This window comes from Salvelinus alpinus, chromosome 22 (assembly GCF_045679555.1).
Source record: "Salvelinus alpinus chromosome 22, SLU_Salpinus.1, whole genome shotgun sequence".
In the NCBI taxonomy this organism is placed as follows: Eukaryota; Metazoa; Chordata; class Actinopteri; order Salmoniformes; family Salmonidae; genus Salvelinus; species Salvelinus alpinus.
The window spans coordinates 12,162,605-12,225,898 of NC_092107.1; the positions used below are offsets into that span (position 1 = coordinate 12,162,605).

A 63,294-nucleotide genomic window follows, 5' to 3' on the forward strand; every position below is an offset into this window, starting at 1 on the left:
CACTGTTACGGTGACATGATATCCGTGGAAGAGACGTGTGTTTGTTTCATTGTCATAAGTCTATATTGCTTATGAAGTTACATTTTGATCATGCTGAGAGAGGAGACTTTAAAGAAGAACGACATTATTTTGTGGTTTGAAATCCTGTCATCGAACACATATTGGTAGAACACATAAACCCAACATGGCTATTTTGTCACAGAGCGCCATGTTAGTTGTGAGAGCCACATGTAAAAGCTTGTTCTAAACAATCCAATACATAGAAGTCAAACTCAGAGAATGAAATAGTATGAAACAGTATGGTGTTTATTGAGCTGTTTCGAAGCACACAGCTATCTTGAACAAGCAGCAACACAAGAATATTCACACTTGATGTTCATAGTACAGTCGAGTTTGTGCAGGCCTAGGATTGTGCACACAGGCCCTGAACACAGTTCAAAACTGAATGTATGCAATAGTGTGTTAGTGTCTGCGCTTGCAGGTGCTTGAGCGCAAGTGGTGGTGGTTAGAGAGAGTAAGAGTCCTGCCATGTCGCTGCAGAGGAAGTGCATCAGTTTGGCATTCGCTTGGTACGTATGGTGCGTGGGTCAGTGTGAGTGAGAAGGGAGGGAGAGAGGGAGGGGTCCAGTTGAGGGCGCGTTTATGCCTTCATGGCCTGGCTGATGGTCTCGTAGAAAGCCATGAGCTTTTCCTTGGCCTGCTCGGCGGCGGGGCCCACCTGGCCCTTGAAGTCGTTGGTCAGGGGCATCACCTTCTCGCGCACCTCTCCAACAGCCTTGAACATCTGCTCCTTGTACTCCTCGGCGTAGGGGGCGGCCAGGGTCCTCAGCTCTTCCAGACGCTCGGTCAGCTTGGCACGGAGGGTCTCCACGATGGGCATGAGCTTGGCCTTGGTCTCTTCCACGTTGGTGGACACCTTGACGCGCATCTCCTCCACAACAGGCTCCATCTTAACCCTGAAGGCCTCCAGCTCGGTGCGTCGCTGCTCGACGATGTCCTTGATCAGGGGCTCCAGCTTCTTGCGGTACTCATCTATGTGCTTGTCCAGGACTTCCTTGAGCTCGGCGCGCTTGGGCTCCAGCTGGGAGCGCAGCTCCTCCACGTCCTTCATGACCTCAGCGCGCACGGCGGCGGTGGCATCAGTCAACTGAACGCCGATGGCCTCGCTGTAGGGGGCCAGGGACTGGGAGGCGGTCTGGGCATACTGCTGGAGGTTGTCAAGGCTCTGGGACAGCTGCACCCTGAGAGGAACACCAAGAAGAGGAGGGAGAGAGAGAGAGAGAGAGATTGTTTTAGATATCTGTGGAGTTTGGGCACCATTGAAGATAGAGAAGATGAAATGCAACATGTTCTTACTTGTAATCTTTGTACTCTGTGTCATCCAGAAGGTCGATGGACCTCTGTGCGGTCTCCTTCACCTGAGCCATGTACTCCATCATGGCTACCTTCACATGCTCCAGCTGAGAGGGAGCATCAGCCTGCATGGTAACAGCCTGGGTAGCTGGGAGAGGAGAGAGAGGGGAGAGGGTCAGACATTGGTTGGGCAACAGTGGTGAATGGCCCGGCACTGTAATGGAATTTGGTAAGATTTAATTTTGAATTTTTCAATATACCAGAGCATGGGATACTAACCTGCGGCCAGCAGGATGGTGAGTGCAAGAGCCAGGAATTTCATGATGGTGGTCTGAGGGGGGAAAAGAGAACAGGTGATGAACAATGAGCAAGACAAGAATTCAAATAGTCACAATTGAAACTGTAAACCATGGGAAGTCAACATTGAATGGTTAAAAATAGATTTAGAGTTGAACAATACTTGAACAGTGTAACAAATCACTAATTGCAAAACACTCTAAATCAAACTTTAAATGTCACCAAAAGCAAACTAGACAATGATTCACTTGGAGAAGCACAAGGAGCAAACCCCCAAAGACACGCAACTCCAGGCTGCCCTCAATCAGTTTACGCTTTGCCATATGTCAGCCTATTGAAAGGACCTCTAATCTGGTCAGATTACACAGAGCTGGATAGAGTTATACTGTTCCTTCAACGAGATTAACCCTCAACTCCTACCACCTAATCCCCAATCCCTGCACTAAAACAGACACATCGCTGGAATACTGTGGCCCTAGACAGAGGTTACACTTAAGCAGTTGTTCAGAGTAATAAAGATGCACTGAAAGTTATTGGCATAGGAAGAAAATTAGCTTATCTTTTTTTCTAGGACATTTAATACAATTATTTCTCCATTGTTCCCTCGCATCTCTTTAGTAAAGTATCGCAAACTGTCTGGAAGACGTATTGCTAAAGTGATAACTGCTGCCCAATGTATTTGTAACAGTTCATATCAAAGTGGTAATAAGCGTTCAAAATAAGAGGCAAACAAAGTTCGCAGGAAAGTTCTAGTCTGCCTTTCTCTCTGCTAGTTCCTCAGTCGTCCTCTGCGTATCCTTGGCCTCTAGCCCCAGCCCTTAGCTCTCCCAGTCGTTCTCTTACCTGGTGGGTGATTGGTCGTTATGAGACTGGGGAACAGGAGGGCCAGCTTTGTTTTTTTATAGGGCTGGAGCAGCAGGAGGGGGGAGAGGTGTGAGAGGTTGTGTGCCTCCGTGGAGGTGGACCTCACCCCCACACCGTCTCACAGGGAGGAGCCGGGTACAATGGTCACCTGCAGAGTGCATTCAGGGGGAGTCAGCAAAGTGAAACGCTGTGGACACACACTAGTGTATGCGCACACACACACTCGCATGCACACACACTTGTCTGTGTGTGTATTATCATGGATAATCAAATGTTCTCGATCCTATTTTGTGTCTTTCTAAATGGCTATCTATTCTAATTGTGATATGATTTCATTTTCAGGTGAATAATTACAATCTCCACTCTGACTGTGCTCCCAATGCCACAATCAACTCAATCACCTTGCGATGGTAAAACTTTCACACACAATACAACCACCATGTGCTCCATGGTTGCCCGGGACATTTGGCCTCCAGGACAATGGCCATTCTTGCCTGGCCTTGCTGGACTATCTGAGCTGCTATCTCCTGTGGCATTACCATGAGACATGAAAGGGCCGGAACCAGGGAGATGGGCCAGACAGCAGGGGAGAGAGAGGTGACAGAAGCACCCTGAGGATGCATTAGCATCTTGATGCTACCAAAGACCTTTCACCAAGGAGGAACATCTGCTAGCCTGACGTTATCTTGTTCATTTATTCACAACATTGTTCACTAAGAAGAGAATGGATTATACATGGTTGGAGGGATTAGGGTTACCAAATGAGGGACACATGAGATTTGTCCCCGATCCAGCAATGAGATTAAGCAAAAAGAAACATGCTCGTATATAACAAGATTCTAAAGAGGTCAAAAGTGACAGTTAAATACTGGGTTATCACTATTGGTTGGCTCCATTGTTTGATTTGTGGAGACCTACAGCATGTCAGAGTGTATATGTATCTCTTTCTTAATTTTTTATGTACAAGTTATATACATCTGGTAGAACTTTGGGAACACAGTCAAAGAGAAGACAGTAAGTTGAATGAAATCAACCTAATAACATTCTGCTATCAATTCTGACTCCTTCTCTTGTGTGTTGACTGTTGCTTTGGAGCCTGTGTGGGGGTTGGACAGCGTTTGCTGGCTTGATTGAGATCACTGATAAGACACAAAGAGAGGACATCAGGTCCAGGGCCATAAACCCCAGTGTCATAGAGCATGTTGTAATTTCCAATGGGACACAGTGTTTCTATATTTGTATTTATTTATTTTATTTAACTAGGCAAGTCAGTTAAGACCGAATTCTTATTTACAATGACGGCCTAACCCGGCCAAACCCAAACCCAGACGACGCTGGGCCAATTGTGCGCCGCCCTATGGGGCTCCCAATCACGGCCGTTTGTGATACAGCACTGAGCATTAGACCGGTGCGCCACTCGGGAGCCCCGAGTTGTGTGAGTGAGTGAGTGAGTGAGTGAGTGAGTGAGTGAGTGAGTGAGTGAGTGAGTGAGTGAGTGAGTGAGTGAGTGAGTGAGTGAGTGAGTGAGTGAGTGAGAGAGTGAGAGAGAGAGAGAGAGAGAGAGAGAGAGAGAGAGAGAGAGAGAGAGAGAGAGAGAGAGAGAGAGAGAGAGAGAGAGAGAGAGAGAGAGAGAGAGAGAGAGAAAGAGGGAGAGGGAGAGGGAGAGAGTGTGTGTGTGTGTTTGTATGTGTGTGCTGCATGCTCCATGGTGATTAATAGGTTAAAGGGTCAGTGTTGAGCTGTAACTTGTTCCGTCATCGACGGACTTTGTCAATGTGGCTCCATGTCAATCGGCGGAATTGGAATTTCCTTGGGATAGAGGATTGAGTGTCTGTCATCATAGTGTTTGTGTGTCATTAGAAATCCATTGACATATTGTAAGCGAACTTGTATATAGTTTGACTATATATGGCCTCATTATTGTTTTTATTGTGTAACTATTTCCTTTCTATTTAGCAAACATTTGTCTCACTTTTTTAAGTCTACATTGTTGGAAATGGGCTCGTAAGTAAGCAATTCACTGTAAAGTCTACACCTGTCGTATTCTGTGCATGTGACCAATACATTTGACTTGATTTGAACTTCTAGTTTTCCTCACTGGATTAGTGAGCTCCGTAGAACTTGTTCATTTATTAATGGGACATCCCTGCAGACCCATGGGCTTGAGTTCTAGCTGAAATTTGAGCATTCTGTTGTATGAAAACTGTTAATGTAGAACATGAATTCTAAATACATTTGACTGGCATTGTACAGCGCATTCAGAAAGTATTCAGACCCCTTGACTTTATCCACATTTTGTTACCTTACAGCCTTGTTCTAAAATTGATGAAATTGTGTTTTTCCCTCATCAATCTACACACACTACCCCATAATGACAAAGCAAAAACAGGTTTGTAGACATTTTTGCAAATTATATTTTTTTTAAACCCAGACCGATCACATTTACATATGTATTCAAACCCTTTACTCAGTACTTTTTTGAAGCACCCTTGGCAGCGATTACAGCCTCAAGTCTTCTTGGGTATGACGCTACAAGCTTGGCACATCTGTATTTGGGCAGTTTCTCCCATTCTTCTCAGCAGATCCTCTCAAGCTGTGTCAGGTAGGATGGGGAGTGTCGCTGCACAGCCCTTTTCAGGTCTCTCCCGAGATGTTTGAACGGGTTCAAGTCCGGGCTCTGGCTGGGTCACTCAAGGACATTCAGAGACTTGTCCCAAAGCCACTTCTGCGTTGTCTTGGCTTCGTGCTTAGAGTCATTGTCCTGTTGGAAGGTTTTTATCAAGGATCTCTCTGTGCTTTGCTCCGTTAATCTTTCCCTCGATCCTGACTAGTCTCCCAGTCCCTGCTGCTGAAAAACATCCCCACAGCATAGTAAAATTGTTCAAATCAAATCAAATGTTATTTGTGACATGTGCCGAATACAATAGGTGTAGCCCTTACAGTGAAATGCTTACTTGTAAGCCAATGTAAATAGTCCGGTGGCCATTTGATTACTTGAGTTGTTCAGCAGTCTTATGGGTTGGGGGTAGAAGCTGTTAAGGAGCCTTTAGGTCCTAAACTTGGCGCTCCGGTACCGCTTGCCATTCAGTAGCAGAGAGAACAGTCTATGACTTGGGTGACTGTAGTCTTTGACAATTTTTGGGGCCTTCCTCTGACACCGCCTAGTATGGATATAGTATAGGTCCTGAATGTCACGAAGTTTGGCCCCAGTGATGTACTGTGTCGTACGCACTGCCCTCTGTAGCGTCTTACAGTCAGATGCCGAGCAGTAGCCTTACCAGGCGGTAATGCAACCGGCCAGGATGCTCTCGATGGTGCACCTGTAGAACTTTGAGGATCTGAGGACCAAATCTATTCAGTCTCCTGAGGGGAAAAAGGTGTTGTCGTGCCCTCTTCACAACTGTCTTGGTGTGTTGGACCCGCTACACTTCAGTACCGTCGATGTTAATGGAGGCCTGTTTGGCCCTCCTTTTCCTGTAGTCCACGCTCAGCTCCTTTGTCTTGTTCACATTGAGAGAGAGGTTGTTGTCCTGGCACCAATCTGCCAGGTCTCTGACCTCCTCCCTATAGGCTGTCTCAGCGTTGTCGGCGATCAGGCCTATCACTGTTGAGTCGTCAGCAAACTTAATGATGGTGTTGGAATCGTGCTTGCCCACGCAGTTGTAGGTGAACAGGGAGTACGGGAGGGGACTAAGCACGCATCCCTGAGGGGCCCCAGTGTTGAGGATCAACGTGGCAGATGTGTTGTTGCCTACCCTTACCACCTGAGGGCGGCCCTTCAGGAAGTCCAGGATCCAGTTGCAGAGGGAGGTGTTGAGTCCCAGCATCCTTAGCTTAGTGATGAGCTTTGGGGGCACTATGGTGTTGAAGTAGTCAATGAACAGCATTCTCATATACTTTTGTCCAGGTGGGAAAGGGGAGTGTGGATTGCGATTGAGATTGTGTCATCTGTGGATCTGTTGGGGCAGTATGGAGTGGGTCTAGGGTTTCTGGCATGATGATGTTGATGTGAGCTATGACCAGCTTTTCAAAGCACTTCATGGCTACCGACGTGAGTGCTACGGGGCGGTAATCATTTAGGCAGGTTACCTTCACTTCCTTGGGCACAGGGACTATGGTAGTCTGTTTGAAACATGTAGGTATTACAGACTTGGCCAGGGAGAGGTTGAAAATGTCAGTGAGGTCTTGCTCACATCGGCTACGGAGAGCGTGATCACACAGTTGTCCGGAACAGCTGGTGCTCTCATGCATGCTTCAGTGTTGCTTGCAGGGGCTGTCAAACGCATTTAAAAAAAAAAATGAGTTAATCGCAGGATTTGCTGTGATTAATCAAGATTAATCGCAAATTCAGAAATTGCTCAAATTGAGCTATAATTGTTTTTTTAATTATACAAAAAGCGTTACAAGAATATTGATGTCTTGATTTTGTCCAGAAGTAACGGTTATCAAAGTTACGTAAATTGATAAAGCACACTTTCTTTAACATCAATGTCAACTTGTTTTGACATCACATTGTTGTGATTGTTTTAGCTGTATAGATGTACTTTGAATGTTTTCAGTGTATTTTGAATGCTTTCAGACAATGCGATTAAGTCACAATAAAAAAGAATGTGTGCAAAAATTACAAAAAGTTATCTTGAGTTATCTGACTAACTCTGACAGCCCTAATTTCAACACATTGTCATTGTTGAGTTGCATGGATTTACACTGCCTTGGACAATCATTACTCTCAGTACCTACTGTGCCATACAAAATCAGTGAGATTACTTTCTTCTGCATGTAACAGTATATTTGAATGTGTTTCCTTCCCAACTTCTGTATTGTTAATTATTGTTATTTTAATTTATCTAGGCAAGTCAGTTAATTAAGAACAAATTCTTATTTACAATGACAGCCTACCGGGGAACAGTGGTTTAACTGCCTTGTTCAGGGGTAGAACGACATATTTTTACAATGTCAGCTCGGGGATTCGCTCTAACCACTATGTTACCTGCCAACCCCTGCCTAGGCATCTATTCTTTCTCAGCATATTCAAATGCCCTATTTCCTGTTCTCTTTTCTTCTTTTTTATGCATATTTTCACACTCATTCCCCCGTGTCTTCTTCTACCCCCAACTCTCCCTCGTCCAATCTATTCTTCCTGGATCCCTCCCCCCTGTTGGTGCACTGAAACCCAATTGAGCTTTATGAGCGGCTGAAGACAGAGTGACTGATGGGGCCTGTCTCCTGTCCTGTCACCTGACCCAGCCTGCATGACTCCACCCAGGAAACTTGCCATTTGTTACCTGATATGAGATTAAATAAAAGAGGAAATAACAATATTAGTATCAAAACCTTCCCACGGGGCAAAAACTGGTTGAATTAACGTTGTTTCCACGTCATTTCAACAAAAAATTATCAAAGGGATGACGTTGAATCAATGTGGGAAACTGATTGGATTTGCAAAAAAAGTAATCACTGTAAGGGAATTTTTTTTTTTTTTTTTTACCCAATGTTTAACCTAAATCCAATGTCATGGTGACAGTTTTTGTTGATTTCACATTGAATTCACATTAGTTGACAACTTAACCAAATTTATATAATAAATGTATTAAACTAGTCTAAAGAAGGCCAGTTCTATTGCTTCTTTAATCATCACAACAGTTTTCAGCTGTGCTAACATAATTGCAAAAGGGTTTTCTAATGATCAATTAGCCTTTTACAATGATAAACTTGGATTAGATAACACAACGTGTCATTGGATGATTGCTGATAATGGGCCTCTGTACGTCTATGTAGATATTCCATTAAAAATCTGCAGTTTCCAGCTACAATAGCCATTTACAACATTAACAATGTCTACACTGTATTGGGCTCGTAAGTAAGCATTTCACGGAAAAGTCTACACCTGTTGTATTCGGGAACAAGTGACCCATACATTTTATTTTAATTTACACCGATTTTTTAAAGTAATCTGTGACTTTTTCAATTCCTTGAAGTCTGAGTACTCGAGATAAAAGAACTCAAATGTATAAGCAAGAGATGTTGTGTGTTTAGCTGTGTAGATGTTGTTATTTAAGTTCCAAGGCCTATGTTTGTGTACTAGTGCCTATCACTGCCGGGAATTAAGGGGTCATTCACCTAGAACCTCGGCCAAACCACCTACACATTATGTAAAAGAAAAGAAAGATAAAGCAGTGCCCAAAAAGGTGCTATCTAGAACCTTGAAGGGTTCTTCAGCTGTCTCCATAGGAGAACCCTATAAAGACCCCTTTTTAGTTGCAGGTAGAACCTCTTTTGTACAGAGGGTTCTACATGGAACCCAAAAGGGTTCTGCCTGGAAATAAAAATGGTTCTACCTGGAACCAAAAATGGTTCTCCTATGGGGACAGCTGAAGAACCCTTTTGGGAACCCTTTTTTCTAAGAATGTAGATGCCATCTATCCATTTTGGAAAGAATTCTGCAAACTTTGCCACAGATCTTACACAACTGTGACAATGACCATCAGTCAATTACCTTCAGATTTGGCGGCCACTAGATCAAGGATTTGCTGAAAATACTAGTGGCGGGATAGCGGAGGGTTAACATGAACAGAAACATATATGATTTTTTTTTTACAGCCATTTAAACAAATAAACATCTACACACAAACTGAACCAGCCATGCCAACTGGGTGTGAGGCTTTCATTCCATCAGAGTGATCTAGACTATTTCTAGATTTCAAGATCTTTATCTATTTCTCACAGCAGAGGACTGCAAAGCCAAGTATTGAATTACTGTGTAGATTGGACTACTGTGTAGAAATCTCATGTTTAAGTTCATGGAGGTCATGTTCAAAGACAGCGACAATAAGCATAATATTTCACGAAATTTGATTTGCTGTCTTGCACAAGCCCTATAAACAATTAGTTCCTTGATTTGTCTTCTGCAGTTTTAGGAGGATCCCACAGTAGAAACGGCTGGTGAGAGAAACTGGGCGATGATGCAGTGATGATGAGACACAGGAGTATCTTTCAGATTTTTATTAGGAGCAAAGCCAATGAACAAAGTCACTGCTCAGTGGCGAAAGCAGAGGATTTCTCTGACTGATTTGCTGCCACCCTATGGTAGATGTGTGTGTGGATTTACGGGCCAAACAAACTGCTTACACTGTAGCAATACCCTGCTTAAAAAAGCAGCATGGACCAGCATTAATTTCAATCTGGTCCATGCTGGTCAAGTTGGTTATGATGCTGGTCAAGTTGGTCGGACCAGCATGGTCTAGCTGGTCAAGCTGGTCTTGGTTGGTCAAGCATATGCTGGTCTATGCTGTTTTTTTTACAGCAGGTATTGTGACAATGTTTTTGAAATCAGATAGATACTTTTAAACTATATTATTGTTAGGTTTGAGCCTACTGAAAAGGAAGCCTCAATTAATGGATTCAGAAAAGACAAACCAATCTATAGTGTTGCAATGCAGGATATAATTACAGTAAAAAAGCCATAATTTTGGTGAATAATTAATGGTGGCTAAAACCGAACTGAGTACATATATACCTTTTGGTTGCTGTCAATAACATCACTTTGCCCACAATAAAGCAGGATACATTCGTCAAGGAACCAGTTCATTGAGAAGACGTTTTATGACAACAGTTTGACACCTCCTCGTACTGGAAGGCTCCTAAAACCTGATGTGATTGGTTCAATTGCAGAAACCCGACCAATCATTTTTGACAGACTGACCGTGGTTACATGTATTTTGCTAAATTTATTCATGTAAATTGTCCGCGAAATGCATTCACGTTTCCAATGAGAATGTGGACATGAAAAGCATGAAAGCATGAAAGCACTACCATATTGAACTATGTGATTACCTGCTAAAGGGATTATACTGTACTAGCTGTGAATTACAGTACTGTAAATCATTTGTTGGGCAGTGATTAGGTCCAATGAGAGGTGTCTTCTGCATCACTTTTGTCCAATCTACCGCGATATGTCTGAGTGGTAGGTGGGTGCTACATGGTTGCTAGGGGTGTTGGAACCGGAAACGGACAAAAGCGTCTCTGGACGCTCCATCAGCGGATTCTGTTTTGATATGTTGTTGTTTAGCTAGCAGACCCAGTGAAACCATTCTACTCTTTTGTAATGAAAATGTCGATAATAATCGCGCTTGACTGATCTTTCCCTTGCTGGGATAGGAGAATAACTTGTAGTTAGGTAGGTAAATCGTAAGTTTTTTGTACAAATTGAAGTTTCTATCTAATATGCCAATGTTAGCGAATTAACTAGTTACTGTAACGTTTTCCTCTGAGACGTGGCGCCACCCCGCATTGGTCTGTCACTGGAAACCTACGGTTAACCAGCTAACGTTACTGTAGCTAGCTATGAAACCATGTTAACAACATTATGGGAGTTATTATTCTAATTTAATGGCCAACTAATGTAGTTAGCTCGTTAGCTAACTGACGTAGCTAAAGCCGCGAAGATAGTTTTAACTACAGTAGCTACGTTAGTTAACTAGTTCGTTTTTGAAAAGGTTTCCTCTTTTAACTGTGGTAAAGGATTGATCATTGTGGCTAGTTACACTTAGCTAGCTAGCCAACTAGCTACGCGGATAGAGTTTGCATGACCTAATAGCATAGATGTATATGACTGTACACAGAGGTTAAATCGTACGTTTTTTGTACAAATTGAAGTTTCTATCTAATGTGCCAGAGGTCCCATATGGGGTTTGTTTTGTAGTGATGCATGCGCTACTTAAAATACAATAGAACATAGTTACAATTTTGAAATGGCATCTACGACATTACTATTTTCCCCTCTAAGTAACCATGACAGCAGCTGCTGCTCTGCAGATTGGAGACCAGCTGATCCTGGAAGAGGACTACGATGAGAACTATATCCCCTCTCAACAAGGTAGAGCAGAAGGATACAGAAGGGGCAGTATGGCTCCCTTTCTAGTTGACAGATCAGTAGACTGTAAGCTACATTGCTGAAACAACTACACGAGCATGGTGCAAAGTGTTGTAGTGGGCATCAAACACATAGGCACATCTCAAAACCAAGCAATGCTCTGTTTTACATAGATAAGCCACATATGACACATTCACTAACTTATTTTGGTTGTGTGAGAAGTCATGTAATGTTATCTGGAGATTTTCTTCACTGCTTCTTCCCCTCCCCTGTCAGAGATCCATGAGTACGCACGAGAGATTGGCATTGATCCCAATCGGGAGCCCGAGCTCCTATGGCTGGCCAGAGAGGGCATTGTTGCCCCACTGCCTCCCGAATGGAAACCCTGGTAAGCAGGCAGTCAGGCATCTGCCACTGTGCCAGAGATGGAGTCCGAACCTGGTGGCGTTGGTCAGTAACATCCAATCAAGTGAATTTGAAACCGAACACAAATATTCTCACCTGTGTATGGATGGTCAACACATTTGTAGATGGGGGATGCTTTTTGTGCTACCCCAAAATTGACTTCCATAAATGCATGTTTTTTTAATTGCAGTAAAACAGTACTTTAAATGTAATTTTTAACAGTACTTTTTTGATAGTGATTCATTAATCACAAATGACTACTGACTGGTCACAATGTCACCCTTCTCTTGCATGGATCAGTTTTGTCTCGGTCGTGGTCTCGATACACAGTCTTTTTTACTGTGATCTGAGTTTGAAGACGCCTGACATTGACTCCATCTCTGGCCCCTAGTAGTGTGTCAACACTGGTAGACTTCCCAGTATTCCCAGACACCATATGTTCACTGGTCTCTTCTCCCTTCTCTGAGTTCTGAGGTGCTGAAGTGACTCTCCCCCCTCTCGCAGTCAAGATGTGACGGGGGACGTATACTACTTCAACTTCTCCTCGGGCCAGTCCACCTGGGACCACCCGTGTGACGAGCAATACCGCAGCCTGGTAAATCAGGAGCGAGAACGAGCCGGCACCCAGCCTCACGGGCCCCCCACCACCGCCGCTAAAAAGGAGAAGAAAAATAAAAAAGACAAGAAGGAGAAAAAGAAGAAGGCAAAAGACCAAGAGCTCCTGAAGCCACCAGGAGTGAGTGGGCGTTGTTATGTTCTGAAATACACCAAGCGCATGAAGTGACTCACAGATGTTTCAGAACACTGCAGTGCTGTTGTGTGTAGATGTATTGGTCTGGAAATAACTTCAACTCTAAATAATGTCAAAGAAGCACGGCTATTCCGCTTAGTCACTGAGGCGTAGCAGAAAATAGAAAGGAAACAAAATACAAAGATGAGGCATTTAGAGTGGCTTGGCTGAACCAATACATTCTTATTTTATATTGTCTTGGTCATCAACACAATAGTCACATACTTATGCTTGGTTGCTTCATGCCCCCCAGTTGCTAAGTGATACAGTTATACCGATATAGTAATTATCGTAGTGATTATAGAGTTATAAGTCATTGTCCTAAGTCATTCTCCATTTCCTACGTGTATCCTTTCTTAGCAGTCTGTAAACAAAGGGGAAAGGCCTGCATTGAAGGAGAGCCAGTCAGAAACACCCCTGGGAACAGTGAAAGGTTCCCTGGTAGGGGGTTCAAACTGACATGGGGGGGTTAGCACCATACAATGAGGAATGAGACAGGGCAGTGGGGTTTGGCCTAGGGCCCACTGATGAAACACAGAGTCAAGCTGATGCAGTTAGTCATGGTAGTCTCGAGAGGGGAGCAGAGGGCTTTGTCACTGAGGAGGTGGTGGAATGGAGGGAGGCAGCAGAAGAGGGCAGGGAGAGCAGTAGTGATTTCAGCGACAAGGTGGTCTGTTTAGAAGTGGAGGTAGAGGAAGGAAAGGCTATTGAACCCCAAATGCCTTCATATGGTCATTCTACACCTGGGGCAGTGATGACGGAAACATATGAGGGAAGAGAAGGCCAAGCAGAAGGGAAAGATCATCCTAGGAGTTCACTTACTTGATGCTAGGGACTGTGAGCAGGGCCTCGTCCCCTACCTGGCCCCTCTCTGTCTCTCCCCTGGCCCCATGTCCCCCTACCTACCTCTCAGCCGAGAGACGGGATGGGAGAGAGCATGGCTGATCCAGTAGGGCAGTGCAGGGATTCTGCAGGTAGGACCACAGATTACAGGCAGGAAATGGTAAGACAGCCTCAGAGCGTAAAGGAACTGTTGTAATTATAGGAGAAGGATTGGTAGAAGCAGGTGAATGATAGGAGCAGTATACCAGTTTCGATAAGATCCTTGAATATCATGATGATTACTATTAACCTGAACCCTCTCTACACAACATATTTGTTCACGTGTGTCTCTCTCTGTCTCTCAGCCATTAAGCTTGACCTTTGGGCCCCTGCAGGCCCCGTTGGGGAGCCTGGGGAGCCTTGCTCCTCTACGGGGTCTTGATGGCCCGGCCTTGAGGGGGTCCCTGAGCAGCTCTGGAGGGCTGGAGCCCCTGAAGACTCCCCTTGGGGTAAGAGTTTTCACCTTGATGAAAAATGATGATAGTTCATTACCTTATGTACTGTATTACCCTTATTCTTATGGTGTGCTGTTGAAAGTCTCTAACCTTTTATCTCTCGCTCTGTCTCTCCTCCTTCCTTCCCTCCCCTAAGGGTCCTCTCTCAAGCCTCGGGTCCAGTCTACTGGGAGGGCGACAGGAGGAGCGTGTGGCTTTCTCTCCGCCTGGGTTCGAGGATGAAGAGGATAACATCTCAGAGGATGAGCAGCCGGTATGACTTTCAACTGGCAAAGTGCATACCTATCCTTTCTGGGCACTGTGAAACAGAATATTTGGAGAATAGAAGTGTCTAATTTGTGGAGTATAAGTTAGATGTATGACTGTGATGCTGTTTGCAGAGTCGTCGTGGCTCGACCAGACTGTTACAGAACCTGCACCTGGACTTGGATGCGTTGGGAGGAGGGCTGCAGTATGAGGTACACTTCCTTTTTCACAAATCACAACAACACCATGTTTATTTTATGGCATAGCCCCTTTAGGACTTTTCACCTACTTTCAACTCTGTCAGTGTATGATACCAGTGCAGATAAGCACAGTCCCATGTCATTATTACATTAGAAAACCTCTCTGTATAATGGATTTAGGCTCTGCCGTGTGTGTTGTGTGGCTAACAGGACAGCGAGGCCAGTGGACTGGCCCCACCAGAGGAGAAGACAGAAGCAGAGCTACAGGACCTGGCCCTGTCTGGAGAGCACAGCCCTGAGTCCCCCTCTCAGCAGGTAACTCACACTACTGATGTGGCTCAATCTATTACTTCTCTCACTGTCTCTTTCTCTCTTTTCATCCCACTGTCAATCCTGTGGTGTATGTTAGTTTTAGGACTTTCTAGTAGTTTAAACCCTACAGTGCATTCGGAAAGTGTTCAGACCCCTTGACTTTTTCCACATTTTGTTACGTTACAACCTTATTTAAAAATGTATGACATTTTTTCCCCCCTCATCAATCTATACACAATACCCCATAATGACAAAGTTAAAACACTTAAAAAAAAAAAAACACAAAATACCTTATTTACATAAGTATTCAGACCCTTTGCTATGAGACTCGAAATTGAGCTCAGGTGCATCCTGTTTCCATTGATCATCCTTGAGATGTTTCTACAACTTGATTGGAGTCCACCTGTGGTAAATTCAATTGATTGGACATGATTTGGAAAGGCACCTGTCTATATAAGATTTCCATTTTTTTTTTAAATATAAATTTGCTAACATTTCTAAAAACCTGATTTTGCTTTGTCATTATGGGGTATTGTGTGTAGATTGATGAGATGATAAGAAAACGATTTAATCAATTTTAGAACAAGGCTGTAACGTAACAAAATGTGGAAAAAGTCAAGGGGTCTTAATACTTTCCGAATGCACTGTATACTTAGATATATTGAACAAACCCATGACTATGTTATTGGATCTATCTGAAGAGAGATCACAAGATGCAGACCTAGATAGAACTGCTCTTGTTTACTAGATTGCCTTTAACCAAAATCAACACTTTGAGGGATGGAAAGTGTAAGCTATCGTTGGGAAAATGTGTAGGCCTATTCATTCATTCAGACATAACATCTTTGTCATTTATCAACTCTCATAAGTGTGTGTGTGTGTGTGTGACTTTAAACATGTGTTTCGGGTTCTTGTGTGTCTATCTCTTCCTGGTTGTCTAGCTGCTGTGTCAGTGGGAGCTGTGCTATGGTCACGGCTGCCACTGTTTCTTTCTGTTAGTCCTCTTGTCCTCATACTGTCACTGTTATTGCTTTGCCATCTGAGTCTTTCATTTGATCACTCTTTACGTTGGTGTTATAGGTCTTTCTGTGTGTGTGTGTGTTTAACTGTGCACTTCCTGTGATTTTGTCACACTTCTCTGTGTTGTTTGTTGTTGACATGACTGTTCTCTTTCGATGAGCTCTACCTACGGAATGCGTGAGTGGTTTGCATGCTGCTCAGGTCCCTGTGTCTTCTCCTTGTCACATTATCCCCAACCCCTCCCCCTACTTTCTTTATTTTTGTGTTTGTGTCTATGCACGTCTTCCCTCTCTTTCTCTCTGGTGGCCACCATCCTCCCCTTCCAACCAAGGACTCCCTTCGTGGACGCCACCTCCTCTCCTCCCCACCACGCGGAGGCAGCAGGGACTGCAGTAGTGCTGCTGGGGTCTGCCCCCCTACCCCAGACCCCCAGCCTGGTAAAACTAGAGACAGTGGAGAGGAGGAAGAAGATTATGAGGAGGGGTGGGGAGAGGACAGAGAGAGTGTGGCTGAGGAGGGAGGAGGTGAAGAGGAGAACCAGAAAGAAGTAGGGCAAGCGAGTGAGAAGAAGAAAGAGGGGGAGGGCAAGGACGTTGAGGCCGAGGTCAGTGAGGAGGTAGAGTGTGAAGCAAAGTTGGATGAGGGAGAGGAGGAAAGTGATGAGGTCATAAAGAGGTGTGTAAAAAGTGAGGATGGGGAGGAAGACGAGACTGGTGACGTAGTTGAGGAAAATGTCAACAAAAATGAGGAAGGAAGTGATGAAATGATGGAGAGATATCTTGGAGAGCAAGAAGAGAGTGATGAGGTAGTAGAGCGGTGTGTTACAAATGAAGAACTAGAGGTAGGTCATGCCAAAAAGGTGGAGGACTGCAATGAGCTAGTTGAGAGCAGTGTTAAAAGTGAAGAAGAACCAAAAGCAGATGAGAGAGACACTAAAAGTGAGGAAGCAGGAGAGGAAAAAGAGTGGGAACAGGAGGAAGAGAGTGATGAGGTAGTAGAGAGATGTATGAAAGAGATGGAGGGAGGAGATGTAGAGGAAAGTGAGATAGTGGGCGAGAGATATTTCAAAAGGAAGCATGTGGAAAGGAAGGAAGAGACTGTTAGAGAGAGTATAGAGGAGGAGGATGAGGCAAAGGGAGATGAGGATAGTGATGAAGTGGTTGAGAGGTGGTTGAAAGAGGAGGCTGAGGAGGGTGAGAGGGAGGTGGTGGAGAGGTGTGTGAAAAGTGAGGAAGAGGTGGAAGATGAGGGTAAAGAGGAGGCTGAGGAGGGGGAGAGGGAGGTAGTGGAGAGGTCTGTGAAAAGTGAGGAAGTGGAAGAGGAGGTCGGCAAAGAGGAGGCTGATGAGGGAGAGAGTGAAGTGGTGGAGAGGTGTGTGAAAAGTGAGGAAGAGGTGGAAGATGAGGGTAAAGAGGAGGCTGAGGAGGGAGAGAGTGAAGTGTTGGAGAGGTCTGTGAAAAGTGAGGAAGTGGAAGAGGAGGTCGGCAAAGAGGAGGCTGATGAGGGAGAGAGTGAAGTGGTGGAGAGGTGTGTGAAAAGTGAGGAAGAGGTGGAAGATGAGGAGGCTGAGGAGGGAGAGAGTGAAGTGGTGGAGAGGTCTGTGAAAAGTGAGGAAGGGGAGGAAAGTGATAAAGTCTTCGAGAGATGCTCGCTGAGTGAAAAACAGGCTAGGGAAGGAGAGGAGAGCAGTGAGGAGGAGGAGGTGGAGGGGTGCGTCAAAAGCGAACGAAAAGAAAAGGAAGGAGACAGACTTGAAGAAGACCGTGATGAGGTGGTGGAAAACTGCATTCAGATCGTGCAAGCCTCACCGAAACCCAAAACATCCACAAGCTCAGAGGAAGTAATCGAGAGACTCGAGCAACAAACGGTCCAAGCTAAGTCACTGGGGAAGAAGAAGTTAGCAGACCTTAAACGAAGTGACAAAATGGAGGTGTTTGTGGGGAAGAAGAAGAATGTGCCCAAACAAAGCCCTCTACCAGCAGAGGTAGGGGTTTGGTGTGCTTTGACCATGTCGTGGCCCCTGCCCTGTGTGCTCCCCCTCTGCATGCACCTCCGCCCCTCTCTCAGCCAAAGGAGACACCATTCCTCTCCCTGAGGGGCTGTGTTGGCTCAAGTCCTAACCCTGGTGAATCCAGCCCCCCATGGTGTACCTCACATCACATTGGTGTCTTTGGTAATATGTGTATATGCAGTCAGCTCTGAGGACTGGATTGGAACATTCTGGTCCCCTTGTTGCCAGTTTTGCCTCCATCCCTCCTCTAGAGCTGAGCACTGCAGCCCCATCCTATCAACCAGCCCCCTAGGCGGCCCCATCCTCTCAGACAACCCCATCCTCTCAGGCAGCCCCATTCCCCCAAGGCAGCCCCATCCACTCAGACAGCCCCCAAGGCAGCCCCATCCGCTCAGACAGCCCCCAAGGCAGACCCATCCGCTCAGACAGCCCCCAAGGCAGCCCCATCCGCTCAGACAGCCCCCAAGGCAGCCCCATCCGCTCAGACAGCCCCCGAGGCAGCCCCATCCGCTCAGACAGCCCCCGAGGCAGCCCCATCCTCTCAGCCAGCCCTCGAGGCGGCCCCATCCTCTCACCAGCCCCCAAGGCAGCCCCATCCTCTTATACAGCCCCCAAGGCAGCCGGTCCTCTCAGTCCAAACTTGCAGTGCTGTAGCCTGTGTTTCTCTGTCTCTACTGCCTGCTTGACCAGCCCTGTGCTTGTGTGGTAGAGTCTCACTATTTGCCTCTTGTCTGCCCAAGCTTTGCTGATCAAACCAATGGGATGGCTGCTCTGTGCTGTTGACTAGTGTATTGTCCCTTTTCTGCTGTACTTGCTTTGTCCTGCTACGAGAGCCTTCACAATCGCTGTGTGTCGCTGAGAATGGCAGTATGCATCCATGTTTTCTATCTATCTGTGTGTGAGTGCATGTGTGTGTCTGTGTGTGTGTGTGTACGGTGTTGAGGTGATACGGTGGCACTATGCTTCATGTCAGTGACTGAGTGTGTTTACATCAGCAGTCGGAGGCCAGCGAGCACATGGAGGTGGCATCCTCCTCCACTGAGGACCTCAAGGTACTTTATTATGAATTAAGATCATGTCCCAGTAGATAGCCCTGTAGAATAGAGGCTTTATAATGTGACATTTAAACAGATATTATCAAGGGGTGTGTTGAGTAAAGGCAAACAGTGTTGTGTTCCATTTTCCCTTTAGTCTGGTTTTGGCTCCAAGTTGTCAGAGAAAGTCCTGGCCCTGAAGGATCTCTCCCCTGCTGTTAGTCCACTCCTGCAGGTACCACGCTCTCTCCATCTCTTCCTCACCTTTCTTTTTCTCCCTCGCTCGCCCCTCTTCACCTCCTTCCTCCTCAGCTACACTCTCTCTCCTCAGTCACAGTGGTTCTCTGGCTGTAGAGTCTGTAGGCACTGTTTGTACCGTTGTTTTATTTTGAGAGTGAACACTCACATCATGCCATGTAGAGTTATGTTAGCCTTTGCTATTCACCTTTTTAAAAAGTCTGTATTTTCCCCAGGACAAAGTGGGGATAGTGAAAGTCAGTGCGGAGGAGGAGAAGGAACGGAGGAAGAGGGCAGAAGCTGCAGAGAGGTTGGCAGACAAGCCTTTCTGATAAATGCCCATATTTCAGTGAAGTGTCCTCTCTGAACTCAAACACACGTTGTGATACAAGCATATTGTCAGTCATTGGTGCAGTAGTCTGTTTCTCACAAAGATCTGCAAGTCTAGAGCTGAGCCAAATCATTTATCTGACTCCTCTTACTCTTCCTCTCTCTCCCTCTCCCCTCCTTCCCTCTCCTTCCCTCTCTCTCTCTCTCTCTCCTCTCCTTCCCTCTCTCTCTCTCTCTCTCTCTCTCTCTCTCTCTCTCTCTCTCCCCCCATTCCCTCTTCTCCACTCTCTCTCTTCCCTCCTTCCCTCCTCCCAAACTCTGCAGGCGTCTCCATGGTGCAGGCAGGGAGGATCCAGTGATGGAGGACAGGCCCCCCAGCCAGCCCAGTGAATCCCAGCAGACCACAGGGTCCTCCCACTGTGAGCCGGAACCCCGGCCGCGGGCCGAGGGGGTCAGCACCAGCCTAGGGGTGCCGGGGGTCCAGCGGCCTGACACCTCCAGAGGCCGCCTAGTTAGGAGCCCCCACACCCAGTACAAAGAGGAAGCCCCCAGACAGGGGGAGGACAGCAGAAGGGCCCAGGAGGAGGAGAGGGAGAAGGAGAGGAGGGAGACTGAGAGGGAGATAGAGGAGGAGAAGGAGCGTGCGCTGCGGGAGAGGCAGGAGAAGGTGCGCCTCCTTCAGGAGGAGCTGAGGCGGGAGGAGGAGGAGGAGGAGGAACGGAGGCTGAAGGAGGAGAGCGAGGAGAGGGTCAGGTAGGCAGCAGGCCACAGAGTGGTCAACCTCCCTCTCCACTTATGTCCACTGTTATAGTAGAATTTGTGAGCTGTGACGTGTGAGTATGTGACTCAGTGTTGATGCTTAGGGCTGTGTGACAGTGCTGGTTATCTCACCCGCTGCTGTGTGTGTGTTCTGGTCCTGACCGGTCTTCCAGGAGCCTGAGGGAGAGGCTCCAGAGTAAGGGGAGGGAAGAGGAGAGCAGGCGGAGTGTGGAGTCTGAAAGCAGGCTACTGGAGCTGAGGGAGATGGCCCGGAGGGAGAGAGAGAACCAGCAACGCAACATCAGGTGACTCATCTCTCTACTATTCATCCATCTGCATAAGCACACAAACACACACACACATTCATATGACAGCAATCTCCCTGGAGTGCTCCACTGACCATTAGATCACATGCTCAGCGACCCTAGCTATATTAATATGACACTGCTTCACATAACTGTTCTGTGCTTAGGCGATACTGTTCTTTCTACACATACAGTAGGTATAGAAATACCGCTCGGTCACTGGGAAAAAAACAAGACAAAAAAAGATTCGCGCTAGAAATGATTGTGTGTGCTTGCTATGTTCGTGTGTGTGTTGTTTTCATCAGGGAGGAGGGCGAGGCGATGCTGAGAGAGCTGCGTGCCACCCTGGAGGCGGAGACAGAGGCGGAGCGAGAGAGGATAGAGGCCCAGAGGAGGCGGGACCTGGAGCGACTGAGGGAGGAGTCAGAGGAGAAGCTCCATGCGGAGAAGCGGAGACTGCTTGGGGAGCGGGAGGAGCAACTCAGCTCCCTCAAACAGGAGGTGAGAGAGGGGGAGGTAGGAGAGGAGCTGGGAGAGTGGGAGGGGGGAGATATAGGAGAGGGGCCTTCCAATACACACGTGTACTCGAAATAACTGAAATTGTTTTTGTGAGGGAAATACATGGAGTGAGTCTAGGATAGGGTGTGTGTCACACGGGTGATGGTTGAAGACAGTGTGTTGTTGTGTTCCTTAGGGGAGAAGCAGTGCCAGTGAGAGGTGGAGGGAGTTGAAGAGCCCTCGTAGCCCAGAGCAGCATCTAGCAGAGTACCAAAGAGAGGTGATAGAACACACACACACACACACACACACACACACACACACACACTACTTCCCACCTTTGATACACAAAACCATAGCACTCATCTCCCTGACTGCAGATACACATATTACCAGTATGTCAGTCTAAACCCTATAGAGCGTTGTGACATTATGAATCCCTCCCACTGACTGTGACTTGGTCCAGTTGGGAGACGTGCTCCAGGAAGTGAGGGAGGAAGTGCAGCGTGACCACGCCAGGAAGCTGGGGCAGCTCAAAGACGACCACCACAGAGAACTCAGCTCTATCAAAGAGAGTCATCTGGATCAGGTGAGACCCAGTTCAAAGGTCACAGCTTCTCGTAACCTGCCTGCTGCTACTGTCATTGTTGCTTTGGCTGTTGCCTCTGCACTGTTGTCCCTACATGTAATGCTGCAGTTACATATTGTGGAAATTAACTCCTGATCTATTTGTGTGTCTGTCTGTGTGTGCTTTTGTCCTCCAGGAGGCTGTCCAAAAGGAACAGTTGCTGTGTGTCCTGCAGGAGGAGAGGGATCGCCTGCTGGCCGCACACAGCGCCCAGCTGGAGAGACTCCGTACACAGCTAGACTCCCAGCTCTGCAAGACCCGCCAGACACACACACGCAAGGTGAGGACAGAGAGACACACACACACACGAACACACACATGTATCATCTCTAAACACCTGTCATCCCTCAGGAGGTAGAGATTCAGGAGCTGGGGGACAGGCTGGAGCTGAGGGCCAGGGAACTGAAGAGCCAGGAGACAATACTGAAGACCCAGGTAATCAGTCACTGTTGCACTGATATGTGTCTGCGTCACTATCTGGAACACTTAGGGATGGCCTCGGCTTTGGAAAGGAATGAACTGTGTATGTGTGTGGTTGGCCGCTGTTGATTAAAGGACATATCCACTTGCCACTGTTCAGGGAGCGAATTTGAAGAAGAGGAGGCAGCAGCTTGGGGATGAAGAGGATGAGATAGACAGAGGAATTGAGGTGAGGATTCATCGTCATCACCACCACCACCACCACCGCGGTCTTCATCGTGCTGTAGATGTTAAGCCTGTGATGTTTTCAGGCTCTGGCTGGAGTCATGCAGGAGAGAGATGGACTGAGAGGGGATCTGGAGCGGGTGGAAGGACAGAGGGACAGGGCGAGCCAGGAGGCGGAGAGAGGGCGGGAGGACAGGACCAAAGCGAGAGAGGAGTTGGAGAGAATGAGGGAGGAGCGGGACCGGCTGGAGAGCAAGGTGGAGCTGCTGCAGGAGCGCTGTGATCGGCTGGGCCGCAGAGTCAGGTACACAGACACACCAGTTGAGGCTGCTGCTGGGAGGAGTACGGCTCATAATAGTGGCCGGAATCGAGTGAATGCAATGGTATCAAACACATGGTTTTCAGCCATTATTATGAGCCGTCCTTCCCTCAGCAGCCTCCACTGAAACACACACACACACCTGGCCCGTTAGTTGGGGTCAACCTCCGTTCACACTTTCATTGACACCTTGCAGCTGACAGTAGCATGTCTTCCAGACTTAGTGGGAGACTTCAATTGTAGCTTGCCAGACTATTGAGCTCTTTCTCAAGCGGTACTTTCTCAGGGACAAACACATGATTCTATTGCAGTGATCTGGAGCAGAGTGAGATCAAGAGGCCTTCTACTAGACTGGACAGAACAGAGGAGGAGGAGAGGAAGAAGGAGAAGGATAGCGAGGCAGCGCCCTCTGCTGGACGGGAGAAAGTGCTGCATGTGGAACACCTGAAAGAACCTCCTCTCTCCCCCATCTCCAGAGACAGCGAGAGCAGCTTGGACGAGTATGTGTGTGTGTGTGTGTGTGAGAGAGAGCATGCATGCATGTTGCACCTTTCTATCCTGACTAACTTCTATGTGGTGTGTGTGTGTGTTTCTCTCTTCCTGTCCTTCTCCCAGCTTGCATCAGTATATCTCCTCTGAGGGCCTGTCCCTGCAGAAGGCCCGGCGCTTCCTGGAGAGGGAGAGTGGTCGTCTGAGTGAGAGACAGGCAGCGCTGCAGGCAGCGCAGGCCCTGTCCAGCTCCTCTCAGTACCCCAACACCACCACGCACGCCCAGGCCACACAGGAGATGTACAGGAACCTGCAGCAGGTACGTGTAAGTGTGACTCCCTTCCTTATCCCTTATAGACTCCTACACCCTGCCCTAGCGCCCTTGTGTTGAACATTCATGAAGTGAGAGAGTATGCTTGACCTCCGTGTGTAACTGTCCCTGGATCGTCTCTCGCTCTCTTTCCCTCCCTCTCTCTGTCGCTCTCTTTCGTTTCTGCTTGTCTTCCTCAGGAGGCCAGTGACGTGGAGGAGTTGAGGGTGACTGTGCAGAGGGGGAACTCGCTGCTACGCAGGAAAGAGGAGAGGCTGCAACAGCTAGAGAGCTCCGTAGCTGAAGAGGTGCCTTAGTACTACACCATAACACGTTTATATACCACGTATCCTGCCCCCTGTACACCACCTGTACTACATACCATGCCCATAACGTTATACATACTTCAGTAGATTGCTAATAAACAACACACTATACAATGAGGGGACAAAACATTAAGGACACCTGCTCTTTCCACGACACAGACTGGTCAGGTGAATCCAGGTGAAAGCTATGATCCCTTGTTGATGTCACCTGTTAAGTCCACTTTAATGAAGGGGAGGAGACGGGTTAAAGAAGGATTTTTAAGCCTTGAGACATGGATTGTGTATGTGTGCCATTCAGAGGGTGAATGGGCAAGACTAAAGATTTAAGTTCCTTTGAATGGGGTATGGTGGTAGGTGCCAGGCGCACCAGTTTGAGTGTGTCAAGAATCGGGCTCCCGATTGGCGCAGCGGTCTAAGGCATGGTATCTCGGTACAAGAGGCGTCACTACAGTCTCTGGTTCGAATCCAGGCTGTATCACATCTGGCCGTGATTGGGAGTCCCATTGGCACAGCGTCGTCCAGGTTTGGCCGGGGTAGGCCGTCATTGTAAATAAGAATTTGTTCTTAACTGACTTAAATAAAAAGAACTGCTGGGTTTTTCACGCTCAACAGTTTTCTTTGTGTACTAAGAATGGTCCACCACCCAAAGGACATCCAGCCAACTTGACAACTGTGAGAGTCATTGGAGTCAACATGGGCCAGCATCCCTGTGGAACGCTTTCGACACTTTGTGGAGTCCATGCCCCGACGAACTGAGGCTGTTTTCAAGTAAAAGGGGGGTGCGACTCAATATTAGGAAGGTGTTCCTAATGTTTTGTACACATACATATTTTGTATGCATTACATGCATTACACATGCATATTTTTGTATGCATTTACATGGCGTTTTGGTCATTTAGCAGACAGTCCTATCCAGAGTGACTTACAGTCAGTGTGTTCAACTTAAGGTAGCTAGCTAAGCCAATCGTTGTTGGTAAAACGTTCCTCAATAAAGCAGTTATCAGCTAAATCATTGTAAATCAAGTGTTCGTGTTAGAAAGTACAAAAGTATGGAGTTTTTTTTTTCTTTTTTCTCTTGCTTTCCCTTGCCCAGGTCTCCCATCATCACTACTATGATGACCAGGGCAGACTGGCTGCTGATAGGAAGGTGACCTTTGATGTGACTGAATCGGATATGAGCAGCGTCAGCAACGGCCATGATGGCCCAGGTGAGAGAGACACACATACGTGAATATCCATTCCTTACACACTCATAACAGGCCTGTACTCCTCTGCTGCCATGTTATTTATACTCTCTCTCCCCCTTCATCGTTTCTCCTTTTTTCCCCTTTCACCCTCCTTCCTTCCTTCCCTCTCTTTCACACCTCGTCCCTTGCTTTTCTACCTGTCTTCTTCTTTTCCGACATTCGCTCCCTTTCTCTCTTCCTCTCTCTTCCCCTCTCTCCTCTCCAGGTGGGGAGCCCACAGTGCCAGCTAAGGTGCAGCACTTAGCCGAGTCGCTCCAGCACATCTCTGGCCAGCTCAACACAGTCCTGGGGGCTCTGGGCTCTCTGACTCAACGCCAGACCCCTTACCAGCCTCTCCCACTACCTCTGCCCCTCTCCCAGCCCCGAACCCCCACCTCAATGCCTCTTTCACAGCTCTCCATGCCTCTGTCTGGGCCCTCCTGGGCCCCTCACAGCACCTCCACCCAACCACGGGATTCTGAGGACCTGCTCAACAGCCGCTGGGCCAAGCTCTTCCCTGGTACATTTCAACCAAAGAGATCCAATATCATATATGTTATATTAAATATGTGTTCTATTTAGTTCTGTGGACTGAAGAACTCTCCGTTCAGGGTTGTCTGTGTACTTTCAGGTAGGGGAAGTTGTTGGTTTAACGAGACTACACTTCTCTTTGTCCCTTCTATAGGGGCTCCTATTGAGTCCATAGCCACCAGTTCCTTGAGGACCAATGCACTTTATTCAGGGTACAGTCCTGCAAGGTAAATATGAAAATAACAAACATGAAAATGTAAAAAAAAAAACACTAGACTGTCACTCATCCCTTTCACAGTAGTCTTATCTTGTAGAAGGAAGGTACTACAGAAATGTGTGTTTGTGTGTATTAGTGAGCAGGCTCGTAGTCTGTCCTCCATGCAGCCTAAGGCAGTGGAGATGGATGGCCAGAGGCTTCAGGGTCTGATCGACGGCAACAAGAGATGGCTAGAGACACGCAGGAAAGACCCCAGTGTGTATCCTTCTGTTAACATGCTCACACACCACCACTTATAATGGAGCTTGGTTCAATCTTGTACATTTCCTTAACAGGCTTTCATCAGACCTCTGTTCACACGTTATCGGACCCCCCCAACTATGAGTGGACTGGTCCAGCTGAGCCTGGATGACAACAACCAGATTAAAGTGTACCATTACTAAAGGGGGGTGGGGAAGGGAGAAGTTACATACGGAGCAAGGATCAACACAAGCAGATAAAGCTGTATTGTTACTGAAAAAGGGCTAAGGACAGGGGTGCGTTTTTAAAAATTCACTTTTAATGCAGGGATCCCTCTAGCTCTGGTCCAGGGCGTTACTAGAGGAACCGCCCTCGACTGTGTGTGGACCAAAGGAACGCACTAACGCCCTGGACCAGAGCTAGGATTCCCCAACAACCAAATTTCCATATCAGATTACTGTAAAAAACATTTGAGACATCTGACCTCCAGTGAACTTCGTCCTCAGGTTTAGCTGTGATTGTGTGACAGAAGAGAGGACACTAGGGCTGTTTCAGTGGTCTCTGTAATTTCATTCCATTGGCATGCAAGGTTGAATAGCTTGGGAGTATGGAGACAATAGCCCCGTAGTCAACAAATCACTTTGTTTCCCAATTTCTTTGCCTCTAGCTATTTAAATGTTTCTAAAGCAGAATGCATAGCTGTTACATATTCAATAGGTGCTTCACTTTATTGGGAGAGACATCTCAAGGTTTATGAGAGCGATACCGTTGATATCTTAAATTTATAAGCGACTAAAGATCATGGTATCAGGTTGTATAAGAGATGTTGTAATTCTGCTGTATGAGAAGTTCAAGCCATACCATAATAACCACTACAAGGGCAGGACAACTTGTGAAGCATTCAGTCTGTATGAAATTCTGGTAAGAGACACTCTTTCAGTGTGTTTACTGTGCAGATAGATGTGTGGAATTTTTACAGTATTTTTATAAATATAAAGTGGTGTATATTGTCCATGTCAAGCTTTCATTATTTTTCATGCAACAGCTTTTCAATATTTCATTTGTCTGCATTAAAGTAATCACCAGGGTTGTATTCATTGGGACACCCAACGGAAAGTGTTAACTTTTGCAACGAAAATGTGAATTTCTTGGACAAGTTCAGGTAGTCTTTCCCTGATTGCCAATTATCTTCCATTTGGTGCCTAATGAACACAACCCAAGTTTGGATTTCCTTTTCCTCCTGCTTGTCAGTAACTTAAAATACAAAACCTAGAGACAGATTATACTACTGAATACTAAAGATTACACCTTTATCATTGTGGACAAACTTTATTCAGTAACTGTTCCATCACATAGTCCCAAGTTTTCTAATCCTACAGTGCAAAATATATTTTCCTCACCAGCTAAGGACATAGTTAGTAATTACTACACAATCATTGATCTCTCAGGAACATCTGGGACAGATCCATCTGGCGTACAGTATCCGACTGAGCCATAGAAATAAATACAGACCACATGATTAGAACATTAAAGGCCAACGAGAGACTGGACATGAGGTGTGTTCTCACAGGCACACAGACTATACATGTTTAAATGTAATGATGCAATATAAAATAAATTACATTCGAACTGTTAACATCTTTATCCGCAATAAGAAAACACGACGACCACAGTAATATCGGATGGCAGTAAGGAGAAATGTCAGCATGTCTTGGTGAACCAGACTCATTGATTGGCACGCCAAGTGTCCATACAGATTCCAACTTGGGGGAGGGCGCACCATCCTTCCCCAACTCTTTGATTGGCTGAGAGATGCCCAGCCCGCCTGCAGTCAGGGAGACAAAGCCATTGGGTGTGTCAGTTGCCACCGTGTCACTATTGGCCAGCGAGAAACGTTAAGGCGGAGCCAGAGAGTTGCTTTCTCAGAAGACGAAAATCTTGTCTCTCTGGACGTTGTCCAAGTCATCGTCCATGGTGAGGAGAACCTGGCAGAAAGCAGAGGAGTCAGTCACTATCTGAGATGTTACTATCTGGGTATGTATGGGTCAGGAATGGGAGGTCTTCATCAATGCTCAACCACTAATGATTTCCTATTGCTGAATGACGTGCGCAATAACCATGTCCATGGTGTGAAATCTGTATTCCCCTCCATTTTATAACACAGTCGTGGCAAAAAGTTGAGAATGACACAAATATTAATTTTCACAAAGTCTGCTGCCTCAGTGTCTTTAGATATTTTTGTCAGATGTTACTGTGGAATACTGAAGTATAATTACAAGCATTTCATAAGTGTCAAAGGCTTTTATTGACAATTATATGAAGTTGATGCAAAGAGTCAATATTTGCAGTGTTGACCCTTCTTTTTCAAAACCTCTGCAATCCGCCCTGGCATGCTGTCAATTAACTTCTGGGCCACATCCTGACTGGTGGTAGCCCATTCTTGCATAATCAATGCTTGGAGTTTGTCAGAATTTGTGGGTTTTTGTTTGTCCACCCGCCTCTTGAGGATTGACTACAAGATTAAGGCCTGAGGAGTTTCCTAGCCATGGACCCAAAATATCAATGTTTTGTTCCCCGAGCCACTTAGTTATCACTTTTGCCTTATGGCAAGGTGCTCCATCATGCTGGAAAAGGCATTGTTCGTCACCAAACTGTTCCTGGATGGTTGGGAGAAGTTGCTCTCAGAGGATGTGTTGGTACCATTCTTTATTCATGGCTGTGTTCTTAGGCAAAATTGTGAGTGAGCACACTCCCTTGGCTGAGAAGCAACCCCACACATGAATGGTCTCAGGATGCTTTACTGTTGGCATGACACAGGACTGATGGTAGCGCTCACCTTGTCTTCTCCGATGCCCCAAACAATCGGAAAGGGGATTCATCAGAGAAAATGACTTTACCCCAGTCCTCAGCAGTCCAATCCCTGTACCTTTCTCTCCAAAACTCTTGAACGTGCCGTCCTTGGCCAGCTCTCCTGCTATCTCTCTCAGAATGACCTTCTTGATCCAAATCAGTCAGGTTTCAAGACTAGTCATTCAACTGAGACTGCTCTTCTCTGTGTCACGGAGGCGCTCCGCACTGCTAAAGCTAACTCTCTCTCCTCTGCTCTCATCCTTCTAGACCTATCGGCTGCCTTTGATACTGTGAACCATCAGATCCTCCTCTCCACCCTCTCCGAGTTGGGCATCTCCGGCGCGGCCCACGCTTGGATTGCGTCCTACCTGACAGGTCGCTCCTACCAGGTGGCGTGGCGAGAATCTGTCTCCGCACCACGTGCTCTCACCACTGGTGTCCCCCAGGGCTCTGTTCTAGGCCCTCTCCTATTCTCGCTATACACCAAGTCACTTGGCTCTGTCATATCCTCACATGGCCTCTCCTATCATTGCTATGCAGACGACACACAATTTATCTTCTCCTTTCCCCCCTCTGATAACCAGGTGGCGAATCGCATCTCTGCATGTCTGGCAGACATATCAGTGTGGATGACGGATCACCACCTCAAGCTGAACCTCGGCAAGACGGAGCTGCTCTTCCTCCCGGGGAAGGACTGCCCGTTCCATGATCTCGCCATCACGGTTGACAACTCCATTGTGTCCTCCTCCCAGAGCGCTAAGAACCTTGGCGTGATCCTGGACAACACCCTGTCGTTCTCAACTCACATCAAGGCGGTGACCCGTTCCTGTAGGTTCATGCTCTACAACATTCGCAGAGTACGACCCTGCCTCACACAGGAAGCGGCGCAGGTCCTAATCCAGGCACTTGTCATCTCCCGTCTGGATTACTGCAACTCGCTGTTGGCTGGGCTCCCTGCCTGTGCCATTAAACCCCTACAACTCATCCAGAACGCCGCAGCCCGTCTGGTGTTCAACCTTCCCAAGTTCTCTCACGTCACCCCGCTCCTCCGCTCTCTCCACTGGCTTCCAGTTGAAGCTCGCATCCGCTACAAGACCATGGTGCTTGCCTACGGAGCTGTGAGGGGAACGGCACCTCCGTACCTTCAGGCTCTGATCAGGCCCTACACCCAAACAAGGGCACTGCGTTCATCCACCTCTGGCCTGCTCGCCTCCCTACCTCTGAGGAAGTACAGTTCCCGCTCAGCCCAGTCAAAACTGTTCGCTGCTCTGGCACCCCAATGGTGGAACAAACTCCCTCACGACGCCAGGTCAGCGGAGTCAATCACCACCTTCCGGAGACACCTGAAACCCCACCTCTTTAAGGAATACCTAGGATAGGATAAAGTAATCCTCCTAACCCCCCCCCTCCCCCTTAAATGAGTTAGATGCACTATTGTAAAGTGGTTGTTCCACTGGATATCATAAGGTGAATGCACCAATTTGTAAGTCGCTCTGGATAAGAGCGTCTGCTAAATGACTTAAATGTAAATGTAAATGTACCTTTTGCAGAATATCAGTCTGTCCCTGATGTTTTTCCTGGAGAGAAGTGGCTTCTTTGCTGCCCTTCTTGACACCAGGCCATCCTCCAAAAGTCTTCACCTCACTGTGCGTGCAGATGCACTCACACCTGCCTGCTGCCATTCCAGAGCAAGCTCTGTACTGGTGGTGGCCCGATCCCGCAGCCGAATCAACTTTAGGAGACGGTCCTGGAATTTGCTAGACTTTCTTGGGCACCCTGAAGCCTTCACAACAATTGAACCGCTCTCCTTGAAGTTCTTGATGATCCGATAAATGGTTGATTTAGGTGCAATCTTACTGTCAGCAATATCCTTGCTTGTGAAGCCCTTTTTGTGGAAAGCAATGATGACGGCACGTGTTTCCTTGCAGGTAACCATGGTTGACAGAGGAAGAACAATGATTCCAAGCACCACCCTCCTTTTGAAGCTTCCAGTCTGTTATTCAAACTCAATCAGCATGACAGAGTGATCTCCAGCCTTGTCCTCGTCAACACTCACACCTGTGTTAACCAGAGAATCACTAACATAATGTCAGCTGGTCCTTTTGTGGCAGGGCTGAAAGGCAGTGGAAATGTTTTTGGGGGATTCAGTTAATTTGCATGGCAAAGAGGGACTTTGCAATTCATCTGATCACTCTTCATAACATTCTGGAGTATATGCAAATTGCCATCATACAAACTGATGCAGCAGACTTTGTGAAAATTAATATTTGTGTCATTCTCAAAACTTTTGGCCACGACTGTACTATGAAATGAGTGTCGCATGGCCCTCCCCAGAGGCGTGCACACACACACACTCACCAGGAAGGAACCGAACATGGCAATGGAAGACAGGAAGTGCCAGATGTCGTGGTCGTCGAAGAAGGAGAGCACGATGCAATCACGGTTGTGTTCCCGGGACTCGGCGGGGGTTTTCTATGGCAGGAGAGAGGGGACAAAGCCGTCAGTGCCACAGTGACCGGTGAATGTTGGGGTTATGTGACCATGACATGTGATGTGTAAACATGTAGTGTGCGAGCGTGTGATGTTTTCAAGTGTGGTACTACAGATACCATGAGCCCCATAAGACAGGGGTTCCCAAACCTCTCCTCAGGGACCCCCGGAACATTCACAATTGTGTTGTACACCTGAACTAGCATACCTGATTCAACTTACCTACACAGACAAGTGTTTGATTAATCAGGTGTGCTAGCTCTGGAACCGTTTGAATACATGGAACGGCTGGGGGCCCCCGAAGAGGGGCGTGTAAGGCTGACGTGTGGTGGAAGCCACTGATCTGTAAGGCTGTGCTGACCTGCCAGGTACTGAGGCCCTGGAAGAAGAAGAAGAGAGCGAAGCCCCACACCACGGCTGTGAAGAGGATACACACCATGGCCATGCACTGGATCCTCTCACCGCTACGGAGCTACACACACATTCACAGAAACACAACATCTGTGATTGTACACCCCGGAACATGTTCTACGTTGTTTCATGTGTCAGATGTGCACTTTCTATATACAGTAATCCCTCGTTTATCGCGGGGGTTACGTTCCGAAAATGACCCGCGATAAGTGAAATCCGCGAAATAGAAAACTTTTTTTTTTTTTACAATTAGCAACTATTACATGTATACAAATACAGTGACTCACGTGTAGGCCGTTTCGTCGACATTATGGGTTTAGGAGATGTTCGAAATTACAAGATAATTTGGCCAACTTAATGTAAATTTGCCAAGCTGTTTTATGTACGTACACATAACTGCACGAGACGACAAAATGATAGCACAATTCGTAGCATGTTTTGATACAAGAAGCGGGAGTGAGTTTTTAGCGAATCAGAATGCAGAGCACAATGCACCAAAAAAAAAAAAAAATTGCATTATGAAAATCCGCGAAATAGCGAATCCGCGATAAGTGAACCGCGAAGTGGCGAGGGATCACTGTATACACAATACTGTTAGAATATGGCAACAGTCAAACGAAGCACATTTAAGTAGAATGTCTGTTGCTAAGAGCCAGAGTCATTGATGATTTAAAATCATTCTTTCATTCCCATGGTGAGTCTAAAACTATACAAATACATTGACATTTTATCATATTTGAATAGAGCATGTTTCGAACTGAGAATGTTTGGTTGTTAGGTGCCAATGTTGATTTGGAACTCAGTTTGTGGCAACAACCTCAAGACTAGAAGTGTGACTGCTTTCGAAGACTGATCCATTTCTCAATAATGAGCGACTACATCCAGCGACTTGTCCAGGGTGTACCATGGATGGCATCATGGACAGCACAGCTGGAGGTGGGTGGCATGGGTCTGTGGGAGTACGAGCAGTACTGGACAAACCAGCTCAGCCACATGGCCATGCTCGTTGAGCACAGCCAGCAACTGCCTGAGCAGGAGCAGAGCCGTCTGGTCGACTTGTACAGGGAGGTGAGGCGCTGTTTTCTCTTTTACAGAGTGACAGTGAGAGACACCCTGAACATCATACACCATGAGAGGACTAAGGCGTTGGCATGGTGAGGAGTGACGAGCAGTGGCTCTTTGATGATGAGGAGATGGAGGAAACTGGAAGCTATTCTAAGGGTGTTAGGAGCTGCAGAGATGAACTTATTGTCTGCCTCAATCACACATCTTTATTTTGTAGTAGCAGAAGTTAAGATTTATTATCCCTTTTTTAAAAACCCTTAGCCTACAATTTCTTAAAACAATTCCATATGCTAGCTTAGACCCCATATGCTAGCTTAGACCCCATATGCTAGCTTAGACCCCCCTCACACACACACCTTCATGATGATGTAGAAGGCAAAGTAGAGTAGCAAGTTGCAGATGGCGATGGCCAGCAGGTAAGAGGCAAAGTCATTGGGTGTCTTTAGTAGCCCATAGGCAGCCCTGGACAGACAGAACACAACAACACAATGTATGTCAGTGATGAGTTGTCTACTCTACTCAAGTCTCCACCCCATAGTTGTGGGTGTGTAATGACTGTTCTACAGAGTAAATGGATACCTTGCCTCATCAGGCGGAGTGAGTCGCAATAAATCACATTGACAGAAAGGGACATACATGAATCACTTAAAGTAGGTGTGAAACACCTTTGATAAAGAACACTGCATGATGATGTCAAACAATGTACAGACCTGCCATCTTAATTTGACCCCATTTCTCACAGCAGGAAAAAAAATCATTCAGCAACAGGAAATGTGAATTATTACGTCGATTATAATTAATGGACATTTTTGTAGGGGTTGATACATTTCTTGCTAGGGCAAATCAAGTCTGGCATTTTAAATCGGAAATTACAAACTTTAGAAGCCTTTTTAAACCCTAATACACTAGAATTAGCATTTCAAGCTGCGCAGGAAAATTCTCTGCGACAACAGAGTGATCAAATGAAGATACCAGATCTGTACCTTGCAAACCTGACCGAAAAATAAATAATAAAAAAATGTGTCACATAAAGAACACTGCAGTAAAGGCAGTCCAGTCAGAATAAGATAGAGTGAATGAAGAAAATACTCACAGAGACCAGTTCACTATGTTTCCCATCACCAGCAGAACCATTCGGTCCTAACACAGCGTGAGAGAGAGAGAAACGTTTACTTGTGGATTTGTGAATCTTTCGTAACATTAGAGTCTCCATACAGTGTGTGTATGTACAGTATACCAATGACTGTATATATGAATGGGACAAAGCCATCGATCACGCGACACCATTCATTCCTATGTAAATACTCAATAGTGTATTGAAGCCAAATGAAGTCGGTTAAGATGGCGTCTCATGGAGACATAGATACGCAGTTTGAGCTACTCCAGGAAGTGACGTTGCAGCCTAGCTCAGTGCTGCCCCCCCCTCCTCTCATTGAGTAACTCAAGTTGAAGGCCAACCGGGCGACAGAAGGCTGCAATTAGAAACTAAATTAAACTTATTCTGTGTGGGATTGAAAAATAATCAGTTCAAGGACATACATCTGGTTTGTTAGAAGCAATTATTGGTAGATTGACCACTAGGATTGCCATTTTTCCATTCACTATAATGGGGGGTTCCGGTTTTATGCAAACAATGCCTGCAGTATCGCGGTCGGCCTTGAACTTCCGTGTCTTCAATGAGAGGGGGCAGTAGTTCCCCCCCTGATGTATACTCACAATATACATGGGGCCACTGCACTGGCGAATACAGTCGGTGTAGATCACATACACAATCCTGCGCAGGATGCCAGAATCTGAAACACAAACAAATAGAATAGACTGACACCTGTCCTTAGCCCTGTAACTTTCCTAGCCCTTACTCCTAGCTTCCTGTCTGTCTTCGGGGTCATTTTTCCTAGCCCCTACTCCTAGCTTCCTGTCTGTCTTCGGGGTCATTTTTCCTAGCCCCTACTCCTAGGTTCCTGTCTGTCTTCGGGGTCATTTTTACTAGCCCCTACTCCTAGGTTCCTGTCTGTCTTCGGGGTCATTTTTCCTAGCCCCTACTCCTAGGTTCCTGTCTGTCTTCGGGGTCATTTTTCCTAGCCCCTACTCCTAGGTTCCTGTCTGTCTTCGGGGTCATTTTTACTAGCCCCTACTCCTAGGTTCCTGTCTGTCTTCGGGGTCATTTTTCCTAGCCCCTACTCCTAGGTTCCTGTCTGTCTTCGGGGTCATTTTTCCTAGCCCCTACTCCTAGGTTCCTGTCTGTCTTCGGGGTCATTTTTCCTAGCCCCTACTCCTAGGTTCCTGTCTGTCTTCGGGGTCATTTTTCCTAGCCCCTACTCCTAGGTTACTGTCTGTCTTCGGGGTCATTTTTCCTAGCCACTGTGCTTCTGCCTCTGCATTGCTTGCTCTATGTGGTTTTGGGCTGGGTAAAGTAAGTAAAGCACTTGTGACAATTGCTAATGTAAAAAGGGCTTTTAAAAATAACAAATAAATACATGTGATTGATTGATTCCTTACTCAGTCTCCAGCGACCCATGTAGTAGAGCTGGGTGCTGAGCAGCATGGTGGCCAGGATGTGGAGGACAGAGAAGACGATCCAGAACACCATGTTGCCCTTCCCGAACACCTGAACACAACACACACAGGTAGACACACCATCATCAGGATACATCAGGAATTTGACACTTGCTGAATGATGATTCTATAGGTTGTGTATGTCAGAGTCTACAGTTCAAATCAAAGTTTATTTGTCACGTGCGCCGAATACAACAGGTGTAGTAGACCTTACAGTGAAATGCTTACTTACAGGCCCTAACCAACAGTGCAATTTTTAAGTAAAAAAAAAAAAGGTATTAGGTGAACAATAGATAAGTAAAGAAATAATAACAGTGAAAAAGAACAGTAGCGAGGCTATATACAGTAGCGAGGCTATATACATATATACAGTAGCGAGGCTATATATATATATACAGTAGCGAGGCTATATACAGTAGCGAGGCTATATACATATATACAGTAGCGAGGCTATATATATATATACAGTAGCGAGGCTATATACAGTAGCGAGGCTATATACATATATACAGTAGCGAGGCTATATATAGTAGCGAGGCTATATACATATATACAGTAGCGAGGCTATATACAGTAGCGAGGCTATATACATATATACAGTAGCGAGGCTATATACAGTAGCGAGGCTATATACATATATACAGTAGCGAGGCTATATACAGTAGCGAGGCTATATACATATATACAGTAGCGAGGCTATATACATATATACAGTAGCGAGGCTATATACAGTAGCGAGGCTATATACATATATACAGTAGCGAGGCTATATACAGTAGCGAGGCTATATACATATATACAGTAGCGAGGCTATATACAGTAGCGAGGCTATATACAGGCACCAGTTAGTCGGGCTGATTGAGGCAGTATGTACATGTAGGTATGGCTAAAGTGCCTATGCATATATGATGAACAGAGACTAGCAGTAGCGTAAAAGAGGGGTTGGCGGGTGGTGGAAGGTGGGACACAATGCAGATAGCCCGGGTAGTCAATGTGCGGGGGCACCGGTTAGTCGGGCTAATTGAGGTAGTATGTACATGAATGTATAGTTGGGTGTTTGTAGTGTTTTGTCTGTCAGTCTGCCTGTCTGTGTGTCTGCGCTCCTAGTCACTCACCACTCCTAGCACAGAGAAGAAGATGACAGCAGCCAGACAGGCGTAGGCAGTGTAAGCGCTGGCATTGATATCTGGGTGTCTCTTCTGGTACAGCTTTAACACACACAGCCCAGCGATCATATACATGAAGGAGGTGTCTGACAGACAGGAGACAGAGGAGGAAAGGGAGACATTAATGACGTTTCTTACAGTACAGAATACCTTACAGTACAGTTATTGTGAAGTAGCCCGAGTCCCAGATCTGTTTGTGTTGTCTTGGAGTCACAGCAATGTAGTTGGGCAAGACAGAATGAACCGATCTGGGACTTAGCTGATTGAGAAAGCCATCTATTAAGGATTTGTGTTGCAGTATCTTCCGGATCTCCCAATAATCCAACCGTGACATTAGTCTCTTAGTCTCACCGAACTGGAAGTTGGTGTAGTTGGGGCAGACGTGGTAGCAGGCACTCAGCAGCCCCTCCATCATCAGAGCTGTGCCCATGGCGTAGAACAGCCCAAAGTGCTTAGGGATGCCACACTCCTGCATACAGGGAGGGAGGGAGAGACAGAGACTCAGAATTACAGTATATCATTGTCACTAGCTTGGTTTCCATCCAATTGGTGACAGATTTTCATGCAAACATACGAAAATGTGCATAAAAACAAAAAACAAACAATAGGCACATTTTGCCACCAGAGATCTGTTTCCATCAAATGGACTTGTGTATAAAAAGGCTGTGTGATGTTGTAGAGAAAAGAGAAACATATGACCAGCCAATGTTCATTTCTCTAGAGGTTATTTAAGTAGCTGTGTTTCACAGCGGTATATGACCTGACAAAGATCCAACTCAGATGGAAACGTTGTCTTTATTGTGCTTCTGATTAAATCACCCTGGGAGTATGCGTTTAAATTCCAATGTACAGAATAAAAAATACAAGTTAAATGGGTTTCCATCACATTTTCAACTCTACTGATGGTTTTGTCACTAAATAAAATACGTTATATAGGGAATTATGCCCATTATGGTCTTGGCACGAGCACTCTAGCCAACAGTGCGGGTATAGCCTACATGAGATTTTATGGACAAAAGAGCGAGAATTTTTACTTGTCAAACGGCAGTCAAGCATCGATCGTCCTTTCACCAGAATAAGACATATATTGGAAAGGAGCCTCAAGCTAAATCACCACCCGGTGAAATTCATAACTTCCTTAATCTGTAGCCTAATAAACCCCATGCTTTCCCTAATCATAGTGGGAGGACCACACAACATATCACTGCATGACTCGATATGATGGTTATTTTATCAATATTTGCGCAGAAAGGTGTTTCCCCGCAATTTCTCGCATAATTAATTTTACCTACACAAAACCCACCTTGTCTAGCGTATTTAGTTTAGTCGCCATTTGGAAAGTTTACTGACAAATTTGCTGTTTCCATCAGGCATGTCGTCAAATGTTCTATACGACCTGTACTTTACGCACATAAAAAGTTGGGATGGAAACCTGGTTACTGATATGGAACGTTCCATAGTGTGTAGGAAATCTCATCTGGACAAAACCCTCATGTCAACATCATGGGTGTTCATTTCATGTTCTAATTGTTTATCACACTGCTATAATACCCTACCTGTACCAGGGGTTGGTTTAGAGGTTTGTGTTGCCACCCTTGGAACACATACTGTCCCTAGAGGCAGCGGTTCGATCCCCCAGGTCCACCACTCTCACACTCTGTACTGTATCCCCGTCAGATTTCTACCCGTCACATACTCTAATCTACACCTGTCAATAAAACAATTACAAATACAAAATACCCCCCAAAATATACAAAAGCACCGTCTCAGTTTGATCTCTCACCAGTGCGTTGAGGTCGTTGCGGTCCAGTGCTCTGCTGTGGATGATGTCTCTCTGCAGCACGATGAGCAAGAAGAGGAGGCCCAGCATCACGTAACCAAGGTTACTCAGTATGTTGTTGAAGGCACTGGACACCAGAGGGTAGAGAATGGATGTCATGAATGATACAAGTCATACATTACATGCACAGCCATATGCGTTTTCCCTTATGACACACACACACCTCAGATTCCCCAGGGGGTGTGCACACAGGAAGTTGTAGTAGCAGATGTCCTGATTTCCTGTCACGTTGACAACCTGGAGGAGACAGGAACATGTCAACATCAACACACTAGCCACCCACCACGTGTGGATTCTACAGTCATATCTACTCACTCGAAGGCAATTCCTTGAGAAATGCACACGTTATAACTCTGTAATAATGTAGCTATAACTCTGTAATAATGTAGTAAATCTGCAGTTGGAGTGTGAGTGAGGGTAGCACACAGTACCGTTTGATAAGTGATGACCAGCTGGATGACAGGGAGGGCGTAGAACACACCTATGGTGACAATATTCCTGAGGAGAGCAACACTGACATTAACTGCCATGACACTGACAGTTGTACAATTGCTAATCCCACTGATACAAAACAAAGCTACTCTCCTATCCAAAGAGGCAACTGATCACTAGCTAATTGTTATCATGCATTTGACTAGAGTACTGATAGACTGGAGGATGCCATAGGGTCATAAACCCAGCATTGATGTACAGATTTTGAGCAAACTCTCCGTCCCACTCACCAGAAGTAGATCTGGTACTTTTTACTCAGAACCCTCTTGTCTTTGCGAGCGAGGTCCGACACACACAGGTACTTCTGCAAAAGGACAAGTGACCACAAGAGTTTCATTGGGAGGGAAAAAGTAAACAAAAACAACAGAAGATGAGTATAATGCCTCCCGGGTGGCGCAGTGGTCTAGAGCACTGCATCGCAGTGCTATGCTGCGCCACCAGAGTCTGGGTTCGCGCCCAGGCTCTGTCGCAGCCGGCCGCGACCGGGAGGTCCGTGGGGCGACGCACAATTGGCTTAGCGTCGTCCGGGTTAGGGAGGGTTTGGCCGGTAGGGATATCCTTGTCTCATCGCGCTCCAGCGACTCCTGTGGCGGGCCGGGCGCAGTGCGCGCTAACTGAGGGGGGCGGGTGCACGGTGTTTCCTCCGACACATTGGTGCGGCTGGCTTCCGGGTTGGAGGCGCGCTGTGTTAAGAAGCAGTGCGGCTTGGTTGGGTTGTGCTTCGGAGGACGCATGACTTTCGACCTTCGTCTCTCCCGAGCCCGTACGGGAGTTGTAGCGATGAGACAAGATAGTAATTACTAGCGATTGGATACCACGAAAATTGGGGAGAAAAGGGGATAAAATTTAAAAAAAAAGAAAAAAAAAAAAAAGAAGATGAGTATAATATTGAGTGATGCACAGGGGAGGAGAGGTAGAGGAGGGAGGGAGGGAGGAGGGCGTGTAAGAGGGGTAGAATAGAGGAGAGGTAGAGGGGGGGTGGAGGAGAGGTAGAGAGGGAGGGAGGAGAGGTAGAGGAGGGAGGGAGGAGGGCGTGGAGGAGGGGTAGAATAGAGGAGAGGTAGGGGGGGGGTGGAGGAGAGGTAGAGGAGGGAGGGAGGAGAGGTAGAGGAGGGAGGGATGAGGGATGGAGGAGAGGTAGAGGGGAATGGAGGAGGGATGAAGGAGAGGTAGAGGGGGGAATGGAGGAGGGATGGGTCAGACCTTGGTGCGGACGATGTTCTTGTCCGAGTCGATGTCGGCCAACGTGTCATAGTCATCCTCCTCTATAGAGCTCAGAGACTCATGTCGACTACGACCCGCTACGCTCTCCAATGAACGCTCTGAGAGACAGAGAGAGAGAGATGGAGAGAAAGTGAGAGAGAGCAAGAGAGAGAGGAAACAGTAAGTTTGTCAGTGACTCAGGGTTATATTTCTCAATTTGATAGTTTATTGGTTTTACAGCTTAAGATAATTTTTTTATGATTTGGGACGTATTCAATAGATTGGTGATTCTGGCCAATGACGCATTCGTGATAATTACAAAATGTATAATTTAAAGTCATCCTCAACATTCCATCATTATCTCTGCATACAGTCAAACATGATCGTTGACCATATGTGATCGTTTTGGTTGAGGTCTCCATCTGTGGTCATCAGAGCATTAAATTACATCAAAAGGTATATAGATCTTGAACATATTCTGAAGTGATTGACATGTGGCTGATTTATACAGTGAAGGGATGCAATTGGCTGGCTGGCTAAGGCAGTGAGGGTCACCAATGCGGATGGCTACGTGGTGGATGGCAGTTAGGAATGGTCTGCGTTTCAAAGTCTCCTGTCCTGATAAACAAACACAGATAAACCAATAAGAAACAAGAGCACTCCGCAGCCCTCCAATCAAGAGCCAGTTTGGTGGTGAAATGCTGTGCAACATAAATTGAAGACGGATTTTGTGCCATGTTGACCCATTGTGTGTATTTGCACATCGGAGTGTGTGTGTGTGTATACATCTGTATTTAGTCATCCTGCTCCATACCCATGTATCTGTAGTTGGCATCTGATGCTATGCTGTCTGTGATGGCCTCTGAGCTCAACGTGCTGGCGTTGTCCACTGTAGAAACAATAGCAGAGAGAAACAACATTAAAGAGTGCTTGAAGTGGTGTAAGTATTCACTTTGGCTGTGTCCCAATTATCTTTCCTTCCTCCCAAAGTGTGCGCTTGTTCACTTCCTTTCACTGATTTGAAAGGAAATGACTGGTAAAAGAAATATGGAGAAAAGTGCAGCTAGTCCATGACTCCCCCAATCCAATGCTTTTAGATTCGTGGGGGAAGTAGTGAAGGAGTGCACATTAACGAGGAGACTCATGTGAAACAAAGCAATGAGACACACAACAGACCTAGAACAGTGAAAGCCCGGTCATCCTCAGTTAGCTACATTGATTGACAATATTTTCACTCAAAACGTTTCAAATATCGTCACACTTGTAAAGTAAATGAGCACACACACACACACACACACACACACACACACACACACACACACACACACACACACACACACACACACACACACACACACACACACACACACACACACACACACACACACACACACACACACACACACACACACACACTCACCAAAGGAGCCGTATTCATAGGGGGAGACTGGAGTCACACCTGGCTTTCCTGTGGTAACAGGTAGAAATAATGTCACATAAACACACACCAAACACATGCCACCATAGAAGTTAGTAGTCTACACTCTACCACAGCATCTAGATGAATGGTTAGTTAGAGAGGACACACCATGCCCTGTGGGTTCAGAGGTTGAAAAGTGAGGCAAGGGTTAATACAAGGGTGCCCTAGGGGGTGAGTCCAATGGGAGATGAAGAGTGACTATTGAAAACAGAAGTCCTTTTCAGTCAGACTCCCATTGGAACCAAACCACCGTAACCATCATTTCATCCAAAGCATGACCATGGACAAGTGTTCGTGACTGCACTGGACAGTGCTGTGTCAGGCAACTCAGGAAGTAAACTGAAATTCCAATTCAATAATTTAAAAAAGGGGCTTTTATTTTCAATGACTTTTCTATAAACTGAGGAGTATATATTTATTTCAAATGTTTTTCCATATTTTAAATTGAAATCACTTCCAGAATGGACCCCGACAAGTAATCCAATTAGCCATGCATGAGGATGATGATTCCTCATCCACCCAGATGATAAGCCGTCATCCCTCCACTGGATGACATCATACTGGTGATAATGACTGAGGTGGGTGTAATAATTTATACAGCATGCACGAAGGGTAATAAGTAGTGTGAAACTGTGGGAGAAGCTCAGTCACAGGCAATATATCACTATTCCAACATTCTTACCCAGTAGAGAGGCTGAGCCAAAGTTTAGCATGGGTAGAAAGAAAAACAGACAAATTCAAAAATACAACTTAAAGAGAAATAGACCAGTAATCCTTCGTCTGATGGGGCAACTATTAAATGGTACGCATTCCTTCTACAACTCATTTTTCAATCTTAAATACAGAGTTACAGAGTTGGTTCTCTCCCCTCTTCCCTGTACACCCCTCTGAAAAAGAAATAGAATGGAGTGTGCCATTGTAGTGGGTTGCTGGGATACCTGTCTCCGCGGGCGACATGTCCGCTGGGTTCAGAAGCCCCTCCCTCCTCCTGTGCATCCTGACCAGAGAAAAGACCCAGAGAGAGACACTTGAGTTCCAAAGCCTCTATATGACCGTGTATGAAATGATGTACTTACTGTATACGACAGTGGGGCGATCGACAGACCTCTTGTTCTCCACACAGGCCACCAGGAAGGTGAGCAGGTAGAAGGAGAGGAAGATGCCCAGGCAGAATAGCATGCCCATCACGTACACATCCGCTGAGACGGAGAGAGGGGGATAGAGAGTGAGAGAGAGGGGGATAGAGAGAGAGAGAGAGATAGAGATACACAGTGTGCCATCACAGCAGCAAGATTTGTGACCTGTTGCCACAAGAAAAGGGCAACCAGTGAAGAACAAACACCATTGTAAATACAACCCATATTTATGCTTATTTATTTTAACTTGTGTGCTTTAACCATTTGTACATTGTTACAACACTGTATATATATAATATAACATTTGTAATGTCTTTATTGTTTTGAAACTTCTGTATGTGTAATGTTTACTGTTAATTTGTATTGTTTATTTCACTTTTGTATAATATCTACCTCACTTGCTTTGGCAATGTTAACACATGTTTCCCATGCCAATAAAGCCCCTTGAATTGAATTGAATTGATATATATATATATATAGAGAGAGAGAGAGAGAGAGAGAGAGAGAGAGAGACGGAGAGAGAGGGATAGAGAGAGACAGGGATAGAGCGTGGAAGGAGAGAGGAAGATAGAGAGAAGATGTTAGAGAGAAACAGAGACGAATAGAAAGAGAGAGAGTCAGACAGTAACATTTCTCTCCGCTACATGGATGTACTGTTTGATGGAGCTGAAGTCCTTTGGTCTGCCTGGCTGAGTGACTCACAGCTGATAGCGGGCGAGACGACCACGTCCAGTGTTTTACTGCGGTTGCCGGCATCGATGAGCTCATCTGGACGGAGGGGGTAGAAGCGCAGGGGACCCCCACATGCCTCGTCCTCCGTCTTCACCACCACCACCACATAGAAACTGTTACTAGGGAAGTCCTTCCTCTGGGAGCCACGAGATAAGAAAAGAGGAGAGGGGGAACAAGAGAGAGAGAGAGACAGACAGAGAGAGACAGAGAGTTGATGAAATGGTTGTCCATTGTGGCAAGTGAGCTGTAAAAATGTATTTATTGATCAATTACCTGATATCTCCAGTGTGTGTGTGTGTGTGTGTGTGTGTGTGTGTGTGTGTATTTTACCTGGACAGTGATGGCAGCTGTCTTGGTCATGGTTTGATACATTCCAATGAAGGCCACGTTGTTATCCAAGTCATACACTGGGCACTGATGATAAGGTAGAACACAGAATTTAGCAATCAGAGAGGAACAAGTGTGTCTGTATGTGTGTGTGTGTGTCTGCCTGAGCGAAGAACAGGTGCAGCCAGGGCTAATGTGGTTGCCACGGCAACATGCGTCTCTTCACTCCCCAAGTGTGTGGAATGCAGATTTCTATATTGGCCTACATTTCAGCGACCCCCCCAGTGTGAGCTGATAACACACCTGACAGAGCTTTACATTGCGTTTTAGTAACGCCTCTCTTTCACAGCTTTAAACTGCTTTAGGGTAAAACCAGTGCATTTCACAAGTTCATTCACAGCTGTCTAGGGGTTGTTGGGTTGCTCAGAATGAACTCAACACTGCCCTTGTGTGGTATATCGGAGGCTAGCCTTTGGAGACAATAGGCTTAACAATTGCTTGAAATTGATCATTTACTCAAGCTTGCATTTGAAATTTGGAGTTAAAATGTATTATTACTGTGGTGAAGATGCACCATTGGCGTGGCTCTTCACTTGCACTCTTCAAACTCCCGCCGGCGGAGAGTGCTTTTTCCCTCGTTGACATGTTTGCTGTTGCTTTCACACGTGCATAGGCCCTGTTGTAAATCTATTTTCCATCTAATACTACAATAATTTCTATCATTTCATCATTTCATCCCCGTACCGTTTATTGCAACAAGTAGACATTTCTGTTTCATGTTTGATAGGACTACAATACACTTTCATTTAGCCAACCATTTCTTACCCTCTGAGTGGCGTGATGTTTATGGTGCACATGAACATTCAGAAGACTCATGTGGTAGAAGTTCTGTTTATTTAATTAAATGCATGGTTCCCTTTCTTCATATTTCCCTGGTTATGTCAGAGTTCCGTGTCTTCCTATTGCCGCGTTCAAAACAACTGGGAACTCGGAACTGGAAACTCAGACTTCCGACTTCAGTGCGTTCAAGACAACTGGGAACTCGGAGAAAAAACGAGCACCGACTCAGGATTCCATCTCGGGAACTCGGGCCTCTTTCTAGAGCTCCGACTTCCAGACCTGAAGATCACTGATGTCATGATTTGACCTCGTATTTTTCCTGAGTTCCCAGTTGTCTTGAAAGCACCATTAGTCTCTGTCATTCTGGTTGTGCGTAATAGCGGTGCGTGCGCCTCAGTGCATATAGAAATAGGCTACGTGGCCTGCGCTCCATGCTTTGGAGAATGTAGAATAAGGTAAAAGGATTGTTCCATGTATGCATGGTGTTGAAATATCATTAATAATCATTAAGTCTGATTAAGAGGAATGTACCAATGGATGTGGAAATGGCCTTTTACATTGTAGAATCCGTTTATTGGATGTAATTGCCAATTGGGTAATTGTATGGTCCTGGGGTCCAAGTTTATATTATTTATGCAGGCCTACCTGTTTGAGCTCCTGTTAGACAGATTCCATTTGGTTTCTCAAGGGGAGGCTGTACAGTCACACTCTACCTGTGTCCATTCCGATTGTATCAAACTTAACCTGTCCAGAGGCTATTTCTTTTGGGCTATTGCAGGTGTATATTTGGTCAATCTACTTGTATATGTTGTATGATATGTATGATACCATTGGATCACCAAAACCTGTAAATAAATCTACACTCCGAGCACGTCAACCTGCCTTGGCTTCTGCTGATGTCATGCCCTTACGACTGCCACAAGGTCCCTATTTTACAATGACATAAAGGTATGTTGTAGACAACATAACGAAAACGGCTGTCCTGGAGCCTCGATAAATAGACAAAGATTTCTCGTTGAAAAAGTCGTTGCATGTACAGATTTTTTTTTTTTTTTTGAAAACGTATAACTCGACACGCTCTTAGAATGCACGACTTGGACTTGACCCGTTCTACTTTGGACTCGATTTGTGACAGACCTTGTGATTTAAGACTTGCTTGTGACTGGAATAATAGTGACTTGGTCCCACCTCCGATGCCTAATGAACAGGTTTGGTCAAGTTAGTTTACCTGGATGTCCTGGATGGACATGACAGAGCACGGGAAGGTCATCTCAGAGTTGACCTTGACGATGACCGTGTCCACTCCGTCAGGGAACACATATTTGAAGTACTAAGAGAGAAAAATTGGGAGTTATAATTATAAAAAAAGGATCACATATTTATCAGAACAAGTCATAATTCAGATTATTATTATTATATATATATTTTAAATGTAACGCATACTTCCTAACAATACTATTCTATTATGTTGATAGATCTACAGTTTTGAAAGGCAAATCTATAGAATACAAAAAGCACAACATGTGTGATGTAACAATATGTAACAGTATATATTTCCTCCCGTCTCCGTCTCGACATCTGTTACACAACACCTCAACAAATCACGCACACACATTCCTTCTTTAATCTCAATCACCTTCTTGGCCCTGGCCTTTAGACTTAGACAACCGTCTCCACCCACACACCTCTCATGGCCACAGTATAAGGGTTTTACGGGAAATATCCTGTGCGCGTATGTCTCCCCGTGTGTATGAGTGTGAGTGGCTATGTTTCTCACCTGGGGTTGGGATGGTGAAGCAGTGAAGCTGAACTTCTTGTCTGTACTGTAATGAAGAAGACAAGAGGACAAGAAACACTCAACAATAACATTAGCCAGTCAGGTCACACATACTGTACAGTACGCCATCTCTACTCTATGAGTGATGCTGTTGTGTCTTGGCTTGCTGTAGAAATAGGCAGTCACGATCATGTGTAGGCAAGAAGGCAGTGTTCAATGCAAATTAGACCAGCTCTGCACAGTAGCATAATAGTGATATAAACTATGATGACTCAGAGTATTGACTATGTACTGTTGTGGGAGGCTGTGTAAGGCATGTAGTTCTACAACCAGATATCAGGTATCATGTATTCGCTCGGCTAGCTAGCAGGAAGGTAATGATCCCGGATGAAGATGACTCACTGCAGGGTGAAGCTGTCCACGCGGCTGATCCTCAGCTGGTAGTGGGTGCCCAAGCTGGACAGGGTAGACACGTCCACAAAGAAGTACTGGGTCTCGGTGAGGGAGCGGGTGGGGGGCTGGCACAGCGTTCGGCCCACATGGGCATAGGGGTACTTCCTCTGGTACCTGTGGCAGGGAGGGGAGCAAAGATATAGCACTTCGCCACTCATTTCTATTCATCCAGGAAGTCCCATTGAGGCCAGAAGACCATTTTCTATATATATATTTTATGTCATACTTTCCCCCCCTTTTTTCATGGTACCCAATTGGTAGTTACTGTCTTGTCTCATCGCTGCAACTCCCGTAGGGACTCGGGGGAGGCAAATGTCGTGCGTCCTCCGAAACATGACCCTGCCAAGCCACACTGCTTCTTGACACACTGCTCGCTTAACCCGGAAGCCAGCCGCACCAATGTGTCGGAGGAAACACCGTACAGCTGGCGACCGAAGTCAGCGTGCATGCGCCCGGCCCGCCACAAGGATTTGCTAGAGCGCAGGACATCCCGGCCGGCCAAACCCTCCCCTAACCCGGACGGCGCTGGGTCGATTGTGCGCCGCCTCATGGGTTTCCCGGTTGCGGCCGGCTGCGACACAGCGTGGGATCGAACGTGGGTCTGTAGTGACGCCACTAGCACTGTGATGCAGAGCCTTAGACCGCTGCGGCACCTGGGAGGCCCCAGATGACCTCTTTTATAAGGGAGACCTGGCAAAGAGGGTAGCTCAATATACAAATCATGATAACAGATTTGAGCACATAGAACATAAAAGGCCTTTATTAGACTAGGTCACGTCCAAAATTGCACCCTAATCCCTATGCAGTGCCATAATTGCACTACTTTTGAGCAGGGTCCATAGAGAAAATAGGATGCCAATTCATATTACACCGCCTAAGCTATTTTAAGGTTGAACTTAACCATGACCATTGCAGACAGCTCATAACAGTGCCTATGGTGGGAAAATGATGATACGAACAGGATGATAAGAACAACCCCTGCTGAGAAAGGAACTGAGAATTGGCCTGTCAAATTGTGTCAACAAAAAACTGTGTGTAAATGACAGAAAAACACACAAGCTGCAACTTTCCATAATCCAACAACCTAGCAAGTACTGTAATTATGGCTAGTGTCTATGGGGAAATGAGGCCTATGCTTTATGTTTATGTGGAAGTGAAAGTTCAATGTTCAACGATGACTCCCTCTCAACTAAATTGCTTTACCGCATGACACGGGTGTTCTGGTATTGCGCAAGTCCATGTATTATGTTAAGCCATGAAAGACAGGCTACTGTAGCGTCTCCCAAACTCGGTCCTCGGGACGTTTTGGTTTTTACCCTAACACTACACAGCTAATTCAAATGACCAAAGCATGCTGATGAGTTGGTTATTGGAATCAGCTGTGTAGTGCTCGGGAAAAAAACGAAACGTGCACCCCTTCGAGTCCCGAGGACAGAGTTCGGGAGACCCTGGCCTACTGTATAATAAAAAAACAAGTAGGCTCTGCATGCAAGCTAAACACTTAGACCTATATCATATAATAATTAGGGGGTGCTTATATAGTCCTGTTTCACTGTATGTACAGGTGTGAAATGGAAATGTGATTTTTGCATATGCCACTCCCCCTGAGACACCCTCGGAGAGTGGGGTCACAGCCAGGGATCAGCCATTATTGACGGCAACTCTGGAGCAATTAGAGTTAATTGCCTCGCTCAAGGGCAGAATGACAGATTTTACTTTGTCGGCTCGGGGATTCAAACAATAACCTTTCTGTTACTGGCCCAACACTCCTAACTGCCAGATACAGGGTTTTCTTTTTCTTTGTATGTCTTCTTGCCCTGCCAGCACTCCCTTCAGTTGACCCATTCAGTACTTCTCCTGCACATCTCTCTGTAATGTTTATAATACAGTGAACTCCAAAAGTATTGGGACAGTGACATTTTGTTGTTGTTTTGGCTCTATACTCCAGCACTTTGAAATTATACAATGACTATGAGCTTAAAGTGCAGACTGTCAGATTTAATTTGAGGGTAATTCCATCCATAATCGGCTAAACCGTTTAGAAATTACGGCACTTTTTGTACATAGTTCCTCCATTTTAGGGGACCAACGTATTGGGACAAATTCACTTATATGTGTATTAAAGTAGTCAAAAGTTTAGTATTTGGTCCCATATTCCTAGCACACAATGATGACATCAAACTTGTGACTCACAAGCTTGATGTCATCATTGCGTGCTAGGAATATGGGACCAAATACTAAACTTTTGACTACTTTAAAAATCTTAAGTGAATTTGTCCCAATACTTGTGGTCCCCTAAAATGGGGGGGGGGGGGACTATGAACAAAAAGTAATGACATTTCTAAACGGTTCACCTGATATGGATAAAAATACCCTCAGATTAAAGTTGACAGTCTGCACTTCATGTATTGTTTCAAATCCAAAGTGCTGGAGAACAGAGCCAAAACAAACAAAAAATGTGTCACTGTTCCAATACTTTTGGAGCTCATTGTATCTTCAACCCATGAATAAGTCAATATATCTAGCCTACATAATGAAGAGAGACGCAGCAAAAATACACTCAGGGAGAAACAAAACCTCTACAACATCTAGGACTAGGCTACACAACTGTATGGCCTGTTGGTTTAGGTTGTTTTCTTTGACAGAACTGAACAATTTAATACCAAAGTATAACCACTTATCGTGCTTCCCCTCCACTCTAGTTGAAAATGCCCAGGTACATCTCAAATGGATATTGACATAATAAAATGGTTTGGTGATATAACACAGGGACAGAACCAGGATGTGCCAGGGCTGCAGCCAGTAGGGCACAACGTTGCGGAATGTTGCCGATAGAAATGTCTTGATTAGAGCCAACTTGAGTCCTTATTCTACGTGTCAGAGATGCATGTTTGTTTAAAATAACATAATGCTTCTGTCTGAACGTTCCACAACATTGTGCCCTGCTGAACGCACCTCAGGTGTGCCAGCAGGTTAGGCTACTCACAGTCCACGCAGTATGAGGGGGACCTGGAAGGACAGCACAGCCTGCTTCTGTCTGACCACAAACAGGATGGGACTGCTCTCTGCCCCCTCTGACAGTACGTCCACAGTCACACGGATCCCCTCCGTCTGCCAGGGCAGGGAGAGAGAGAGGGGGAGAGGGTTAGAGAAACGCAATGTATCTAAGTAAAACGACATACAGTACCAGTCAAAAGTTTGGACACACCTACTCATTCCAGGGGTTTTCTGTATTTGTAAAATTTTCTACATTGTAGAATAATAGTGAAGACATCAAAACTATGAAATAACACATGGAATCACGTAGTTACCAAAAATGGAGTTCAACAAATCAAAATATATTTTATATTTGAGATTCTTCAAAGTAGCCACCCTTTGCCTTGCTGACAGCTTTGCACACTCTTGGCATTCTCTCAACCAGCTTCATGAGGTAGTCACCTGGAATGCATTTCAATTAACAGGTCTGCCTTGTTAAAAGTTCATTTGTGGAATTTATTTCCTTCTTATGCGTTTGAGCCAATCAGTTGTGTTGTGACAAGGTAAAGGTTGGGGTGGTATACAGAAGATAGCCCTATTTGGTAAAAGACCAAGTCCATATTATGTCCAGAACAGCTCAAATGAAGCAAAGAGAAACGACAGTGCGTCATTACTTTAAGACATGAAGGTCCAGCCGCGTCGTGGACACAGACGTCTTGCTTCCGGATAAGCTAAACACCTTTTTTGCCCGCTTTGAAAATAACACAGTGCCACCGATGTGGCCAGCTACCGAGGACTGTGGGCTCTCCTTCTCTGTGGCAGAAGTGAGTAAGACATTTAAGCGCGTTAACTAGAGGTCGACCGATTATGATTTTTCAACGCCGATACCGATTATTGGAGTGCCAAAAAAAAGCCATTACCGAATAATCGGCCGATTTTTATATATATATTTTTTTAAATAATGACAATTACAACAATACTGAATGAACAATGAACACTTATTTTAACTTAATATAATACATAAATAAAATCAATTTAGTCTCAAATAAATAATGAAGTTCAATTTGGTTTAAATAATGCAAAAACAAAGTGTTGGAGAAGAAAGTAAGAGTGCAATACGTGCCATGTAAAAAAGCGAACGTTTAAGTTCCTTGCTCAGAACATGAGAACATATGAAAACTGGTGGTTCCTTTTAACATGAGTCAACAACATTTAACAATATTCCCAGGTAAGAAGTTTTAGGTTGTAGTTATTACAAGTGCAACGATTGTGCTTTTTTCACAAATGCGCTTTTGTTAAATCATCCCCCGTTTGGCAAAGTTGGCTGTCTTTGTTAGGAAGAAATAGTCTTCACACAGTTCGCAACGAGCCAGGCGGCCCAAACCGCTGCATATACCCTGACTCTATTGCACAGAACGCAAGATAAGTGACACAATTTCCCTAGTTAAAATAAATTCATGTTAGCAGGCAATATTAACTAAAAATGCAGGTTTCAAAATATATACTTGTGTATTGATTTTAAAGAAAGGCATTGATGTTTATGGTTAGGTACACATTGGTGCAACGAGTGCTTTTTTCGCGAATGCGCTTGTTAAATCACCCGTTTGGCGAAGTAGGCTGTGATTCAATGATAAATTAACAGGCACCGCATCGATTATATGCAACGCAGGACAAGCTAGATAAACTAGTAATATCAACCATGTGTAGTTAACTAGTGATTATGTTAAGATTGATAGTTTTTTTATAAGATACGTTTAATGCTAGCTAGCACCTTACCTTGGCTACTTGCTGCACTCGCATAACAGGTAGTCAGCCTGCCACGCAGTCTCCTCGTGGAGTGCAATGTAATCGGCCATGATCGGTGTCCAAAAATGCTGATTACCGATTGTTATAAAAACTTGAAATCGGCCCTAATTAATCAGCCATTCCGATAAATCGGTCGACCTCTAGTATTAACCCTCGCTGCCGCCCCAGACGGCATCCCTATCTGCGTCCTCAGAGCATGCGCAGACCAGCTGGCTGGAGTGTTTCCCGGCATATTCAATCTCTCCCTATACCAGTCTGCTGTCCCCACATGCTTCAAGATGTCCACCATTGTTCCTGTACCCAAGAAAGCAAAGGTAACTGAAGTAAATGACTATCGCCCCGTAGTCCTCACTTCTGTCATCATGAAATGCTTTGAGAGACTAGTCAAGGATCATATCACCTCTACCTTATCTGACATCCTAGACCCACTTCAATTTGCTTACCACCCCAATAGATCCACAGACGATGCAATCGACATCGCACTGCCTTATACCGTCTGGACGAGATAAATACCTATGTATGAATGCTGTTATTTGACTACAGCTCAGCATTCAACACCATATTACCCTCCAAGCTCATCATTAAGCTCGGGCCCTGGGTCTGAACCCCGCCCATTGCAACTGGGTCCTGGACTTCCTGACGGGCCACCCCCAGGTGGTGATGGTAGGAAACAACACCTCCACTACACCAATCCTCAACACAGGGGCCCCATAAGGGTGCGTGCTCAGCCCCCTCCTGTAATCCCTGTTCACCCATGACCTCGTGGCCAGGCAACTCAATCATCAATTTTGCAGACGACACAACAGTAGTAGGCCTGATTACCAACAACGATGAGACAGCCTACAGGGAGGAGTTGAGGGCCCTGGGAGTGTGGTGCCTGGAAAATAACCTCTCACTCAATGTCAACAAAACAAAGGAGCTGATCGTGGACTTCAGGAAACAGCAGAGGGTGCACCCCCCCCATCCACATCGACGGGACCACAGTGGAGAAGGTGGAAAGCTTCAAGTTCCTCGGCGTACACATCACTGATAAACTGAAATTGTCCACCCACACAGACAGCGTGGTGAAGAAGGCGCAACAGGAGGTTGAAGAAATTTGTCTTGGCACCTAAAACCCTCAAACTTTTACAGATGTACAGTTGAGAGCATCCTGTCAGGCTGTATCACCACCTGGTACGGCAACTGCACCGCTCACAACCGCAAGGCTCTCCAAAGAGTGCTGCGGTCTGCCCAAAGCATCACCGGGGGCAAACTACCTGCCCTCCAGGACACCTACAGCACCTGATGTCACAGGAAGGCCAAAAAGATCATCAACGACAACAACCACCTGAGCCACTGCCTGTTCACCACGCTATCATCCAGAAGGCGAGGTCAGTATAGGTGCATCAAAGCTGAGACCGAGAGACTGAAAAACAGCTTCTATCTCAAGGCCATCAGACTGGTAAATAGCCATCACTAGCACCTTAGAGGCTGATGCCCTATATACATAGACTTGAAATCACTGCGCACCTTAAAAATGGAACACTAGTCACTTCAATAATGTTTACATATTTTGCATTACTCATCTCATATGTATATAATGTATTCTACTCTATTGCATTTTAGTCTATGCCGCTCCGACATTGCTCGTCCAATATTTATATATTTTTAATTCCATTCCTTTAGATGTGTGTGTATTGTTGTGACATTGTTAGATATTACTGCACTGTTGGAGCTAGAAACACTAGCATTTCGCTACACCCGCAATAACATCTGCTAAACATGTGTATGTGACCAATAAAATTTGATTTGAAGCAGTCATCAAGGCAAAGGGTGGCTACTTTGAAGAATCAAAAATATATTTTGATTTGTTTAATACTTTTTTGGTTACTACATGATTCTATTTGTGTTTTCATAGTGTTGATGTCTTTACGATTATTCTACAATTTAGAAAACAGTAAAAAATAAAGAAAATCCTTGAATGAGTAGGTGTCCAAACTTTCGACTGGTACTGTACATACGCACACACCCATCAAACATACACCTGCACACTCAAGTTTTGTATTTTTCACTTTTTGCAATCCTATCTTATTATAAAACCAAATGAGGCTACTCATAACAAGACAGTAGTTATGTGTTCTTCAACCCTAGTACTTGGGGACCGGATGGGCAGGTTTAATTCCAGCCTAGTACTAACATAATTAGTTGAAACAGGTGTGTTAGCACTAGGCAGCCTGTGTAAAAGCAGGATCTAAGAGACCAAAGTGGTATTTGTGACCTGAACTATGTACTCACCTTGTTTCGGGAGACGGTGTGATTGAAGGCATAGATGGTTTGGTTGTCACTGGTAACCGTATCGTTGTAGGTAACGTCAAACTCGGCATCTTTTTGGACCACCGTTTTAGTTTCTGCCCGTGCGCACCGCAAGTGGGTCACACATAACCACAACAGGACCACATAACCAAGTCGGAACCAGACTAAAACTGGGCCAAATTTACAACCGCTCCTCAAAACCATTTCCTTGAGATTTGTCAATAATAGCTGTGCTAGCTGAGCAACAGTTTGTCGACCAAAATGCACTTGACACGTCGGATGACAATAATAGCAATGAATGGGAAACTTACCTAACTAGGCAGCTCAGTTGTAATTTATCATTCACAACAGAACAGTTGATAGCGAACGACTACCTACAGTAGTGTGATAATCTAGCCAGCTAGCTACATTTGCTAGCTAATGATCAATGTATTACATCCACATCGCTCCTCCTGTTTCACCATCGCCAGCCAGCCACTCCTCGGTACTGCGACTTAAACTAACGTTAGCTAGGCGATAACAACACAACTACTACTGTACTAGCGAGCGAGCTAGATCCCGAAAGATTTACTATCCGAGGTTTTTACAGCTAATATCATCCACATTTTATCATTTAGGTTGACATATCAGGTACCGTAAAGTGAACGTTGTTTTTGCATCTGTTGAATCGACTGGCCACGGCGATTGAATCTGTGTCACTCACACCCTCCCAACGCACGCAGTAAACAAACCAAGCACGGCGTAATGACGTCATTCTTTTCAGCACAAACATAGAAATAGAATGCATATGACCAAATGTATTGCAGTAAACTCTGACATAAGGAATAGATACACTATTCCTTTGAAATAAAACACGTATTAGATCTATTATTGTTTTGATGGAAAGAGAAACACATTTTACTACATTTTTCCTACTGGACTAAGTGAGGGTATTTCAAGAAAGTGAGGTATGACTCTGGTTGTACATTTAAGGGCTTGTAAGTAAGCATTTCACTGTAAGGTCTACTACACCTGTTGTATTCGGCTCATCTGACAAATACAATTTGATTTGATTTGACTTTGCAGCTGGCCAATCTAGCAGAAATAGATCAGTTCTGCCTCCTGTTCATGATTCGTGACAATAAACGTAAACCTGCCCATGTCTCTCACCTCAACTGCAAAGGCAAGGCGTACCAGTGCACCAAGTCTGGAACCAACAGGACCCTAAACAGCTTCTACCCCCAAGCCATAATACTGCTAAACAAGACTGCTAAATAGCTAATCAAATGTCTACCCAGACTACCTGCGTTTACTCCTTTTTGTACTAACTCTCTTGCACTGATCTATGTACACACACACTGGACTTGGTACTGGTAGTCCCTGTATACACACACACACTCACACATACTTACACTGACACCCCAACACACACACACGCACGCGCACGCACGCACGCACAAATTACACACGCTCACATGTATACTGACAACACAAACACTAACACACACACACTTTCACACTCACCGCATACGCTGCTGCTACTGTCTATTATCCTGTTGCTCACTTTACCCTTACCTATGTACATAGCTACCTGAATTACCTCGTACCCCTGTACATCAACTCGGTACTGGTACTCCATGTATATAGCCATGTTATTTTTACTCGTTATTGTCATACGTGATTCACTGTCTTTTTATTCCTCATATCACTATTTCTATTTTTCATTTGTATTTTTAAATCTTTATCTTTAACTATGCATTTTTGGAAAAGGACCCATAAGGAAGTGTTTCACCAATTCTTTACGAAGCATGTGACAAATAACAATTGATTTGATTTTGATTTGAACATGACAAGGCAGTTCAGTTGGAAACAGTACCTCTGCTGGTGTAAGACCCATCCTGCATGCAGGAAAGGCTTCATTTCTTTCAGGAAAGGCCTGTGTACACAGGCTTCATGTGCTGCATGAACAGAGCTCCAATAATTACAGGATTAGTTCCAGGATTCTGTGAATAATATGAAGGATCTGTAACTTTTCTTGTTCCTGTGATAGTGTGAATGAGTTAGGTAAAATTATTTATCCTGGACACAGAATATTAAGTCTATAAATCTAAATGGAATGAATCGGAGTTGCATTACGGTTTAGATAATAGTTTCTACAGTCCCCCTGCGATGGTTAGCGGAAAGGTAAACAAGACAGTCTCTGTGAATGACTGAATGTATTAGCACACCGTCTTGTGTGGCTTTCCTGCAGACTAGACGCTGTATTGTATATTGCTGCCTTTCGCAGGTCGGAGTGCAGATTGCACATTTTGGTCAGCCCCTCCCCAAAAAGGGAAAAGGGGAATAGAAATAACTTAAATTGCACCAACATTTAACCCTGCACCTATCCACTATCCAGAAACCCCCACATCCCCCTACATGTCTCTAAACAATCCTACACCAGGCCATCTGCCTGGGAGGATGGAGCCCCTTCTCTCAAACCTTCCTGTAGATCTTCTGCACTAAAATCTCACACACTCAAATATTTCTCTGCTGCTGCAACTACCACATCTAGCTTCTGTGATTTCCGCTCCGTCAGTGCAGTGCATACGCTATCCAACCTTACTAAAACTCATCCTCTCTGGCTCTTTCTCTCCAGGCCTACTCACTGGGGGAATCCCAGTCGACTCACTCACCCTTGGATTATCCTCTACTCTCTTCAATACCTCAGCATAGGAAACTTTTTGCCCCACTCGAACTCAGTCAACATCAACCTGTCTCTCTCTCACAGGGCACTTCCGATCCCCAGCTGCATAGGCACCCCCACAGTTGACACACAGTGCTTTCTCTATCCCGACTGTACACTCTCTCTGACTATGCCCTCCTGCACATTTCTCACATTGTGGGATCTCCCTTCTACTCGGACTCATGTCCGAGTCTTTAAAACCTAAAGCAAAGAAGCGGGTTCAGAACATAGGCCCTCACAGAATAGCAAATATATCCTGACCTGACCTTATCAGGTAGAAACTCTGTGTCAAAGCTCAACAAGACAGACAGGGTATTCTCAGTCTCACCATTGCCACCGTGTCTACATCACAAACACTAGGAATATTCCTTTTAATTTGATCCACCTCTACACTCAATGCTACCTCACTGACCACCGCTTTCAGTGACGCCCTGCTACGGGAAAAGCAAAGCACACCACAGGTTGAGCCCCGAGCTGCGTGACTTAAAGTGCCCTCTTCATCTGGGAGGCAGATACACACATTTTTTGTGAATAATTCCACTTCTCGAAGCTTTCACAAATGTAATCATTCCCAGTTTGTCCTTTACCCAGCATGACACAGCGTATGGACTGGCCAAAAAGAAGGAATCAACTCTTTCCAAAATCTCACTCCCACCAGTCCAAAATCATCTCTGGTAGGACTCTCATGGCAAATGTTGGAAGACTCTACCACACCTCTCGTCGCAGGTAGGTCCACAATATCCTTGACTGGCTCAACTTTAGAGCGCTCACCACTGCCGACTGACTCCATTTCGAGATTAGCAAGGTCCTCAAGAGAGCAGGAAGACCTATATGTAAGATTACTTGGTTTGCAATCAGGTGATGTAGGTATGTACACCGCGAATGAAGGTGTACTGCATACTCAGGAGACTAATCTCTGATCTTAACATCGCAGTTCTTACGCTTTTACGTCATCGCATTTCCCTGAATGTATTCTCTACCCCTCCCATTGAAAAAGTTCTAGTAACCTGAGCCGCGGTACACCTGTCTATGGCCTGTGACGTGAATGGGTAAAAAAGGGTAAGGGAGCGCCCTTCTCAAATTGAACAGTAATCTGCGCCACTCAGTCATGTTGTCATTAATAATAATAATAATAGATTTATTTTATATAGCGCTTTTCATTACAAGTAGAATCTCAAAGTCGTTTTAAAAACAAAATAAACAAAAAACTATTTAATAAAACAAATGAAGGAATAGGACAGTTCTTGGGCAACGGTCAGTTCAGATGGGTAGTATCTTGACTTTGGACTACAGCCCTCTGGGGGCAGGTATAGGGCACCCCTCGGCAGAAAAAACAGAACTAGACAATAATTTGTGCCAAGTGTGATATCCCTCCTAAATAGCTCGGCTAATGTTCCTATCAACCCAGTAAGGCCAGCAGGCTTGTCTCTTTTTATTGGTGTGTAACTGTTATGAAAGTTGTACTGTCAATTTGTTTTGTATTTAAACGCCACTTTAAACGTGTACATGACACTGCAACAAAATGTCCCCATGGGGACAATAAAGTCAGTAAAGAGGGGTTAGCATAGATGGTACAGCAAGGCAGGGAGGTAGAGACATCTGACAGACAGGTCACGGAGCTCTTCATCGGGCACCTTGTCGTCTTCGATAGTCACAGCTCCTCCTCCGTAGGTAGGCTGGATCATCCACTACAGAAATGTAGCACCCATCTTGGTGATGCTTCGGAGTCTGTAAAAGTGCCAATATAAGACCACCACACCTCATCAGTGGTTCAGAAAAGCCCTATACGAGCCTCTGAATACCATCACACAACAGTCCACTTCCCTCTAGGAACTGGGGCAGGGGGCCAAAAAGCCGATGCTGTTGGTCTGGTGTTTTGGCATCATTCAAATCATAGCAAGCTAGCTAGCCAAGGCAAATATAAACTGATTTGCTTGCCATAATCAGTCCTGCAATTCCGTGGGTCACCACCAATTATTTATGTATACAGTTGAAGTCGGAAGTAAGTTTACATACACTTAGGTTGGAGCCATTAAAACTAGTTTCTCAACCACTCCACAAATTTCCTGTTAACAAACTATAGTTTTGGCAAGTTGGTTAGGACATCTACTTTGTGCATGACACAAGTAATTGTTCCAACAATTGTTTAAAGACAGATTATTTCACTTACAATTCACTGTATCACAATTCCAGTGTGTCAGAAGTGTACATACGCTAAGTTGACTGTGCCTTTAAATAGCTTGGAACATTCCAAAAAATGATGTCATGGCTTTAGAAGCTTCTGATAGGCTAATTGACATAATTTGAGTCAGTTGGAGGTGTACCTGTGGATGTATTTCAAGGCCTACCTTCAAACTCAGTGCCTCATTGCTTGACATCATGGGAAAATCAAATGAAATCAGCCAAGACCTCAGAAGAAAAATTGTAGACCTCCACAAGTCTGGTTCATCCTTGGCAGCAATTTCCAAATGCCTGAAGGTACCACGTTCATCTGTACAAACAATAGTACGCAAGTATAAACACCATGGGACCACGCGGCCGTCATACCGCTCAGGAATTAGATGCTATGGAGAGCGTGATCACACAGTCATCCCGAACAGCTGATGCTCTCATGCATGCTTCTGTATTGCTTGCCTCAAAGCTAGCATAAAAGGCATTTAGCTCGTCTGGTAGGCTCGTGTCACTGGGCAGCTCACGACTGTGCTTCCCTTTATAGTCCGTAATAGTTTGCAAGCCCTGCCACATCCGACAAGTGTCGGAGCCGGTGTAGTATGATTCAATTTTAGTCCTGTATTGACGCTTTGGCTGTTTGAAGGTTCGTCTGAGGGCATAGTTTCTTATAAGCGTCCGGGTTAGAGTCCCGCTCCTTGAATGCGGCAGCTCTAGCCTTTAGCTCAGTGTGGATGTTGCCTGTAATCCATGGCTTCTGGTTGGGGTATGTATGTACGGTCACTGTGGGGACGACGTCATCAATGTACTTATTGATGAAGCCAGTGACTAATGTGATGTACTCCTCAATGCCATCAGAAGAATACCAGAAAATATTCCAGTCTGTGCTAGAAAAACAGTCCTGTAGCTTAGCATCTGCGTCATCTGACCACTTCTTTATTGACCGAGTCACTGGTGCTTCCTGCTTTAGTTTTTGCTTGTAAGCAGGAATCAGGAGGATATAACTATGGTCAGATTTGCCAAATGGAGGGCGAGGGAGAGCTTTGTACGTGTCTCTGTGTGTGGAGTAAATGTGGTCTGGAGTTTTTTTCCCCTCTGGTTGCCCATTTAACATGCTGGTAGAAATGAGGTAAAACGGATTTAAGTTTCCCTGTATTAAAGTCCCCGGCCACTAGGAGCACCACCTCTGGATGAGCGTTTTCCTGTTTGCTTATGGCCTTATACAGCTCATTGAGTGCGGACTTAGTGCCAGCATCAGTTTGTGGTGGTAAATAGACAGCTATGAAAAATCTAGATGAAAATTTTCTTGGTAAATAGTGTGGTCTGCAGCGTTTCATGATATACTCTACCTCAGGCGAGCAAATCCTCGAGACTTCCATAATATTAGATTTAATATATTAAATTGGCTATATAATTGTTTTTTAAGGTTAGGGCTTGGCATTAGGGATGGCAGTGTGGTTAAGGTTACAGTTAGGTTTAAAATCAGATTTATGTGACTTTGTGTCTGTGCCAGCTAGCAACCACTCTCCAGAGCTGCCTCCAGAACAAGATTCATGACAATAAATGCCAACCTGCGAGATCTGGGTCTACTACAGACTTGACTGATCAGCATCCCATGGACACCACGACTAGGTCAACACTTGAAACTGGCGCTAACCAAAACCTTAACCCTAAACAGAAATAAATAGTTTAATTATTAGATAATAACAGTGAAATAGTGCTGTGTCTCTTTTGCAAGGTTTCTCATCAGTTATAATTCATCAGAAAAAATATGTTTGCATTCTTTCTTCGCCTCTCAACTCTTATATTTGCTCCCTCTGCAGTTTTACCATCAAAGTAGGAAGTAGACTAGGTCTCCAATTGTCATCAAATTCTTAGTCTTATTATACTAATTCATTTAGTGGTGGGCAAGGAAAAATGTTATAATATTGAGAAAGATTCAGAAAAGTGAATGGCCCTTTTGTGATCTAGATGTCACATCTGCTCCTGTAACACCCTCTACTGCTCATCCTGTTTCTACTTGACCTGCCGCCACTCTCCCAGTACTCTCTCCCTCTCCCTCGCTCTGTGTGTGTGTGTGTGTGTGTGATTGTGTGGGCGGAGACAGGTGTGCTGGAGTCAGAGCAGATCCCCACCAGCTGCAACCTGTTCCATAATCAAGACCTCTACAAATACTCAGCCCTTCCACTTCCATTCAGCTAGATCGTAATCTCTGCTCAGTCAGTCTACGGTTCTAGCCGTTTGTTACTATTCAGATCCTGTTATGCTGTTGTGCCTGTTGCCCTTGCCTGATTCTGTTTTTCTCTCCGCTACAGTTGTGCCTGCTCTGACACTGGTCCCTGTCTCCAGTCCAACGTCTCGTCATCCTGCTACTCTGTCCTGGATTCCTCACTCTACTACTCCCTTGGATTCCCTTCCGGACATGCTTACTGTCTCAACTCCTCTCGCTCCAGCCTCAGCACCTGGTTTCCAGCAACCCGCCTGAGCTTCCCCTGACCTGCACTCCATCTCCCCCTGTGTTTCAATAAATACCTTGGTTACTTAATCCCAGTCTCCTCGTCTGAGTCTGCTCTTGGGTTCCCCTGTTCCACTCCGCGTAACACCTGATATTGAATCTTACAGGCCTGTAAGTCATGTAATCAACATATCCAGTCAAATAAAACCATTACGTTAGCCTACATCTCTTTAATGTACATTTAATGTACATTTTGATCAATGTGGTGCTCCAAGAATACAATTGTATACCCTTACACCAAATCCTTTCTAGTTCACCATAAAGAGCTGTCCTTTCAGGGCCCTAATTTGTCTTCATCATGCCTAACCTATTGCACCCTCCTGATGAAAACAACTTTGATGCATGAGCCTGTTTAGAAGACCCAACTGTTTTTCTCCCAAAAGTCTAAATATAAAGCCAATCATCCAAGATGTGCTTTAGAACATGCCCCCAGTTATGCACTTTACGTTTGCTTCACCCTATGTCACGTTCCTGACCTTATTTCCGTTGTTTAGTCTTTGTTTATTTGGTCAGGACGTGAGCTGGGTGGGTGTAGTCTATGTTATGTGTCTCATTGGTTTAGGTGTGTCTGATTTGCCTGATATGGTTCTCAATCAGAGGCAGGTGTTTTACGTTGTCTCTGATTGGGAACCATATTTAGGTAGGCTGTGTTCACTGTTTGTGGGTGATTGTTCCTGTTCGTGCGTTCATGTTTTTATGTTCTCAAGTTCAGGACTGTAGCGTTGTTGGTTTCTTTCTGTTTATTGTTTTTGTTCGTGTTTAAAAGTATTCAAATAAATATGGATACATACCACGCTGCGTTTTGGTCCGAACCTTGCTCCTCCTCAGACGAGGAGGATTACGACGTTCGTTACACCCTAAATATAAAATGTGAACATGTTCAGATATTCTTAAGGCCTTGTTTGATGATTTCTTTCTGTGCTGACTGATATATGTCCGCTGGAGGCGGGGGGGTGCATTCGGTCTTCAATGAGGTCCGGAGGGCCGCAATGAAAATGTGTTATATTTCCTTGCCGTCAAAATATTAGTTTAATTTGTATTACTCCACTCATGCAGGATTAATAGGCCTAGTGCAGTATTTTTTTTCTTCTTTCATCATTGCCTCCATCGTTTTTAAAATGTTTGATCATCCCTGTCTGTCTAGTGATTATTTGCCAGCTGGACAGTAAGAAACTGGATGAATAGACAGTACCAGTCAAAGGTTTGGACACACCTACTGAGTGTTTTTCTGTTGTTTTTTTTATACAATTTTCTACATTGTAGAATAATAGTGAAGACATCAAAACTATGAAATAACACTTATGGAATCATGTAGTTACCAAAAATGAGTTAACAAATCAAAATAGATTTTATATTTGAGATTCTTCAAAGTAGCCACCCTTTGCCTTGATGACAGCTTTGAAAACTCTTGGCATTCTCTCAACCAGCTTCATGAGGTAGTCACCTGGAATGCATTTCAATTAACAGGTCTGCCTTGTTAAAAGTTTATTTGTGGAATTTATTTCCTTCTTATGAGTTTGAGCCAATCAGTTGTGTTGTGACAAGGTAGGGGTGGTATACAGAAGATAGCCCTTTGTGGTAAAAGACCAAGTCCATATTATGTCCAGAACAGCTCAAATAAGCAAAGAGAAATGACAGTGCGTCATTACTTTAAGACATGAAGGTCAGTCAATGTGGAAAATGTCAAGAACTTTGAAAGTTTCTTCAAGTGCAGTCACAAAAAACATCAAGCGCTATGATGAAACTGACTCTCATGAGGACCGCCACAGGAAAGGAAGACCCAGAGTTAACTCTGCTGCAGAGGATAAGTTCATTAGAGTTACCAGCATCAGAAATTGCAGCCCCCAAAAATAATTCACAGAGTTCAAGTAACAGACACATCTCAACATCAACTGTTCAGAGTAGACTGCATGAATCAGCCCTTGGTTGATTTGCTGCAAAGAAACCACTACTAAAGGACACCAATAATAATAAGAGACTTGCTTGGGCCAAGAAACATGAGCAATGGACTTTAGACCGTTGGAAATCTGTCCTTTGGTCTGAAAAGTCCATATTTGAGATTTTTGGTTCCAACCACTGTGTCTTTGTGGGATGCAGAATAGGTGAACGGATGATCTCTGCATGTGTGGTTCCCACCGTGAAGCATGGAGGAGGTGGTGTGATGGTGTGGGGGTGCTTTGCTGGTGACACTGTTGGCGATTTATTTAGAATTC

The 63,294-nt window shown here is 45.2% G+C and overlaps 3 protein-coding genes across 20 annotated transcripts; 1 reads left to right on the forward strand and 2 right to left on the reverse strand.

Moving 5' to 3' along the window:
* Positions 1-285: 285 nt before the first annotated feature.
* On the reverse strand, positions 286-2,591 carry LOC139549021 (apolipoprotein A-I). Its single transcript, XM_071359064.1, has 4 exons — positions 2,494-2,591; positions 1,633-1,684; positions 1,357-1,501; positions 286-1,241 (listed from the first exon to the last, which is right to left on the reverse strand). Exons 2-4 carry the CDS (start codon positions 1,673-1,675, stop codon positions 641-643), a joined length of 789 nt encoding a protein of 262 aa, XP_071215165.1. The 5' UTR covers positions 1,676-1,684; positions 2,494-2,591; the 3' UTR covers positions 286-640.
* A 7,906-nt stretch (positions 2,592-10,497) lies between these two features.
* LOC139549746 (centrosomal protein of 164 kDa-like) lies at positions 10,498-26,813 on the forward strand. Of its 6 annotated transcripts, none has more exons than XM_071360462.1 (29): positions 10,498-10,690; positions 11,300-11,389; positions 11,663-11,774; positions 12,296-12,527; positions 13,769-13,912; positions 14,055-14,171; positions 14,299-14,376; positions 14,575-14,679; positions 16,028-17,680; positions 18,703-18,759; positions 18,899-18,976; positions 19,215-19,288; positions 19,633-20,061; positions 20,241-20,372; positions 20,678-20,873; positions 21,067-21,150; positions 21,337-21,459; positions 21,635-21,778; positions 21,850-21,933; positions 22,079-22,147; positions 22,230-22,447; positions 22,774-22,962; positions 23,078-23,276; positions 23,462-23,569; positions 24,681-24,795; positions 25,040-25,333; positions 25,499-25,571; positions 25,698-25,820; positions 25,908-26,813. In XM_071360462.1, the coding sequence occupies exons 2-29, from the start codon at positions 11,305-11,307 to the stop codon at positions 26,002-26,004; spliced, it is 5,412 nt and encodes a 1,803-aa protein (XP_071216563.1). In that variant the 5' UTR covers positions 10,498-10,690; positions 11,300-11,304; the 3' UTR covers positions 26,005-26,813. The 6 variants fall into 6 exon arrangements, with proteins under 6 accessions (XP_071216563.1, XP_071216565.1, XP_071216564.1 ...); XM_071360464.1 differs by having other exon boundaries at positions 23,078-23,270; XM_071360463.1 differs by having other exon boundaries at positions 18,706-18,759.
* A 297-nt stretch (positions 26,814-27,110) lies between these two features.
* On the reverse strand, positions 27,111-54,400 carry LOC139549747 (SID1 transmembrane family member 2-like). 13 transcript variants are annotated; one of them, XR_011669923.1, is made up of 28 exons: positions 53,676-54,400; positions 49,606-49,730; positions 46,569-46,733; positions 46,167-46,212; positions 45,618-45,719; positions 43,553-43,636; positions 43,145-43,358; positions 42,460-42,553; positions 42,293-42,351; positions 42,037-42,048; positions 41,295-41,342; positions 40,689-40,763; positions 40,430-40,492; positions 39,875-39,993; positions 38,902-38,975; positions 38,611-38,677; positions 38,343-38,416; positions 38,123-38,246; positions 36,691-36,808; positions 36,289-36,425; positions 35,117-35,225; positions 34,334-34,410; positions 33,711-33,757; positions 32,974-33,079; positions 31,503-31,613; positions 31,010-31,123; positions 30,193-30,764; positions 27,111-27,786 (listed from the first exon to the last, which is right to left on the reverse strand). XR_011669923.1 is itself a non-coding variant. In XM_071360472.1 (27 exons), exons 1-27 carry the CDS (start codon positions 53,895-53,897, stop codon positions 27,724-27,726), a joined length of 2,601 nt encoding a protein of 866 aa, XP_071216573.1. In that variant the 5' UTR covers positions 53,898-54,400; the 3' UTR covers positions 27,111-27,723. The 13 variants fall into 13 exon arrangements, 12 of the variants coding, with proteins under 12 accessions (XP_071216573.1, XP_071216569.1, XP_071216581.1 ...); XM_071360472.1 differs by lacking the exon at positions 30,193-30,764 and having other exon boundaries at positions 43,193-43,358; XM_071360468.1 differs by lacking the exon at positions 30,193-30,764.
* Between the last annotated feature and the right edge of the window lie 8,894 nt (positions 54,401-63,294).

What these genes read in the sequence shown, in the direction of transcription:
- LOC139549021 (XM_071359064.1), bottom strand. Translation starts at nt 1,675, where the DNA reads ATGAAATTCCTGGCTCTTGCACTCACCATCCTGCTGGCCGCAG. An exon ending in CACCATCCTGCTGGCCGCAG is followed by an intron (nt 1,502 to 1,632) that starts GTTAGTATCCCA and finishes CTCCTCTCCCAG; the next exon opens with CTACCCAGGCTGTTACCATG. An exon ending in ACAGAGTACAAAGATTACAA is followed by an intron (nt 1,242 to 1,356) that starts GTAAGAACATGT and finishes TGTTCCTCTCAG; the next exon opens with GGTGCAGCTGTCCCAGAGCC.
- LOC139549746 (XM_071360462.1), top strand. Translation starts at nt 11,305, where the DNA reads ATGACAGCAGCTGCTGCTCTGCAGATTGGAGACCAGCTGATCCTGGAA. An exon ending in GAGGAGGGCTGCAGTATGAG is followed by an intron (nt 14,377 to 14,574) that starts GTACACTTCCTT and finishes TGTGGCTAACAG; the next exon opens with GACAGCGAGGCCAGTGGACT. An exon ending in CAACGGCCATGATGGCCCAG is followed by an intron (nt 24,796 to 25,039) that starts GTGAGAGAGACA and finishes TCTCCTCTCCAG; the next exon opens with GTGGGGAGCCCACAGTGCCA.
- LOC139549747 (XM_071360468.1), bottom strand. Translation starts at nt 53,897, where the DNA reads ATGGTTTTGAGGAGCGGTTGTAAATTTGGCCCAGTTTTAGTCTGGTTC. An exon ending in TGTCCATCCAGGACATCCAG is followed by an intron (nt 43,637 to 45,617) that starts GTAAACTAACTT and finishes CCTTATCATCAG; the next exon opens with TGCCCAGTGTATGACTTGGA. An exon ending in CACCCCCTGGGGAATCTGAG is followed by an intron (nt 38,247 to 38,342) that starts GTGTGTGTGTGT and finishes TCTGGTGTCCAG; the next exon opens with TGCCTTCAACAACATACTGA.